Genomic DNA, 72,089 nt, shown 5'->3' with positions numbered 1-72,089 from the left:
CGAGCGCTAATCAATCATTAATTATCTTTGGCAATCTTTAATCAAGTCTTATACACGGGTGGTAACCATACACGAGTGGCAAGCTTTGGTTCACTTCTGGCCTTCCTGATTTCATATGGGTTTTTGTACCACTCGTGTAATACCCAGGGTGTCGAACCGAAATTTTTTCGGGTTCGGTTCGGGTTCGGGTTCAAGGCTTTCGGGTTCGGTTCGGGTTCAGTTCCGGGGCATCATTCCGTTCCGGTTCGAACCGGTTCGAACCGGTTCAAACGGGTTCGAACGGGTTCGGAGAAAAAAAAGCAGGCGTGTTTTTTTTTTCTGTTAATTTTTTTGTGTTCGGTTTTCGTTTCCTTGTCAAGTTTCTTTGTCAAAAACGAAGAAATAATGTAGGTTTTTTGTGCAAATGTTTTGTTTTGGCCAAGAATAAGCAACCCTGCAACCCTTTTTTCAACTTTGTTAAAAATTTTGAATGCTTGCAGAAACTATTCAACCAACGCATCCAGTACTTAGATCAGGGAGTCGGAAAGTCCCTCCGACAAGACCTACTGCTCTGTCCCCATCAGATAACTTACAAATTTGCTTGAAATATTTTTCTCTCTTCCCCAGTCTTGGCGTTTTTCTACCATTGGAATGACGTCGTTACAGCGATGTAGCGGTTATTTGCCGGCTTTCCTTAAGTTGCGACGTTAAAATGAAACCACAAAAGCGAAGCAGGAACGGAAGACGTATCTGCTGGGACGAGCAAATCCCGCACTGCTCCTCTGTGCTGGCCATAGCTATAATTTTTCAGTGCTTCCAGATGCGAAGATAAGAGTGAGAGCGTTGATCTAAAGTGTTGAAGAGTTCCTTTAACTGTAAAATGTACTGCAAAATGTTTTCTATGGTAGGTCCACGATTAGAGCATTAACTGAAGCGAAATGAAAAATTCGCTCGGACACATAAGACTCCGTATTTGTATGAATTTGAAAGCCCTGCTTTTTATGGCCGCAAGTTTATTTTTATTGATTTAGTTTTTGTTGATTTATTGTACAGCAGCCGGGACATACAGGATAATGCCGAACGACACAGTAGTTCAGAGGAGATAGACATCCCACCAGTAACGACCGAAGATGTAAGGAAGGCTTTGAAAGAAATGAAAGGGGGAAAAGCACCTGGTGAGGATCAGATAACAGCAGACCTCTTCAAAGATGGCGGAGAAATTGTACTTGAAAAACTGGCAAACCTGTATACGCAATGCCTAATGACCGCAATGGTACCGGAATCTTGGAAGAACGCGAACATCATCCTAATCCATAAGAAAGGCGACAAGATGGACTTGAAAAATTACAGGCCGATCAGCTTACTGTCAGTCGTCTACAAGGTATTTACCAAGGTAATCGCTAACCGAATCTCTGCAACCTTAGATTTCAGTCAACCTAAAGAACAAGCAGGGTTCCGTAAAGGTTACTCAACAATGGACCATATTCACACGATCAATCAGGTGATAGAGAAGTGCGCTGAGTATAATGAACCCCTATATTTAGCCTTCATAGATTATGAGAAAGCATTTGACTCGGTCGAAACCCTAGCAGTCATTCAGGCATTACGGAACCAGGGGGTAGATGAGCAATACGTAAGAATACTAGAGGATATCTACAATGGGTCTACAGCTACCATCATCCTCCATAGGGAGAACAGTAAAATACCTATAAGGAAGGGTGTCAGACAAGGAGACGCAATCTCTCCAATGTTATTCACAGCATGCTTACAAGAAGTATTCAGAACGCTGGATTGGGAACAGGTGGGAGTAAGGGTTAATGGAGAATACCTCAGTAACCTCAGATTTGCTGACGACGTTGCGGTACTAAGTAACTCGGGGGACGAATTGCAAAGCATGCTTTCTGCACTGGGCGAACAGAGTAGGATAGTGGGCCTGAAAATTAATATGCAGAAAACTAAAGTAATGATCAATAACCTCGGGACAGCACAGCAGTTTGAGATAGGTGGCGAGGCAGTGGAAGTGGTAAGCGAATATATCTACTTAGGCCAAGTTGTGACCCCAGATCCCAACCATGAGGCAGAGATAATTAGAAGAATCAGAATGGGGTAGGGTGCATACGGCAGACATTCCCAGATAATGAATAGCAGCCTACCATTGTCGCTGAAGAAGAAAGTGTATGACAGCTGCATATTACCGGTACTCACCTACGGGGCAGAAACTTGGAGGCTCACTAAGAGGGTTCAACTTAAATTGAGAACGACTCAGCGGGCAATGGAGCGGAAAATGCTAGGTGTAACATTAAGGGACAAGAAGAGAGCGGAGTGGGTCAGGGAGCAAACTGGTGTTAAAGACATATTAGTAGAAATTAAGAAGAAGAAATGGACGTGGGCAGGGCATGTAATGCGAAGGCAAGATAACCGCTGGTCATTAAGGGTAACAGAGTGGATCCCTAGAGAAGGCAAGCGCTGCAGGGGGCGGCAGAAAGTTAGATGGGCAGATGAGATCAAAAAGTTCGCGGGGATAAATTGGTCACGGTTGGCACAGGACCGAGGTAATTGGAGAAGACTGGGAGAGGCCTTTGCCCTGCAGTGGGCGTAGATAGGCTGGTGATGATGATGATTTAGTTTCTTTCATTTTCATAATATAATTTAATTTATTCTTGGATCATAACACTGCAGTTTTATACCCCGCAGTTGTTTTCTTGAGGAAGAAAATGACGGACGATTACGACACTCGCTAATGCGAAATTTGAGTGCAGCGCGAACTGTAGTCTTCTGGACGACGGCGCATAGATGCTGTGCCTCAGGAAGTGATCGCGTCATCAGTTAATGCACGACGGCGCGCGGCATACTCTGTCGTTATCTCGTAAGGGGTCGCCACTGTGAAGCACGTCTCGCACGGTCACGGAATTACGCCCTCCCCCTTACACTTTCGTCATACTTGCAACCTCCGTTTTCCTGCTAGCTCTATCTTCGGTGGCGTCTTCGTTCTCTCGGTTACAACGAGTCCAACGCTGAGGGACTACGCGAAACCACAGGAGCGGGTGCTTAAGGGCTGCGTTCTAACGCATGGATCTACGTAGTCGCTGTGCAGCCATGTGATCCACTCCCTTCGCCGACAACTGACGAGCCGCACATCGTCTCCAAATAATGCGTTCTCGCCACAGTCTTCTGGAAGGCAAACAGGTAGCCTCCTGACCAGTGGGCAGCACACGGGTGCCTCCGACGCCTCCCCCTCGGTGCATCTTCGCCAGAATCTTCTGGTAATGGGCAGCCTCCCTGCAGACTGCCTATTGCCCCGTCCTACTAAGCAGACGACCCGTCCGTCTACAATCGTTTTAATGCGTACCATTCTTTGCCCACAGCAAGGACCGTGCAACCCCCTTCATTTCCACAAAAATACCGATCTCGTGGGAGTTCCACCTGCAATCACTATAATAGCGTAAATGGAGATAACTGGTCGCACAAAATTTCTGAAAAACTAAAAAATAAATAAAGTAATCACCGAAACTGGCAAACTGTGTGACACCCTGCATTTCCACAATAATGAGGACTTCGGTAAATTTTCACCTGTAATCGTTGTGTAGGGTAAATGAAGATAATTAGTCGAACAAAATTTATAAATGTTAAAAATAAAAAAAGTAAAATAATTGCGGAAACTGGCGAACCGTGTAACACCCTGCATTTCCACAATAATGCAGATTTCGCGAGTTACAAATGTAATCGTTATAATAGCGCAAATGAAAATAATTGGTCGAACGAAATTTTGAAAAACTATAAAATAAGAAAGCTATTAAGCAATTAACGAAAATGGGAAACCGTATAACTGCCTGCATTTCCACAATAATGGAGATTTCGCGAATATTCCATTTGCAATTATAGCAGCGTCAATTGAGATAATTGGTCGGACAGGATTTATAAAAAAAAAAAAATTTTGTAGAAACTCACACTGAGGACAAGCGGCATAGGAATGCTACGCATTAGTAGATAATTGTTTGAATTTCTGCAGAAATTTTTTAGTACCCTGGAGTGTCGTCATGGACAGTATTTTGCGTCTCCGACGCCTCCCCCCTCCGCCCGGGCGTCTCGTGGCGGGCCACCCCTCGTCCCCAAATCACGCATCCTCGCAGGAATCGTCTGCCTGGCAGGCAGCCAGGCAGGCAGGTAGTTTACTGGCAAGCTGGCAGTCTTTTTGGCGCGCAAGAGAGCCTGAGCGCCCAACATCTTTTTTGGTTCCACCAAATGTCTACGCACGCACGCGCGCATGCACCCCTGTTTTCGCACAATGAGGCAAAAAAATTTGCATTATAAATAAATTGGTTGGTCTACTACGCTTTTCATGTACCCCTTGTTTCAAGGGCGCTCTAGATTTAACACGAAATAATTAGCACTGCTAGAAGTCGAAAACAGTCCGGCGTCGGCGTCAACCTCCGACCGTCAAGCGTGGCTGGTGGCGTTTAAAGCGATTTCCTTCTGCTCATCTTTCATATGCTAACCTACCAGTTAGAAAAAAAAATTGCTTTAATAACTCATTGGACGTCGTGTACAGGACGGCATTGGATACGGAACCACCGGAGATAGGAACTTGCTAAATGGCACTTCAGCGACAGGTGAGAGCGGTTGGGCTCTACGAAAGATAACAGCTGAGTGAAGTCACAAGCAGCAGTAATTATCTCTCGTAGAGAGAGGGAAAATGAACTTTAAATAAAGCGAGGAAAAGTTTCAGAGAGGCGTCCTCATTCAAGGGGTCGAGTCGACAGTCGTTTCCATCTAGAGAAACTGATCTTCCAGGCCGGAGCTGGTCATGGCTGTCTCCCAAATCTCTATGGAAACGTGTAGGTTGGGTGGATCTATAGGGTGGACTTGTCGCAGCCGCCTACTGTGTGTATGAGGTTCCCAGGCTCCCAACAGAAGCGAAGAAATGGAGAGAATTGTGTCCCGTCAAAGAGGTGAAGACTGGTGATGTGTGGGAAGGTGTTAATTCGCAGTGCACGGAATAATCTTTCGTGGTTATTCGCTAGTGATTTGTGCGGGGAGGAATACGTTCTGCGGGAGAGCCTATAGTGCTAATTAATTTCCTGGTATGTATACAGGATGCATGCGCTCGGGCTCGGCTTCATCAGTGCTGGCTAAGCGGGTCAAATTTCCAGCCACGAGGTTGGCGATCTTGTCTGCCGGCGATGCCAGTATGAGCTGGTGCCCATACAATCCTGGCTGGTCTCGTTGGTGGTCTCTGCTTGTTCATTCGAAGTGTTGTAACATGCAACAGACTGTTGGAAAAGTTGCGCCATGCCTGATAAGAGTCTGTTAAGAGACTTTTGGCGGCCCTTTGGCTAAGCGCACGTGCTATCGCCTTTCTCAGCTTGGAAGGGGCTGTGTTCGGGGGTTGAGATGCTACACCTGTGGAAGGCTGGAGAACGGTAGCACGAAGAAAGATAAGGTATCCGAGAATGCTATCGGGTGTCTTTCGCATCAAACCAGTTGATCGTTCCTTTTTTTTCTTTCAGTTTAAATGCTTAGTTGCTTCCTAGTCTTACCTCATATATATACACATTTTGAGAACCTTTTGGTGAATATAAGACATGCATTAGGCAATTAGTTTTTAACTTCAGTGCGAGACGTAAATCTTACGCGAGAAATAACATAAGAGCGTAATACGTGCATAAAAAAGGCCTTTTATAGCATTCAGAGGGTCGAAACATAACTTTCCGGCTATTTAGTGCGTAACTAAATTTCATGATTGGTCGAGAAAGAGAATGCTGCAAAATTTACAAATGCCAAGGACCCCAAATCTATCATGTTTGGTCCAGCCCTCTAATCCGCCTAAACTGATCCGCTAATTCCTCTAATCCATATTAATCAACACCGCAGTCCCACTGATTCAAATTAGTTCATTCACTCATTTCACTAAACCACCCTAGTCTACCCGTTAATCCGCGTTAATCGACTTAAATCCATGCATCGAAAGGCTATCGCATTTACTTTAAATGTCAAATTGAGAAGGCCCCAATTTTTTTTTTTTTCAATTCTCATGTTCTCCTAGGGCAGTAACCAAAGGACACAACGGCACTGTACAAGAAAAAGTGATGGTGACGTAGAGAACTGTGAGTGTTTGTGTCTCAGTGCTGTTTTTATATAAGTGCCCACTCAAACTAAAATAAGTGGAAGATACGGATTTATTGTTGATGGTGTCCCTGAAGGCCTTCGCAAGCGGACACGGATGCATTCGAATTAACATGAAAACTTCACACGATTTTAAACACACTGCAGATAGAAACCATAAAGAATACCCCATGATATGTTGCCACGGAATATGCGTTCTAACTTTTGTTACTGTGAATGCAAAAAGATAATTTGGGGAAATGGGCAATACCTAAAGCAAAGTAGTAGTGTATACGGACTTTACATTAAATTTAGGGTAATTATAAGATGAGAACCTTATGGGCCTTGGGAACAGCAGACTATGCAAAATATTGCGTGGTGCCTTCTGGCGAATGGTAAAAATATCTTCAGACCCAAGGTAGGGTACCGAAATGTAAAACTAGAAATTACAGTGTTGAGGCCCCGGAACCGGTTCGGAACGGTTCCTTCAATTCGTTCCGGTTCGGGTTCAGTTCCAAAATGGCGGAAAAAATACGGTTCCGGTTCAGTTCCGGTTCCGGGCAAAAATTCGGGTTCGGTTCCGGTTTTCGGTTCGGTTCCTGTTCCGGTTCGACACCCTGGTAATACCATTCGGGTCATTCAAGATCACTTTCCAATCAGACATATAAAGCTTTTGTCTTAATTGTCTTAATGAGGGTGCTTTTAGGTGGGCTTCGGTACAGGGTGAAGAATATAACCACGTTTAAAACGTGCTCTGCATTGCAGCAAGCGCCGGGTTTGTGACATCTCAGAGCAAAATGTCGCCATTCAACAACCGATGGCCAGCGTGCTATTAAAAATGTTAGTTTTATGTCACGAAGCTGGTCCGCTCAGTTGCGTTGGCAGAGGGCCAGAAGTGCGTCGATATGTTCGAACATGCCTCTGCATGGCGAAGTGTGTTGATTCCTTCTTGGAGCTACTGGAAAGAAATTGGTGGTCAGGTTGTCTGTGCCAACCCCTCAATATTGTACGAAAGTACAATTGTTTTTATCAAATTACCCATTTTTGGTCACAGCTTTTGTTACTTGTGGGCCGTTGTTTGACAGGGTAATAATGAAATGATTTGCAGACACGATGTGATTGTAAAACTGTTGATTTATTGCACGTAAGACCATGATTTTTTTCTTCGGATGGGTGTACCTCACGGCCACAAGAAATGCGAAAAAACCAGCTTACGAATACAAGCTTGCACGGAAACTCTGAAGGTTGGCTTCACCTAAGAAAAACTATGCATAGCTGTGAAGATATTTTATTAGGGGCAGAGTAGGCAGCCTTCTATCAGAGTATAAAGGCCCCAGGGCTTTTGTACTAATCTAGCATGGATCTTTTTGGTTTAAACGCATTTACAGTTAGTTCGGAAGGGGCTTCACACAGACAGCGGCGAAATACAGGTGGGTAGGCTAGTAGTTCTTTGCCCTAAAATGTGCATCGTAAGTTTGTAGGGCTACTAAATAAGTTAGCTGTGAATTAGTTGAATAGAAACAAGAAAGCCGAAAATTAGAGAGACAATCTAGGCTTCAAATACACAACGGCGAGCCCCTGCAACAAAATTTCAACCGAACTCTTTTTTTACTCCTAAGCTGCCATTTTATGGCTAGTTATTGGGCCTTTGACATTTTATAGTCATGCCCATAAATGATACCGGCTCAAGATGTAGTACACGACAATTGGAAAGGAGAGCATTACGCCGAAAGGTAAGCTGCGTTCCCCCCTCCAAAGTAGTTCACTGGTACCAAAACACCTATTGGAAATTTGAGAAAGCTGCTGTCAGTTCGCCCTGCTAAAATATCGCTTACCTGCTAAATCGACATCACGCCGCTTGCAGGTACTCCGTTAAAATACATTAAATTACTACTCTGACGTATACCGCTGCCGCTTATCTCACCCTCAATCGTACTGGTATCCGCAATTACGTTGTGTTAGGGCTTCGCTTCCATACGTTTGGCAAACAATTCCTTTCCAAAGCTAAAGGGGAGGTTAAGTTTTAGTAGGTGACCCTAAAGCTTCTTTGGAAAGAAAAATGACCAGACTTGTCTGACTCACCTGACTCATGCAGCCGACCTGGTATGACCTCCTAGTACGTTTCTGTGGAGCACTGGCACTGTGACCGAACCTTTCGTCAAAGGCTCCAATACAGAGCGAGTTTTGTGTGGCTATTGCCCCAAGCATTGTCTAGGGGGCCCATACTGGCCACTGAACCATGTATTCCAGACAAATTTCTTTTAGACTCACCGAAACAATGTTCCCGAAACAATGAGTTTCAATTCACGTGCGCGAGTTTATGCCTAATACGGGTTCATAGGTCAGTGGTCAGAACGGCGTGTGAATGTATAAAAGCACTGACTGGTCTTTGCTGAAGCATGCCTGTTTGCTGCGTACGGCTAGCATCAGTGAAGTTCTGTAACCATGAAGATCTCCGCTGCGCTCGCACTTTTCTCCATGGGTAAGTTTACTCGCTATTCGTTGCTCTCTGCATGGAGTACTCCCTCAAAACAGACCTTATTAGTCACAAACAAATAGAAAGTCTTAACGAAATTGGAGTCTTACCGGGTAATGTTTAGTATTGGAAATCGCTTTGAAATCGTCGTCGTTATTTACCAGATCGGGAATCCCATGCCAGAACAAGACGATATAATGAGCAGCCTGTGCGAGCAGTCTGCTCCTTCAAGCATTATTTTAAAAGTGTATAACATACAAAATAACCTCGTATGCAGGTAAACTTGCAAGACACGCTCTGAAGCTACACGTCTTTGGCTATTTGGTATGACTAGGCTATACCTCAGAAACATCCATTTGCATATCCGATTGTTTTTTACGGCGGAACTGTATCACTTACGAGGTTTGCAAGTAATGTGATTGGCGCAAACGTCTTTGAAGTCAATGCGCCATCAAAAGAAACCGAAAAATGTACGTTGCTTCCACAGTGAGCGACAGCAAAAAAAAAAAAAAAGCAGTACTTAGCTCACACAATCCATAGCATACATATTCAGGGTGCTAATGCTGAAGCCTTTAATGTAGCGACGTTGCCACGATAAAATGTAGGTAGCGCTCTCTGAGGTGCTCATGACATTGCAGTATCATTTAGGCTAGCATCTTTGCTGACTTTAGTCGGGGACAATTCAACTCTAACATTTGAGTACGTCCAGCAATAACTTGAGAGCATCGCGTAGCGTCTAAGGCAACGTATAGTTCAATAATCTTACGTCTCGAAGGGAATTATTTGCACCAATCAAGGGGAAAAAAATTGGGGCAACAACACTCAAAACATGCGCGTCGTAGGAAAGCAGACAAACGGAATCCAGCTCATTTCCTCAGTGCTATCTTACAATACCGTATAGAACTGCACAAGATTGGTCCTTGAAGAGCAACGACAATGAAAACATGTTTGGACCCGCGTTCGGACAAAAACAGTGGTAACGCGGCCATTGAATCAGTCGGCCTAATAAAAGCAGCTTCAAAATCAAAATCGTCTAAAGCTGAAAAAAAGAACGATGGCGAGAAACACCTTAGGCCGAAGGTTTCTATTCAAAAGTGAACTATAAAGTTGAGCACAAGGTCATGGCTGGTTTTTTCTTATTCCCTTTAATACAAATGAAACATTCGCAAATAAATCGAAAATGTGTAATGGGGTGTAAGCTGCATACCTATGTTTGCTTAGTGACACTCCGGAGTCAAAGGCGCAACTACATAAATAAAGATACCCCCCTCTTTTTAAATATGGGAAGCTTCTAAATCCAGCATCAAATATAATACATGATGAATCAGATACCGTACGCTTCGGTCGTATTGTTTTGTATCCCACAATACACTTATATAAAAATATTTTTCTATATCTCGCATTCCTTCCAATCCTTAAATTTCTCTCGTCGCACGCTTTCTTTTGTTGGGCACACGCAGCAAAAATCCCCATCTTCCCAACGTGAAGTGGCTCTAACACACATTTTTTCATTTCCCTTTTGCGCGTTGCAGCCTACGTTTCCAGTACTGCGAAGGTAATCCAGCAATCTACCCAGCTTGCAAACACTCTCGCTGCTGTTACCGGAGCTAGGCAGCAGGCTACGGGTTTTTCTCCTCTCAGTCTCACGCCAGCGGTTGCCAGTGGATCGCAGACGGTAACGGCGGGAGGTGCGTCTCACTCGGATCCTGTCAGTACCACAGCCACTCATAGAACCGCCACTCAGCACAGCGCGGTACTCGGAATGGACCCTGGCTTCCCTGGTGGAGCTTATTTCCCAGGAGCCTATCCTGGATCTGGAGCATTCTTAAGCTTCTTTAACGGAGCTTCTCACGGCTACACCAGAGCAACTCGCCCTGGATTAAGCACAGGTGTTTATCCCGGTTCCTTTTACACAACTCGTAATAGGTTCATTAGCCCACTTTACCATGACCTTCTGAAAACAGCTCACCATGGCCTTTTCGCAGGAGGGTTTTCAAGATACTTCCGTGAGATTTTCCCTGGCTTCTTTGGAAGGGCCTACAGCAGTCTTTATGGCTCTCGCTTACTCGGCTATGGTGCTGCCGGGTGGTTCCCAATGGACTATGCTGGAGTCCGAGTTGGTTTTACCGTGAACCCATCGACCGGACAACCGGCGTTTTCTCTGATTCCGGTTGCCACGGGCGGGCCATTCCCATCTTCGTACCCAGCACAAGGCAGTGGTCCTCAACCAGACCAGCTTCCGGTGTCGTTTCCTGCAGGAACCCCGCCGGGAGCTTCGGCAACCACGAGTGTCGGAACCGCCGCAGTCAGCCAAGGGCAGCTGGGGGCTCCAGTTATGGATGGTTCAGGCAAGCCGTCAGCCCATCTCAACCTTGTTCAGGACACGCTGGAATTACTGGACAGATAGCATTTCGGTGGCTTAGTCATTCCCGCATTCTGTGCATATCCGGAGTACCTTCGCCTGCTGAAAAGCTTGAGCCCTTACCCGGGCGACTGCTCGCAACAGGATACTAAATACAGAACTAAGCGATTAATATTTGTTTTCAGTTACTTCGCTCGTTACGTGATTTTTTCGCGCTAAATATTGTGTTTATGAAAAATAATCTTCTCTAGCTGCTACTTATTTCTATTATTTGCGTATGATGCTTTTGTTTGTTATGTCCTCACGCAAGCCAAATTTCACAAGCATTATAGAGTGAGCTCATTGGCTTAAAAAGCAGAACGCAAAAAAAAAAAAAAAACAAGGGCCCTATGAGATATATGGCGTCGTTATTAGCAATGCAAATAATCATGCTTCACAACGTTGAACCCCGGAAATTCAGAAAACATGCGGGGCGGCAAACGATGACTCAATTGGTTGCTGTTGTTTTCACTTGCGGATTCCTATTAAATTGCGCTCTATTTTTGCGCATGCAGTGAAAGATGTGACCTTATCATTTCTGTTTTACAGCTGTCCTTTCGAGTCAACAACAGAATCTCGTGCGGACCCAATCCCGTGTCCAGCTCTCGCGTCGTCGTGGCGCCATGTAATGTGATGCGACAAGCTCCGCACAGCAGTGAACTATTATCGAAGATAAATAAACGTTAAACTTGCAAATTACCGCAATTTTGTCTCCATGCACTGACTTTCCTGATTACTGTCCTACAGAATGAACTCCGGCGAACGAATGAATGAATGCAGAGTGATATAGAGCACACAGAAATGGAAACAAAGAACACAGAGTCATCCCGCCCTGCGAATGTGGATGACAGCGGAGCTCAAAATATCACAGAAAGAAAAATTTTGGCAAAGATTTTTATAAATCCCTAATCGTCGCTTCTTAACGGTGATCATGATGGGTTTGTGCTTATGTTATAATGCACTCGTCGGCTTACGCACAACTCCCGACACATTTTTGGATAATGTCAAATCGATGCCCGCACACTGGAGGGCAGCCGGTTCGTACGGATCACCGCAGCATCGCACACCAAATATCCCCAACTCAAAATGGCCAAACATCTCGCGGTGATTTTACCTCTGTTGAAATCACTGACTACGACCACAGTGGCAGTATCATCGCCACTAACCCCGGCAAAGTAGGGAGACGTGGACCTTTCAACATTGCCGTAGTGCCTCGGAACGCCATCTGTAATATGGGTGGCTTTCTAGCTATCCTTTTTCTACGCCAGGTGTCAGAACCTGCCCTACTGCGTCGGTACGCCGAGGAGCCTTAGGAGATTTCTGGTGCGAACTCCACGAATCTATGGAAACGTTATCATATTGTCACGGGACGTGGCGGACAATCCCCGTAGCGCCATGGCCCACCTCCAATAATGGTGACGACGAAGAAGAGCTGTGTGCGTCGCGCTGCCAGGCCGGGCTCCGTACTGGCATTATGTAAATAGTTCTTTAACCATTATTTAAATACATCGCTTCATCGCTACATGGTCCGTGTCATCTGCCGCCACGTAACATTTGGTGGAGCGTGCGGGTTCGTCATCCCCATCCTGGTCCCAGCACCGCATCGCATCGGTATGGACGTTGCCGCCAGGGATATCGAAGCCGCGCCGGGCAGCCCCAGCCCAGCAGAGACCACCACACGACGATGTCCCCCTCCTCGTGTCCCCAGCCCGAAAGACCCAAGTGACGACAAGACGAGATGAGCCGTGCCCATACAAGCCGAAGATGGATTCCCCCACCCTTCCGTCCGACGTGGCCTTATGACCTTTGGCGCTTCGTCGCGGCTGAAGCCATTGCTGTTGCTGGGCCAGGCATCAATCAACACCATCATCGTCATTCGTGGCGGCAAGCGATTCGTCTGCATTTCTCATCGCACACTCATCCGCACTCATTCGCCAATTGGCGTCAGCGTCGACCGGGACGGTCGTCTTCCACCGGCGGGGTGATGTCACGGGACGTGGCGGACAATCCCCGTAGCGCCATGGCCCACCTCCAATAATGGTGACGACGAAGAAGAGCTGTGTGCGTCGCGCTGCCAGGCCGGGCTCCGTACTGGCATTATGTAAATAGTTCTTTAACCATTATGTAAATACATCGCTTCATCGCTACATGGTCCGTGTCATCTGCCGCCACGTAACAATATACAGGTCCGCAGTGAGCTAAGGGCATAGGATATTGGGAGCGCTAAGGAACTGCCTTCCGCCACGCCACAACTGTTAGTCACCGACAAAGTAAAACCGTCAAGCCCTGTAAAGTAACGCAAACCGTCTAGCCTTGTAACGTGATGCAAACCGTCAAGTCGTGTAAAGTAACGTGAAGTAATACAGGCGGAGGACGATAAGGAGGAATACACTTTACTAGTGCGAACCTTATATGTGGTTGTTATTTCACTGCCCCGTTCGGGCAATTATCTCTGTTTTATTTTTACAAGGCACTCAGTTGATGCAGCGGTAAAAGAGGTCTCCATGAAGTTGGTAATGGTTTCTTCAATTCATTTGTAGTTACTGTACTGATAACTGTTTTTCATTGTTCTCTTTTGCGTTTTACTCAGTCTATACGTTGACGCAGTGAAATTCATATTATCCTCTTTTTTGTGTTATTACAGTCCAGTCCACTTATAACGATGCCGTTTATAACAATATATCGGATATAACGATGAACAGCTATGACACCGTCAACTTTTGCATTCTTTCTATGGTAAAATAAACCGCTTATTACAATGCTCCAGTGCCACGATATCGGATATAACGATTGAATCCGGTTATATTGTGCACCAAAAGTGCAACAGTGATGACTAAGGACGCGGTTGCGCAGCCTACTCAGGTAGTGTCTTCGTAGGAGGCCCAATGCGTGACACAGTCCCTCGGGGACTTTGTTTCCGCCAAGGACATTTACCTCAGCTATGTGAAGCACCTGTAGATGCTCTTGGAAAAGATTTGCGCTAGCTTCACACGCGGCAAACAAAGGTGACCGACTGTGGCTTCTTTTCCGCAAATTAGTAGTAGTAGTACCACCTTGCTAGCATGCGACTAAAATGTTTTGAGCTCTGTTCAGTCTTTTTATTTCGCAACCCGCTTACAACAATTATCGGTTATAATGATGGGATTTCCTTGGCACTTGGATATTGTTATAAGTGGACTAGACTGTATATTGTATTAATATCGATACGCTGCTTTTAACAATATAACTCTCTTAACATACCCAGTCCTCGCACCACCGTTCCCTTAGACGGCCTTTAAGGATATTGTGAAAAAAAAAAATCGACGTGGCGTCTTCTTTAATCACCACAAAACTGATACAGCCAGCAAGAGCGTTTTAAGAGTGACGTCAATACAGAGAGCCATGGTATTATTCTCATACCCCGCAGAATAGGACAGGCCACCGTGATACACGAGAGAGGCTTTCTGGAAGAAGTGCTCTGAAATTCTCTTTCTCTGCTGTCGGTAGAATAAATAATTCTATGCTGTACTGGTTGTATATCACTAAATGGTTGTTCTTTTTAAGTGCGAATGCACTTCTTAAGCGAGCCTGAAGCGTCCGCCGCCGTCCGCATTCCGCCGCCGTCCGCATAGCAACAGCTGCGGGTGCGCGCGCTCCTCGTCTTCCTTGGCAACGGGGGGAGATGGGCGCGCGCTGCCTGGCCGCTGACATGGCACATACCCACGTGGGGGATTGGCCAGGAATCCACTCGTCTTCCTTGGCAACGGGGGGAGAAGGGCGCGCGCTGCCTGGCCGCTGACATGGCACATACCCACGTGGGGGATTGGCCAGGAATCGGGCGTGAGAAGGGCTAATGCACCCGCTTAAAGGAGTACTGACACGAAATTTCAAAGCTGAGATCCGCTCTAGCAATCAAGTACAACGACAACACAAATAGGTGTCTGTGAATAAATGCATCTTTCTTTCTTTGTAGTTGTGTGTGTGTGTGTGTGATCTCTCTTTCGCCAACATTACCGATTCTTGAACGAACAGGTTGAAAATCTTCACTTGAGCTTATCTCCCTTCCCGTCTAGTCCCTCTCGCCAGCTGTTAGGCTTCAGGATAGAGGTATGCCACTACAATGTGGTTGAACTCTACTTCGTCTAGTTCAAGTCGACGCTTATATTGGTATCCGGTTGTGATCAGAACTGATGATAGAGGAGAACATATAGCTTGAGAGTCAATTGGAAGGAGAGTATATTCAGAGTCTATTGTAATAACGGCCATATTCTAGGTGGGGAATTTTTTTTCTCGGTCGGTCGTCTTTAAAATATTAAAACACACGACCGTGAATGGGGGATTTTTGTCAATGCGTGGGGAAAACTAGAACCACTAAATTAGCTACGATTTAGAGCCTTTCTTTAGGTACATTAGTGGAAACCATAAAAAATATCACTATGCATCACTAACAAAAATTGTTAATTGGTACTGGTGTTTGGTAATGTGTGCATCAATTAAAAAAATTAAACTTTGCTCGCTACAAAAACCTATGGTTTCAAATTTTCAGTGTACATTTGATTAAACTCTGCGCATCCATTTTGATTATTGTTGAGAAGGCGCATTCGAGGGAATCTTTTTTATTCCCAGTGTTCAATAACTCAATTTTTTTTTGCTTCTTTTCGGAATTTCTTGGTATTTTCGCTCAGCTCAATTCACCTGTATGATTCATGTCTTTAGCCATTATATAAGCTATAAGCTCATGCCATAAGCCGGCATTTTTGATTAACTGAAAAGCCCCCCCCCCCCTCCCCTCTCCCAGACATGTCGGCTAAGTACAAATTTATCATTGGCTTGAAGTGGAAACTAGCGAGAACAAAAGAAAATTGTTAGTACACGTGAAAACTCTTTCTTTTCGTTAATTATGTTTTATTGCATTAATTGCATTTATTTATTGCTGAAAAATAGCCTTTGTGATTGTACGCATCCGTGTCAAACATGGAACGCTATACCAGTTGGTCATTGGATGCCAATTTCGACAACCAAAATGGAGGATGTCATGTCGCATATTCCTGCGCATGGATAACCTGCACAACTATTTTTAAATCACAATTTGAGGTAGACAGAGCTTTAAAAACCACAAAAACGCAGTGACACTCTTTTTAGGACTATAGTATTTGATAAAAAAACACGAGTGTTGCGTGAAGAAATAAAGGAGTAGTTAGATCTATATGCCAAAAGTTATTTGCACAAATTAAATAAGAACGAATGTCGAGTGGCTCACAAACGCGACGAAGTGAACTTTCAACAACTAGCGGAATTTTGCGACATACTACGCGGTGGCACACTGAGTCGAAAGCATCAAACCGGAAGTTATGTGATTTAAAAGAACGGCGCTTTCGGTTATAACTGAATTTCGGGGACTGAATACGGCATGGTCCTATCGTCATCTTGCTTGTGTTAACGGCGAAGTCAAAGTCCTAGCCGTTAGACGACTTTAGAGTTTTTGTCTATAAATACAATGCACATTGTTTGGTTATTGCCTGGAAATGGTACCCCAGTTTCCTTCCCGCAAATATTTGTTCGCGCCTAAGTTTACCAAGTTGATTTTATTGTATTGCTTTTTCTCATAACCAAACGAATTATATTTCCAGTACGTTTGTGTTTCTGTTGATACTTTCGTGTTAATGATCGGTACAAAGGCCCCAAGCACAAACAGTTATCCCGCTTGACTTCCTCTCGGGTAACGTGCAAGCGCGTCCAGTGTGTCATAATATGTTTTAATTATGTGGTTTAACTGCGCCAACCACTAAATATTGTTCGAAAGCAGCATACATTTCTTCTTATAAGGCATTTATAATACCCCATTGTGGGTATTTCCTACTTTGTCTGTGTGTGTGTGAAACACATGGCTAGCATTCAGAGTACGGCCACCGATTTTTTGTAGCCGACCTTCCACGTTCTTGCACCGTAGGTAATTGATTGACGGCTTCATTGATTGCTCGGTGCATGCACTACCGCCGTCTGTACTAACAGCGTACATCCCTGTTTATGAGGCGTTGTACAATAGCGTTACTTTACTAGTTTAACAACACCATCTGCAACGGCGCACTCAGGTTCTTTGCCGGGCATGCTGAAATCATCCCGGAGCTGCCCAGTTGTGCAATTGTGTCGTCTCATTACCATCGTTATGATGTTGTCATGTGTGCATCCATCGTTCTCTTCTTCTGTTTGTTATTGTAACTGAAAGTCCAGTCCAACCACCGTTGTTAGTCCTACATCTTCCTTATTAGTGTAAATGCGCTTTGCGATTTCCGTAATTACCATGACCTCAATTAGCCTGAGCCACTGTCCCCAACACACGTTTATAACTGAACTGTCACAACGATTTTCCTAGGTCTCTTTTTAAGCCGAGCGTTACCCGTTCTTCACACCAAAAAACCTCGTGGAGCGATGAAGCAACCTCTCGTTGCCTAGCAACCTCTGGCCTAGCTGTGCATAGCTTCGCGCTCGCTTCGCTAGCCTGGGCATGGCTCCGCCAAACGACGCCAGCGCTCGTCAAGCCGTGACGTTACTCCGAAACACATGGTATAAAGGCTCGTGTACAGCAGCAGCGTCCGGGCTACCGCGTGGGCTTGCGTCACGTGAGGATCTCACAAAAACTATAAAAAAATACCGAGAGCACGTGACCGTGCGGCTCGTGAGGAGCGCCCGGCGTTGGCCAACTCAACTTTCGGGAACACTCTGCCCAGCGTTCGTGGCGTTATCTTTGATGTGCCATTCTCCTCGACTTGGACAGCAATACTCGAGCACACGAGCTTACCCGAGTACTCTCCCCGGGTCCGTCCATGTTGTAGCCACATGTGTACCACCCTGGCACTCAAAAAATCTCACAACATCATGCACGCCGACAGCATCTCTGCGCGCTACGCGCAAGCAGGCAGTGTTTGCCGGCCCCCCACCTCCCCTACCCCCTCTCCCGTGAAGCCGCATCTGTGGTCCGGGAAGCACAAACCTCCTCTCTTATCACTCCGCCCCGTATCCACTACATGCATGGCAATATCTCGCGTCCCACTTGCCCTACTCCCAACTGCCCTTCCTACCCATCAGTACGACACCTTTACTGGGAGTGCCATCCGCCAGACAACACACCTGCGTTCCCGCATCGCTTCCTGGGAGGACTGGTTGAACCCGGGTCCTGGCGTAGATGTCAAATCGACGCACGAACTTCTGGCGGCCCACTGCCTCCGTGTTAGTGCGGACCTTTGGGAGCTCTACGGACCAGCCGTCTCCTAAGGAAGAGACTGTGGCACGACGGCCCGGACTAGGGCTGTTTAGATAATAAAGTTTTCTCTTTCTCGCTCGCCAGTTCACGTGCATTCGTGCCTTAAGTGGGGAGCACAGACACCGAGTTCGCAAAGCTGGTTGCCGAGGGTTCTAGCGCTTGCTAACGCGGTCCACTTTGGGAGAGATGTGAAAGGCTGCGGACTTTTTAAAACGTTTCTAGCTGGCCAGTAACGAAGAAGTTTCAGCCAAAAGTGCTAAAATCCCTATAATGTGCAACAGCCGCGTCTCCGACAAAGGGTGAGGGGCCGCCAGCTATGCTGTTTCTCCAGCCTTGCACCACTAGTACAAGTTGCGCCAATTTTTATGGTACAAAAGGAGGAGGAGGAATAAATGTTTGTTGAACTGTATTTGTTCCTTAGCGGTACAAGAAGAGCGTGTTTTACTCTCATTCCATGAGCCCCCTGTTCGAATACAACACCGAAATTGAGCGAATTTTCTTTTCTTTGCGCTTATTATTCTTGCGAGTTTGGCCACGTTTGCAACGCTCTTCGGTCAGGCCGACTTTGTGCTTTTGCGCAATGAAAATTGTCGGCTGGAACTACGCCTTATGTCCGCATGACAAGAACAAAATCAAATAAACTACAAAAAATTCAGAGTCCTTCCACTGCTATTAAGATCGAAGACAAGCGAAGCTGTATTGATGGATAAGTATATCGAGTATGTATGGTGACGTTATTGGTCGAATAAAGATGCATGCACATAATGAGAGAGTTACAGACCTTTTGTGTGGATAAACTGCCTCACTAAACAGCCAGGTATTGATGGCAGGCGGGACTTTCGTAATGTTTGCAACTTCAATGTTGACTAAATAATTATTACAAGTATATGAAATTCGGAGTAATGGCAGAGTCGTCTTAGCGGCCAATTTCAATGTGATTCTTTTTCCAAGACATCTATAATATATTGAGAGCTATAGAGAATTTTACACTTGCTCTAGATCCAAAGTGTGCGGTTATTTGTCAACGCAACTTTGTACACACAAGCTATTCGCCGCAAGATCAGCCTATAGGTGGCGATAGCGTTTCGCAGCTAGTGTAGATGCTCCGTCGAGCGGTAGTTGTCGAATGCACGCTGTGGGCACGCGTCGTGTCTATTTCGCGCCGTATGTGTGCACGAAACGCGTAGACAGAAGTGGTGTGCTGTAGTTAGGTTCCTCAACGTTCAATGTATTGCATGGAAGCGGCAATGAGCTCTTATTACTACGCCGACAAGGCGGCGAACCGTTGAGAAACACTCCAAGGCCGAAACAACGACAAAAAATTTTAGCCGCGGTTTGTAGCAAGCTCTTTACTGAGCATGACTTTAACATTAAATAAAGACAGAAATAGGCACAAAGCAGGAAGCACCAATCTCGGGAATTCAGTTTACGACAGCAGTTTCAGCCGATACGTACCCCCCCAGAACCCTACTCCATGCGATTTACCCTACCCAATACCCGTCTACCTGCAATTTCTGTCCAACTCCCGGTACACTGTACCACCAGATTTGGGAGTGCCAGAAGACCCCAGCCTTCCCCCAATAACCTCCCCCTCCTAAAAGCAGTGGGTGAACCGCCTGACGACCTCGGACCTTGGGATCCAGCGTGAACTGGTGAAGAGGGCCTGGACCGCCAGCCGAGCTCAGGGTATCCCGAAATAGGGAAGCCCCCCACCAGGTGGGTGCCCTAACATCTACACCAGCTTGACAAATAAAGATTTATTCATCATCATCATCAGCCGATTCCATTGGTAACACGATGCATAATTGCACTTGTGGAATGAAGCGTTACAGAACTTCTTTGCCCCCTCCCCAATTTTTTATAAGAGCTTGCGATATTCTTCTTTTTTTTTTGCATTCGGAAAGCAGTACAGAATATATGAGTTACAACCAGCGAAGAGATATAAATGAAAAATTTTCAAACGCGCCTTTAATGCGCTGCTTTAATTAAGCCAAATTTTAGCAATATCAAAGGCAGATATGACGAATTACGCTGTTGTGTAAGTTCCCATAATAATTCATCAGAAGGGAAAATGTGAATTAAGTAATAGCGCGCGCAGTGCAATCAACATCTCACGTTAAGCCAGCAAAACCAAGCTTCTTCGACGCTTAGCTTACAGTGAGCACGAATTTTCTGTTACGGCTGCGCTGTTGGCCATTTGAGTTCCTTTTAAACGTTACAGATGCCTTGAATAGCGAGATGTGTTTTCAGTCTTGTATAATGTCGCTTACGAAGGCAGTTAAACAACCGTCAACCTCATAATCATAAATATGTCGAAATGAAGTTGCCCAGTTACGTGAGTGGTAATTGGTTTCTCCATTATATTATCGTTGCAGAATGACGCAACGGGTTCTCGATAACTGCGCCGTGTTGTCCATTGAACCTAATGTTCAACTGACATTAAATTCTTGAGATTATCCAGAAAACGCACGGATAAAAGTTTTGTATGCCTTTCTATTCATAAGGTTTCTGCCGGCGTTCCAGTCGGGGCGCAAAGAGAACGCATGTAACACGAAAAATTACGCACACCTCCCCTCGCGGGAACCCTGTGTAGATGCGACGCATCGTGGGTTTCCTTTGCCGTTTCCGTTGGGTTGATTCTCTCATCGCGTGAAGCGTGCCATGAACGCGTACGATGCATTTCCGTCTACTACGGGGTTCCCGCATCCCGTGCACGTCACTTTGCAGCCTCATCGTCGGCGGTGCTAGCAGTTCTGTTATTGGGCTGGCCGGTGCTTGTTGCGGTTGCGCCGACCATCGCACTAGCAGGCTTGTTAGTCTCCATCACATTAGACATCTCGCTCGGCTGCCTCATCACCACCTTGCATCCTTGCCGTCAACTAGACCACAGGCATCCTTTTCTAAGATAGTCGCCGCTCACTGCGAGAGCCTGCCCTCAGGATACACACCTGCGGCACGACCATCATCGCCCCTTTGGTGCCTCTCGAAGCCAGAAGTGCACCTAACCATCCCGGGAATAACCAAGAAATCGGACGTTCCACCACAAGGTCTCCAACAGCTCTCTATGCACCTTTTACATGAAGCCTACAGAGACCGGATTCATATATACACCGATGGCTCGGTAACGAACTCCGGTTCTGCGGGAGCTGTAATTGTGCCGGCCAGATCGGTAGACATTCAATTCAAGCTGTCCAATTTAACAACCTCAACTGCATCCGAACTCACAGCTATTCGCGAGGCTCTTCTGTACCTAAAGCAAGAATTACCACAAAAATGGGCTCTGCTTTGCGACTCCAGGCCAGCTCTCCAGAGTCTGCACTCTGCTCTTCGCCGCGGCCCGTACGAACAGCTTGTGGCCGAGATTCGTCAAGCGTATGACTCTCTAACAAGGCATGGGCACAATATTATTTATCAATGGCTTCCTAGTCACTGCGGCATTTATGGGAATGAATGTGCAGACAAAGCGGCTCATCATGCCCATGAAAGTGCCCAATTGGCCGACATCCCGTTGTCGCGCCATGATGCAGCAAGGTCACTGCGCTCCATCGCCCGCGAAATCACGCTGACCGTTTGGAATACGCCGCAGTTTTCAAACCCCCGCCTGTACTCGCTCGATCCTGACCTGCAGCGCCACTTACCCACTAACATGCCACGTTCAGATGCCACCCTACTGTGCCGACTGTGGATTGGAGTTGCTTTCACTAAAGCTTACTCATTCACTACCGGCATGACTGACAGCCCTGCATGTGACGTGTGCGCCACAGACGAGACAATAGAACACCTCTTGTGTCACTGTGTCCGGTTTGCAACGCAGAGACTGCACCTGTCAACCGCTTTCCGGAAACTCGACAACCAGCCATTAACTGCGCAAACTGTTCTGTGTCACAGACGTAGCCCATCACAATCCGAAAAGGCTACTAAAGCACTACTTCGGTTCTTAAAGGACACAGGCCTGTCTGAACGATTGTAGAGACACTGTGCACCATTGTTCATTTGTTATTTGGTTAGTTTACCGTTTCAGTTTAGGCTTTATTAGCGCCTATTCTTTTGTTTTGTAGTTATATTTAATTTTTCTTTTCTTGCTTCTCAAGCTCTATTCTTGTCTTTTCAATACTCTTTCTTTCTCTTTAAATCCCTCCTTCCCCACTTCCCATGTGTAGGGTAGCCAACCGGACTGTAACCTGGTTAACCTCCCTGCCTTTCATGCACTGTATTATCCTTCCTTCCTTCCTTCCATTCAAACCAGCGTTGGACATCGGAGCACCGGCGTTGGAACGACGGAGCGCAACGGCGCAGGTACCGCGTTGTATACCGCCGCATAACGGTGAGGGCAATGAGAGAGAGCAGTGCATGCGCATGCGTTAACCGCGCGCTAGCGCGCGCCGACGCACAGCTGGCATTGCGAGGAGCGAGCGCTAACCCGCAGATAACGCTGCGGTGAGAGCGGCGGAGAGCGCATGCGCAGCGGGCGCGGACAACGACGACGCCAGACGGATGGAGGGATGCATGTATGCATGGACAAGGCGGGTGAATGAGATGCGTCGCATCTAAAACCAAACGTTGGCGACAAGTATTACTTGCAATTGGGAATACCTAGGTGTCCTGTTCCGTAACGGTGAAAAAAAGCACTATTTCAACAAGCAAACACCAGTATTTCTAAACTGAATAGCCCCTTTTCGGCAAGTACGAGATTGCTCATGAATTATTGCTCACATTTTTCAAAATGTTATTTAAGGCCAGCATTGTGGGACAAATAAAAAATAATCAAGCGGGCCAGGAGACACACCCTGCCCGCATGTGTGCAATAACGTACATGCTGTAGAAAACACTCGTGATTTGCCCGGCTTTACGGGTAATGTTCTACTACAAGAACCAGTTGGGCTTGCCGTTGGTACTTGATCAAACGTTTGCAGCGGAGAAGAACAAGGACCAAGAAAGAATGAAACAAGACAAAGGTTTGCTAAATTACGCGATCTTTACGTCCCTAAGTTTAGGTCCCTCTTAAGGGTTTAAGACTTGACTATATTGGGCATTTGATAATGCTGAGCAAAACACGTTTTGGGGCGAGGTGAATTGTGTCGTCATCTAAAAATGGGTTAGACGTAAATGAGACAGAAAAGGCAACAGGACAGATGTGAACTCACAACTGTTTAATTTCATAAAAAGATCCGCCTGAAATACTCTGGCACAACCAGAGACAGAAATAACTTTTATTGGTCCAGTTTGTGAAGCAGAGCTAGACCTCCACCGTAGGCATCGGCCAGGAGCCCTTGGGTCCTAGCAGCGTCTTCGCCTAACTGGATGGCCCAGACTTGATCCGCCGGGTCTGAGCTGAGCAGTACGGCCTCCCACTGCTCATTACTGCTAAGTTTGCAGCTCTGAGGAGTCGCCTGAGGACATGCCCATAATATATCGGCAAGATCGGCCCGTTCCTTGCATCTCCGACATTTATCTGAAAACTGTCCAGGATAACAATGACTGTACGCGACGGGGTTCGGGTACGAGTTCGTCTGAAGAAGCCGCCAAACCACAGATTGCCTTTTACTGAGGGATGGATGAGCGGGGGAGGGGGGGGGGGTAGCGGGCTCGATCCAGAAATTTTTTTTATATTACACATAGCAATAACGTCGTACAGTATTAGCAACAAAAATAATTTTTATTTTTGGGAAGGAACGGGCTCTTCACACTTAATGTCCCAAAAAATGTCCCACTTAATGTATTGGCCATAGCGCCTGTTTCTTGTGCAAAATAATTGTTATTGTTTTATTGTTTGATTCTTTTTTATAAAAGCACACTGTGCAATTTTCCAACGGTGTGGAAAATGTACGGATGTGCACGAATCTCGTCGTCTCCGGCCCGTTTCATGTAGTTCCCCTTAAAATTACCAATATGCCACCTTTAACAAAGCATCCTTTGACATTTACGAGGCGGCCTACGACTGCACTCATCGGAAAAAATAGTGCAAGCATTCGAAACAATGTTTTTAAAACGTTTCCCGCTCAAGCGATCACCACGGAGACGATGTTTCATAGAACTAAACTAGCGCGTTATCCTGCAACGTCCGCTAATCATACAGTTCCTAGATGACATCCGCAAGCAGTTGTAACTATGTCATTGCTTACTGCCAAACTAGTGCACATATTAGTTTCGTTTTTGTTTTATCGCGTGCAGCGCGCGCGTCTTGCGGCGTCCGCAATTTGAAGGAGCACACGACCCGAGAGCGGCATCTACACTAGGAGTAGTTCGTCGTTCCGCCGAGAGGGGCCGACTGTGTTCGATCTCGGAGCGTATACGGGAAAACCAAGACATATGCAACTTCGGTGCAAAATGCGCCAGATGTCTCCGCCGCGCAAGCTGTTAGTTCCTTTGTAATTCTCCCAGGGCGATGGGGCCATGCCGCCGGAAGAGGTATGCTTGCCTGCGCTTAAAATCTTGAAAGCCCAGCTTACCTCCTAGTTGGCTTTTCCTGCTACGCGGACAAATTACCCGCGAACCGTTTCCTTTTGAAGCGTCAGCTAAGCTTTAGGACAAACCCGCCATCCAGAGCTCACGTGAGCTTTGACGAGTAAGTCCTGTAGAGGATGCACCACCTCTGAAAGGGCATTACTGCGGCCAAGCAAGCTTGGATGCGACTGTTCTTGGGGTGTAGGGCAGGCGAAATACTGCGTCTTGCCAAAAGAAAACTCTTGTGGCTTGCAACGTTATCACAACAGGAAACGCAGCAGCTGGAGTTTGCCTTTCTTGTCATGTCACAAGTATTATTTCTTCTTTACCGCCTACTACACGTCACTACTGCTCATTGGTGGGACGTTAGTTTCTCATTCCAATTGACGATTGCTGTGAAGGCGTTTGGCCACCTTTTGCACTAAACAAAACAGAAAAAAAATTCGTGGCAGCCGCGCCTTTGCATCTCTTTGCTCGTGAGATAGGTATAATTATTAGAAATTGAAATGTACGGGCACACTGGAGAGATAATCAAACTTTTAATTTAAACTGATTAATTCCTCAGCGAATAAAGCATCGTTTGCTTCTGGACAAGCACTGAAGGAACTATAAAACACGAACTCTTTCGAATAAAGCAATTTTGTATTTTGTCTACATGGCCCCTTTAAATAGAAATTATTATGCTCATAGTGGCTTTCATCCCTGAATATCCCCATTTTCCTTCCATTTCATGAAAATGTTCTACCGATATTATGAAATTATTCCGGCATCATTAAATTTCCGAAACGGCAATTCCAGGGCACTGCTATGTCATCCCTTGATGGCAAGTTAAGTTCTTGCCACACACTACAGGAAATATTTGTGTTCAATGACCTTCTCCCACTCCCACGCTCCTGCAAACAGGAAGCCCTGCAACCAGACGATGCCCATTGAGGACGTTTAAGAACACAAACGACGGCGACTCACAGGTGAGCAGACTTTTTTCAGTTTTGAGCCCTTTATTTTAGTACTCATCCCCCCTCCCCCCCCCCCTCCCCATTGTGATGACTGAGCCAGTGATTAAATAGAAAAAGCTCGCGGAACTGATCGAATATACTTACGCGTGTAGTAGGCTTGAAAACGTAACTAGGCTGATTGTTTCAAATAGGCTCGGTCTAATCTTTGTTCTGCTTGTGATAATAGACACTAAGTAGAAAGTGCCGTAATTTTGTTGTTCAGTCCATGTTCACGCATTGTGCACATCCTTGTGTCTCCTTTACTCCGCATTCGGAAGACGAGAGTCCTGATTCTACCTCTGTACATCGTCTGTACATCGTGGTAATTCTGGTGGCTAGCGCTACGTCCGATAAGCTGTGACAAATGTGTTGAATGAAATCCAATCCTGGGCTTCTGCCGCACGGAAATATTCTAGGTTAATCATATTTGAACGTATCCTCATAAGTTTTTCTTCGTGGCTTTGTAAGGTCGTACTCAAATGCGTTCGAAATGGACTCTAAATGGACTCGACTGTCGTTTAACACGAATACTGCTACAATGAATTTTCAGCTATGCAACTTCGATGAGCCGACGGGTGTTTTTTCAGGTTACAGCTTCGTGTAAACACAATTTGAAAATGGCCTTCGTTTTTTATTTCTAGTGGCTTCGTGTAATGTATTCCACTAAAGTTGCGGGAAAAAGCCCATACTACTGCTTCATCCGCATTAAAGCGAACTGCGCCAGGCTTCTCCGCTCAACTAATATAAAACAAGGCATCAGGATGGCTGCGTTACGTTTTTGCAGGCACAAATAAAGTTTTTCGTAATCCTTATCCTAATCGCGTTTGAAACCGACGCTCGTTTCGCGCCTCTTTGGGAACTAAACTGCGCTTTAGATACACTTCACGCGATGGGAACCCCAAATATCCATAATATAGCCAGAATAGTTTAGTATATGCACTTAAATTAAGACCTATTACAACAATTGAGTGAAATAAGACGTCCCAAAAACCCCAAACAACCGCAGGTTCTCGTTTCAAACTGCGTTGCATGGCCGAGTTTTCCTCCGTCCTCAAAAGATGGCAGCAGCCTCCCGTCAGAAATAAAAAGCGGGATGTTTGACGCGGCGAGTGCTGTGCAAGATAATTGCGGCAGCCTTATTGAAACTGCTGCGGGGCTCACTGCTGACCCACAAGTTGAAAACTTTATTCTGGCTTGTGTCCCGCAGTTCGCGTAAACAGGCTGTAGTACTGGTCAGCCGCACTTTCAGCTTGCAGGCTAGCTCTGCCGCATAATACGCGGTCTATGCAGTGGAGCGTACGTTTACGGCGATGTAGCTCTAGTGCACTGCCTGTCCTGTATAAATCGTGACTCAAATTTCCCCAACAATTAACGGGGCCGGAATACGCACGCGCGCTCCTCTGTTGAAAGGTCTTTAAAATAGTCGAAAAGAAATATCCCGAACATTTATGCTGTCTCAATGATATTTGTTATTTCTTTCAACACGTAGAGAGAACTCTTGCTGAAAAAATAGAAAGCCCAATATCTAGACTTCATTGATCCAGGGCATACCACGCTAGTTTGTTTCGCTTCAGGTGGGATATTTCTACAGGGCTGTTCGTTTTCGGGCTTCATATTTTTTTAAATAGGGGATGAAAAAATGGGGTGCTATTTCTCAAACTAAGAATCGAGGAGAAATCGTTTTGTTTTTGTAAAATAATTCCGAAATTTGGGTTCTTGCATGTTAAATCTACAGATGTACTTATTAATACACTCAGTTTAGCTAAGAAGGTATCACGACCTCCTTAACTTTAAAGCGTCAAAATTGGGGCGTGGACGTTAGGGTTCTTTAGGAAATACACCTGGAAATTTGGTGTTTCTTTCAAAACGGATCAATAATGATGGCATAAAGGGCATTGATAACTTGTAAGAAATGAAACCACTTATTCACAGAAAGCCGGCCATAGATTTTTTACAAATACTTGTTTACATAGATTATCATTTGTATGTGCAGCATGTCGGTCTCCGTTCGGGACCCGTCCGACCGTTGAACGTATCTCACCCGGGGAAAAGTTATCTCGACCACAGAGCTTCCATTAGCTATTCACAACAGTGTGTGCTGGTGTTAGCTGCCTGGGGTAGCAAGCAGTAGAGTCCTGCCAATATTCAATGACTTCGACAGCTGTGTTTGTGGGGCTTCCTTCCAGCAAGTTCTCGCTGAGAACGGCAGAGCGTCCTGCAAAAGGATTTGCAGATATCTACTTTGAAAAAGGTTCATTCTGGGAGAACCGAATTTAACCCGATTCTCCTTAATCATGTTCGGGGTGTAGGAATCGGGTAAAACTGGGTTTTCCCCGAAAGCTAATAACCCTAGGTATTAATAACTAATCAGTGACATTAATAAAACAGAGCTCTTTACAGTAATCCGATTTATAACGCACCTTCCCTTCTTACAACGCAAGAGTTGAATGGCCATCACAGCAGGTTGACGGCAGTAAAATTTCAATTATAACAACCTTTTATTAAGTGCGAATGCACTTCTTAAGCGAGCCTGAATCGTCCGCCGCCGTTGTCCGCATAGCAACAGCTGCGGTTGCGCGCGCTCCTCGTCTTCCTCCTCGTCTTCCCTAGCAACGGGGGGAGATGGGCGCGCGCTACTCTCCTCCTCCTCTCTCCGCTCAGTGACTGCGGGTGTTGGGCGCCTCCTCTCCACTTCGGGCGGGAGAGCTCTCGCTCGCGTAGCTGGCGCTCCGCATTCCGACGCGTGAGGGCGCTCGTGTAGCCGTCGCCGTAACGGTGGGCGCTATTCTCCTCCTCCTCTCTCCGCTCAGTGACTGCGGGTGTTGGGCGCCTCTCTCCACTCCAAGATCACGATATCCACCGTAATCGCGCAATCAACAACCGTGCATTCGCACTTACACACTCTCCCCCTCGGGGAAGTGCGAGGGAATTTTTTTTAAGCCGAAAGCTTTAAGCGCCTCATTATTGAAAAAAAAAATGCGTTGTGTTTTTACAGATAACTCCGCCGTTAAAAGAGAAAAAGAAAACGCTCACCAAAATGTCGTATTTGTGCCAAATTTCGTATCCAGATTAATTCCGACCCAGTAAATGAATTAGTGTACAAGGAAAAGTGGGTGCATTGGAGCTCTTATGGGCATGGATCCTGGGTGTCCGAAGTTGGTGCCGCGTGCGTTACCACCATGCTGAAGCGCAGCATGTTTCCTGGGGTGTAATTAGGGATAGCTTACGGAGTGAGGTGCTGACTTCATATCACGTTACACGTAAACGTGAGGGAACGTGGGCAGAAAAGCTGCCCGAGCTACTATAGTCGGGAGCGCTGCACGAGCTGAGGACTACCAACAGTGGCCTTTTATTGGGCCTGGTAAGCTCGTAGCCGGTAAGCTCTGGCTTACCCTGCCCGGCTTGGTCGGGTCCGGACCCATTCCACTCGGTCCGTCCAGTCAGTTTCTTCGTGGGCGTGGACCTGGCTTGGGCTTGCGACAGTGGGCCGGAGTTGGGTTCCAGAAATAACTTAACGGGGCCCGCGCAGATCTGTGGCTCTGTGGTTGCGTGCGTGCAATCTGCAACGAGATATCATTGCGCGTTTGAAAAACGCGCTGCCCTTCCGTGCACCTTAAGGGTAAGAAAACAGCTCCCGTGAATTTCTTTGATCCTTCCGTAGTGTGCTGCGCTGTTTGAAAAGAATAAACGGCGCCAATCGGTCCCTTAGTTATGGCGACTATTCGCTTTCTCAATATATGTAACTTCTAAGGTTCCCGGCCATGACAAAACGTATACAGTCGCCTCGCTAATCACCAGCTAAAGCTTCAACCACTGCATGCCACTTGCTCTATAAAAAAGCCCGAGGATATAGGCGTTTGTTTGGGATCAGGTGCGGCTCCAAGGTCGTGCCGGGGTGTTGCTGAGTTTGAGCTCAGAGTGCGACATCTCGAGTGTTTTGAAGTGGATGTGCTCTGAGCGTCGGGGTGGGACGGGGGCTTTGCCGTGTAACTTCACCGTCAGAAGGAGCTGCGGCGGTGAGAAGGTTGCGGGAGATCTGAAAAATAGTTTACAAATATGTGCAATTACACACTATTTACTGGGTTTAATTCCTGATTAGTACACATTTTAGTTCCCGTGTGTTGACAATTGACATCTCCCTTTTGTTTTTAAGAGCCGAGCGTGAATTGTGACCGACTACTTTTTGTAGATATGTGGCGTAGACGGAAAATCACCCAGTAGGCTTATATACGTTCTTGTGTTAACAAGTTAGCGCTGAACCGACAGCAGAAATCCAGGAGAACAGACGGGACCGGCACTATATTTCGAATAATTTTACTTTAGAGCCATATGTCCAAATTTATATCAAAACGCATAGTATGCGCAGCATGCGTCACAACATGTGCAACTCACGTAAAAACAGAAGCCTGCGCTCCACGTCAACCATGACAAACATTTAAACCCAGACAAAAATATTTCCTCTGACGTGTCACCTACACAACCAGCACCACGTTTTTTGTGCAATATGCTGCGCAATTCTCACTGCGTCGGCGCACTTTGGGACGTACAAACGTACGGCTGAGGTGGAATCAGGTTTTTTTGGTAGAAGCCGTGATGCGATTTCGCGAGAGTAACTGGATGCATATCACGTTATAAACAAGGGAAGAGGTTGCAAAAGAACTACGTCTGTGGAAATACTTTCGTGTATATAGCATACTGCAAGCTTACGCTTAGCTAACATTGATTATTTCTGCCTGGCCCCGGATTAGCTACGCTACCCGCAAAGCCCAGACCATGATCCTGCACTTTATCCAAAGGCTCAGTGATTGATTGATTGATTGTAGGGTTTAACGCGCCGACGCAACGCAGGCGCGCCGTAGTGGAGTGCTCCGGATTAATTTTGACCACCTGGGGATCTTTAACGTGCGCCGAAATCTCGAACACACGGGCGTTTTTGCTTTTCGCTTCCATCAGAAAAGCGGCCGCCGCAGCCGGGAATCGAACCCGCGACCTCGCGCTCAGCAGCGCAACGCCTTGGCCACTGAGCCACCGCGGCGGGTAGCCAAAGGCTCAGTCCAATCCTGAAGCTGACGTTAGCATCAAGCCCTACCAGGAACTCAATTACACAATTCATTTACGAGAAGACTTTAGTAAGAATACCACACGCAAAATGTTCCGATATAAGTCGTTCGTTTTCAGTTTTTATTATTTTCAAATTTTACAGAGACATGGGTCCTTATTTCTTATTTGTAAACGAGACTGTATTCACGCTATATTTTCAAGAAAGAGCGACAAACCATTGTCAGCGTTAATAAATTTTCCAACTCATATATTTCACCATACAAAACGTTGACTATGGATCTGTTCAGGTAAGAACAGCAATGATGATGGTTGGATGTTTATGGCGCAAGGCCAACTGGGGCAAAGAGCGCTACAACAATAGTCATATATGAGGGGTGAAACCTTAAACAATAACTAAGTCAGCAAAAACAAAGTAAAATCACAAGACGACAATGAGCATGGCTGGTGTAGAGGGCCAGATTTCATGATGCGTGATAGGAAATGAGGTTTAAAAACTTGACTTCTGACAAATACTCAAACACACGTTTCACGGAAACAATGGCTTCGTCACCTAGAAAAAACGATGGATGTAGGGGAATATGTTGTCTGTAGAGTTCTCTGAAGTGTTTGTGTCGTGTTGTGTGAAGTGCCTTGCATGTGATTAGTATGTGCACTACGGATAGGGCCTCTCCGCACCTGCTGCACTGGGGTCTAGAAGATCCCGTCAGCAGATACGAGTGCGTTGCATGGGTGTGCCCTATCCGTAATCTGGCCAAGGCGACTTCAGAGTATCTATTGCGTGTGTCGGTGGTGTACGGTCCCAAGTGAGGTTTTATTACATGTAGTTTGTTGTCTGTCTGTTCGTCCCAGTGTGTTTGCCATGTTCTGGGCAAGTGTTGTCTTGTGTATAGCTTGAGGTCTGTATAGGGTACCGTTGTAATGTCTACAGTGTTCCTGAGGGCAGCAGCAGCGGCCCTCTCGTCTGCCAACTCGTTCCCAGCGATCCCTGCGTGTCCTGGGACCCAGCAGAGGACCAGCTCATGCTTTTGTGCATACACGGACATGATAGTGCTGAATACAAGATTAACTATGTGGTTTTTGGGGGGCTTGTGCGATGACAGTGCGCGAACAACACTCAAGAAATCCGTATAGATGATGGAATTGGGAATTTGATTTTCAAGTATGTGTCGTACAATGAGTAAAATTTCATATGCTTCTGCTGAAAAAATTGTTGTGTTCAAAAAATTGTTGACGCTCATGGTTCTGGCTGCACTGAAATTCGGACCATGAGCAGTGCAGGAGACCATAGTGGAGGTTTTAGACGCGTCACTGTAAAATTCTGCAAGTGGGTATTTAAACTGCAGAGACAGAAAGTGCTGCAGTTTTGCAGCTCGCGGTACCCTATTTTTGTCAAGTTTCATAAAAGAAAGGTCGGAGGACACAGGACGAACTTTCCAAGGCGGTAAAATGTCTGAAAAGGTTCATCTGTACACATCTAAAAACGAAGCGCTCAGATCCGAGGCTCGCTCTCTCACTCTAAGTGAAAAGGGCAGAGGAACGGATGGGCGATTTACAAAGAGCAGAGATGTTGATGTATCGTTAAAGACAGGATAAAAAGGATGATTATACAGCGATGAAATTTTAAAACCATAAAGCAAGTCCATGTATGTTCTTTGGTTCTCAAGGCTCCACTTATTACACTCGACATAAAGACTCTCAGCAGGGCTAGTGCGAAAAGCACCCGACGAAAGACGAAGGCCCAAGTGTAGCACTGGGTCAAGAATTCGCAAGGCTGTCTTAGTCGCCGACCCATACACCACACTGCCATAGTCCAAACGAGACCCAACCAAAGCAGTATACAAGCGAAGCAAGATTTCTTTATCGGAACCATAGGATTGGTGGGAGAGAACCTAAAGTATATTCATTGTTTTGAGACATTTATTTTTAAGTTCCTTGGTGTGAGGAATGAATGTGAGTTTGTGATCAAACACCACACCTCAAAACTTGTGCTCCTTGTTCACAGGAAGCGACACGCCATTAAGATGAATGTCTGGGTCCGGATGGACCCCACGCTTTCTGGAGAACACAACGCAGGAACTTTTTGCAGGATTCAATTTAAAACCATTCTTGTCTGCCCAGCCGGCAAGTTTCTTGACACCAAGCTGGACTTGACGTTCGCAGATTGACATATTACATGATTTATAGGATATCTGTACGTCGTCTACATACATAGAATAAGAGATTGTGGGTGGCAGTGCCTTACCAAGAGAGTTCATCTTTACTATGAAGAGAGTGCAACTCAACACGCCTCCTTGCGGCACGCCATTTTCTTGGACGTGAACCTTTGAAAGTGCACAACCAACTCTTACTCTGAACGTTCTCTCCGACAAATAACTAACAAGGGTGTTCAACATATTACCCGAAACACCGAATGACCTGAGGTCACTAAGGATCCCATTACGCCAAGCGGTGTCGTAGGCCTTCTCGAGGTCGAAAAAGACAGTTAAGCAGTACTGCTTATGCACGAAGGCATCCTTGATGTATGAGTCAAGTGCAACCAGTTGATCGTTTGTCGATCGCCCCACCCTAAAGCCTGCCTGGCAGCTCTCGACAAGACCATTGTACTCGACGAAGTACACGAGCCTGCGATTGATGATCTTCTCGAAGAGCTTGCACAGGCAGCTTGTCAGGGCAATAGGGCGGTAACTTGAGGGGGACGACGGGTCCTTTCCCTCTTCAGGAAACCTACAACTATAGCCTCCTTCCAAGACTTTGGAATGTGCCCCTAAAGCCAAATCTTGTTATATAGGTGTAAGAGTGTTAGAAGAGTGTCTGCGTGCAGGTGTTGTATCATTGTGTATGTGATGTTGTCTGGGCCTGGAGCTGAGGGTTTACACGTGCTCAAAGCAGCCTTCAGCTCATACAGTGAAAACTCTGAGTTATAAAAAGATGTTGACCTATTGTTATCTAGTATAGGCTTCTTTTCGGCCATTTGTTTGTGTTTCATGAAAGTGTTTGTGTAGTGTGCGGAACTGGACACGTGTTGGAAGTGTTGTGCGAGGGTGTCAGCCTGGTCTTCGAGTGTGTCCCCTATTGTGCTGACCAGAGGCAGGCTGTGTGTTTGTTGCCCTTTGAGTTTGCGTATTCTTGTCCATACTCTCCGTGTGTCTGTGTAGGTGTTTATTGATGTTATGAAGGAACGCCAACTCTCTCGTTTTTCCTCACGGCGCACACATTTTCCTAACGCCTTGGCCCGTTTGAACAAAATGAGGTTACCCGACGTGGGGTACCGACGAAGGACACCCTACGCCTTGTTCTGGGCCTCTCGCGCCCGCCTACAGTCCTCATTCCACCACGGCCTCCGCTGGTTGCGCGGGGCACCAGAGGCGTGGGGAATGGACTTTTCGGCGGCGTCGAGGATGTGCGCCGTGAGGAGTTGGGTAGCTTCTTCAACGTGTAGGTGTCCTATGGATGTGTGGTGTAGTTTCGATGTCTCTGTAAATGTGTTCCAGTTAGCTCGTGCTTCATTGAAGCTATTATGGGAAGAAGAACTGCTTGGGCCGTTACCTATATATGTTAGTGAAGTGCGGAAGTGGTCACTGCCATATGGGTCAGTGCCCACTCCCCACTCAAGACATGGAAAGAGAATTGCCGAACCAATAGCCAAGTCAAGATTTGAGTATGCATTGTTTCCTATGTTATGGTATGTAGGCTGTTTCTCGTTGAAAAGGCATGCTCCAGAAGATGTTAGGAATTTCTCTATCAGGCGACCTCGGGCATCCGTTCTGGAAGAGCCCCAAAGAGAGTTGTGAGCATTAAAGTCGCCTGTAAGGATGTATGGTTCGGGCAGCTGGTCAACCAGCGCCTCGAAGTCAGAGCTCATAAGTGCAACATCAGGAGGAATGTATACGGAGCATACCGTTACCAACCTATTAAAAATTATTGTGCGGATGGCTACAGCCTCGAGGACCGTATTCAAGGGGACAGGGTGGCAGGCTAAGGATTTTCGGGCGATTATGGCCACACCGCTAGAAGAGTGTGTGCAGCCATCCCTGTCCTTTCTGTATACCAGGTAACTATTCAAGAAATTTGTGTGTTTGGAATTCAGATGTGTTTCCTGGACACACATTAAACTCGGCTGTTTGGTATGCAGAATCTCATACACGTCGTCAAGATTACTCAGAAGGCCTCTGCAGTTCCATTGAACTATGTTTTCTCTTCCCATTATTATGTGTTCAGAGCTACTGGAGTGTGACTGTTTATGTAGGGTCTTTCGGGGCTTGGACTCTTGGGAGGGGTTTTCTGACCTTCTCTACTGACCTGGACGTCGCAGCCCGTTCCTTCCGCTGCGATGAAAGCCGGAAGGACTCGACGTCCATGTCGTCATCTGAAGGCAAGGGGGTGCCCAGCGGACTGGGCCCCCTTGGCGTGGTACCCTTTCGGGTGTTCTTTGTCTGCGCTGCCAGTGCCGAAGGCGTGGGGAGCACGACAGACGGCACAGGCAGTGAGGTGGGGGAGGGGGTCGCTGCGACTGCCTCCGTCTCCATCTCCGTGCCCTTGCATGTGCTTTGGGCCGGTGGAGAGGAAGCAGTGGATGCAGCGGCATCCCCAACAGATGTTGTTGCCACCACAGCCGCTGCTGGGTGAGCGAGCGGTGCAGAGGCTGGTTGGGCTGCCTGGGGCAACCCTGGGGGGGGGGGGGCAGGACCAAGTCCGACTCGCGGTACTGGGTCCCCGCCGAAACCAGACGCCGCTCCGCCCCCCGGCGAGCCGCGTCGGCGTACCTCCCCAGGGGGAAAGAGGCGAACCTCTTTCGCGCCTCTGGGAAGGTGATGTTCTCAGTTACCTTCACATTAATAATCGCCTTCTCCTGCTTAAACTTCTCGCACGTTCGAGAGTAGGCGGCATGGGGTCCCTGGCAGTTGGCGCAGGTGAGGGTTGACAATGGACCATTATCAGATGGATGATCATGCTGAGCGCATTTTGCGCAGGTCAGACGACCACGGCAGGAGTTGGTTCCGTGCCCGAACCGCTGACACTTAAAGCAGCGGCGCGGGTTTGGAATGTAGGGCCGGACATTACAATGTACAAAACCTGCATTGACGTACTCTGGGAGTGTGGACCGGTCAAAAGTAAGGATAATGTGCTTGGTCGAAACTACTTTGTCATCCTTCCTCATAGTTATGCGGCTCACAGCTGTCACGCCCTGATTTCTCAGGCCCTCCAGCAGGTCAGCATCTGTCTCATTCATCAGGTCTAGTTCAGAGATGACACCTTGAGTACTGTTCAGGCTCCGGTGGGGTGTCACCCTGATTTCAAGATGGGCTATGCGAGTTTGTTCAAGGAGGATCTTTGCATGCTGTTTGTTGTGTACTTCAACCAGGATTTCTCCAGTTCTTTGTTTTTTGGCCTTATATTTGTCACCAATGATGCCCTCCAGAAATTTCGATATTAGGAACACGGACTGTGATGCAAGAGGCTTTTCTTGGTCACTGGATTCCAACACCAAAAAACGGGGGTAGTTATCGGGCTTTGGAAGACTGTGGGTTGGGAGTGGCGGAAATGAACCTTCGGTGCGGCCCCTTTTCAGGGGCCGATCATGTTTTGGGGGGGGGGGGATTTACGATTTACCATATGGCATGTAAAAGAAGCAGGGGACGGGGGTACTTTCTTCTCAAACCTTACCCTGATAGCCTGAGAGGTCCCGGAGCTCCCTGCCTGGTAAACAGACAGGGAGCCCATCCACCGGAGCTTGACCTGGGCTCCGATGGCCACCGTTTGAGGCTTCTACCCTTCACCTTTAAACACATCACCACGGTAGGTTACAGTTTATGTTGGGGGCTCGGGGTCTGCGGTGTCGCCAACACCGTCACCATGAATACTCAAGGTGCCCCGTGCGGGGAGGTAAGAACAGCAAATAGGGTTCGGAATTCTCACCAGATTCGAAGGAATTTTGTACTGCATAGTTTGTCGCCGCTTTCGTCGTGTTCGCCCTTCTTGCAGTGGTGCCTTAGCAGTAACATAAAGCAGTTGGCGACGGCATCTAAAACGTGCTGCAAATAAATAAATAAATAAATAAATAAATAAATAAATAAATAAATAAATAAATAAATAAATAAATACGAAATATTTATTTCTTGGTTGAATTATGACGATAATATAGAGCAGACAGATCTTAATAAGGACTTGAATCTGAGGGAAAAAAAGAAAATATAGAGAAATGCCAAGAGAAGGAAATCCACGCATTTTTAATGCAAGTACGGAAAATTGTGTCAAAGGGAGGCAGAAAATACATCTATTCAGCAAAAAAAAGCAGGCCAGCTTTACATTGCTTTTCATTGGATTGAACCCGCACAAACTAAACGAATACAGAGGAAGGGACACAAGGACAGTAGCTGTACATAATTTATTCTGGAATTCTGACTGCCGCCGAGGCCGACAATCAGCTTATTAATTATTCAGGATCGAATTTTATCAGCGCATTTAAAGCACCTCCACGACATGTTTTGTTCCTCTCAGTGTCAAGCATGCCATGAAAAGCTCAGGTTTTTTTATATGAATATAAATGGAGCACCGTATAATGTGATTTTATACAACAATTCCGTTCTTCTGTTAACTGTTCATGCTTTCAGCCATAAAAACTGAACAATTGAATATCGGGGTGTTTTCTGACGAATATGCTAAGTAAAAATAGTTCTTTTTGTTCTTTTTGCATTATTCTCAACAGCTGTTGTGAGTTGTAGCATCTTCTCTGCACATTAGCGTGCACGGTTGCGCATGGGCACCTACCAAACGAAAAACTTGTTAACACGGAAGGATTCTTTTTCGAGTACCCGAGGACACCAACCAAGTTGCGCCTTCTATCTTAACAAACTGTATACGTCGCAAGTTAACGTACTTAGTTGGTATAATAGCGGTCGTTGTGCTTGAGAAACAAGAAATAAAAACTAGAATATTAGAAAATGAAGTAACAAAATCCAAAATTGTTATGTCATAAAACCTCGTCACAAATAAAAAAACCAGAAGACACCGAAGTTCGTATAGAAAATGGTTAAAAAAACACCTACCATGCAACGCCCCGTGTCGGCACAAAAATACGTGCTGGCAGGGTTAGCACACTAAATCGCTAATATAAGGTGAATGTAGATTGCTGGTCGTAGAAAAGAAACTCAAAATGAACAAAAGAAGAGGTGGAATGCTAATGCGTTAGTAGACAAATCCCGCAGATTGTGCAAATCCTTTTGGATAAAAATTAAAAAGCATATCCAAGTGCAAATATAATCGTTTCGTTCTCTAACGAAACACGCATCACATAACGTTCTGCATGCCTAGCAAGTGAGTTTGCATACCCTGCTAGTAGCATGCAATCATTGTGTCGGGCTTCTGATGTACTCGGGGCACAGCTGACCGAGTGCTGTTCTACACTCTTAGCCAAAAAGGACTAACGGGGCATCGGCGTTACTCCTTTTGGGGACTAACTGCGTTGCCACTAGAATTAGTCCTTTTTGGGACTAACGGCAAGGGTACCAACTGTTAGTCCCTCTACACTTAGTCGCTTGATGGTTCAACTGTTGGTCCGCCATAAAGACTAACTGTTGGTCCCTTGCAGATCAACTGTTAGTCACCCCTGTTAGTCGACTGGAGACCAACCGTTGGTCCTTTGAGTATCAATCGTTAATCTTCCCCATTACTCCCCCTAGACCAATTGATGCTTTCAAGACTAAATGTTCATCCCTGCAAATGCTCCCCTCTGGATTAACCGTGCATACTAAAAGACGATGTGCTGGCTCGTGCAAGTACTCCATGAGTGACTGTCGTTCCATTAGACCGACAATTGAGAAGACAGGAGTAAACACAAGAGACCAGAAGCAGTATTTCTTGGCCACTTGTTCACGACAAAGTACTCACGACAAAGAAAATGTCACTTTCAAGCTTTTTATTGCAACACTGTGTAAGCAACATACACAACAAAAGTAAACCGTACTCTACTCTTGATGTTGGAGTCTCTATTTCGAAGGCCTGTACGGCACACCTTGTTGAGGCGATGCGGCCAGTATTGGGCTATTCCGGGTATACATGGCTGCTGTCCTTGGCGCAAGCGCGCTCCACTTGTCTTGAGGTACTTGTCCGTTGAGAGGAGACAGCCATCCTCCGTGACGCTGTCGGCAATGGGCGTATGTCGTCACGCTCCTGCAGGAAATAAATAGGGCAACAAAACAAGTGTTATTCGTGGTAGGACGCAAAATTGAGAAAAACGCAGTTTCCAGCAGCCCTAACAAGCATCCGTAAAAAATACCTCAAAAAGCAAAAAGAAGCAAAATCAACGCTTTATGTAGTGCAGCCAAATGTGGCCTGTGAAGTGCACTGAGTATAAGACTACGGATTAATTAAGACCATGGGCACGGTAGTTAACAAGCGAAACTCAGATATTGTTGTTTTTCCGACTCCAGCAGAAAAGACGCCACTCAAACCAGCAATAGAACCTGGGGACTCATGCTCACTCACTCAACGCATTGAACCACTGTATAAAGGCAACAGAAAATAGAAAGATTGCTTATTTCTCGCATGCAGGTTCGCTATCATTCTCAGAGGCTTACGTAGCACCAAACAAGGGCCTCTTCCCTCTCTTTCACAAGACATGTAGGGAAAGAGACGCTTCCTGTCAGCACCAGCTCTAAATCAAATTGGTTTGACTGCAATCAAAAATAAAAAGAAAACAAGAAGAAATATTTAATTATTGGAAGAAAACCTGCTTTCCTGCGCTGATGGTGCGGATTTGTATAGAAGAAGGTCATTTTTGATTTCTGGCTGTGATGTCGGTGTCGAAGAATGCGTTTTTATTTCAAAAATGTATTAAGAGCGAAATTTTCTCAATGTTTAATAAATTTAACAATGGTTAACAAATATCCTCGGGCGAAACAAACAAAACGGCGTCCTCTCAGCTTTCTGCATGGGAAGTGGCTATGGCTGCACGTTTTTATTTCCTCTTTGCGGACAGTTCACAGTGAGTTCGTACGTGCACACAAAAAAGGCTTTCAAAGGAAAGGGGTAAAAATGTTTGAGTCTGACCACGCTGCGAGCGCTTGCCTACCAGTGAGGGAGCAACGAAAATGAAAAAAAGTGAAGGAAGCCTTCGGCCACGTTAGATGAGTCACACGAGTGTGCGCCTGCTACTGTGAAATTCATGTGAAAGGCACGGGTGACGGGTGGGTGCGGGAAGGACTGCAGTACGAGAATGTGTCTTGAACGAGTTCCCCGAAAGCCAAACAATTTTGGGGGGGCGCGTTACTGCCAGTTAGGTTCGCCGTGGCGTCCACAAGGAGGGCCGGTACTGGAAAAGGGGCAGTTAGCTAACACTGTATTCTCAAAAAAAAAAAGAAGAAAAAAACTTGCCGTGAGATACATAAAGATACTACGATTTTGTTAGAGGATTTTTATTACGGCGGTCAGCCCGCGCCTTCGAGGAAGACTTCATTTTGCCGTTCTGCTGTGGTCCGGCAGATTACAAGTTCGGGTTCCGCAAAATATGGAGAAAAAGGCCTTATTCAGCCAATTTACATCAGATTCTAACCGTTATTGTCTAGTTTTATTCTGTACGTAGTTGCGGTTACGAGGGTGCAACTATTTTTGCCCTACTCAGCCTCAGAGTGTAGCGTCCGTAGCAGTTCCGGCGTTCTGCCAGACTTCTTGTAATTTTCCTGCTTAAAATATCACGTTTTCATTTAAAATTTAATATGTCTGCGAGTAATTCTTGTATCCTAACAGCACCATGTTGTTATTTTAGTGTGCATATGTTTGCCTAAAAAGTTAGAGCCCTTCAAGATTCTCGGCCACGTGTTAACCACGCTTTGACATTTCTGGCTATAAATGTAATAAAACTGCAATTTCAAAAGAAAAAAAGTTAGCGGTTAGCTTCCTTTTTGTACGCTGCTCCTGCTGGGGCGGTTATTCATGCGGTTGGGCCGCTTGTTTAAAGAGAAATTGCATTTTTACTATTGTAGGGTTAAGCAAAAAATTGGGTAAATATTGACCGAAACAAATAAAAATTAGGTCGCCGTCGGCAGTAACGCACAGCGAATCGACTGGCGTTGGTTTTAAAAAATAGCTGGCACTCTGACGCTAATATGCAAGCTCACGAACTTCAAAAAAAGGGCGAATGGGGAAAAGCCGTCGCCGCCGCAGCTCACCTTTCGCACGTCCGTCCCCGCTGGCCGCCGAACGAGTAGAAACAAGTCGGAGGGCCCCCGCCAGGGGGAGCAACAGCAACGTTGCGGGAGCAAAGGGCGCTGTTAGTCTTTCCGTTGGTCCCATTCGCGTCGAGGGACCAACGGTTGGTCCCTTCATTTTGCACACGGCCCTAATCTTGGCGCGTTTGGTCTTTTGGGGACTAAATGTTCCTCGCGAGGCGTAATTGCTGCAGTTAGTCTTATTTTCTCCCATTTTGGCTAAGAGTGTAGTAAAAAATGTGGTTGATCCCTCTTGCATAAGAACCGGTGAAACACGAAAGTGAAATGTGGCGTCACAGGAGCAGTTTAATGTTTATTGTGCGTCGATACGAACTTGCACATCGCTATTTATATTTTGTCGGTATGACAACGTTATACACATCAACGTCAGACACTGGATTGGACGCGCTGGACCATTGCGCAAATCCTACTGCAACCACAGGCGCTCGCAAACCGTCCGTGCTAACGAAACCAAACGGCACGTCAGCGAATCCTTTGGTTAACACATGGACCGCTGCAGCGAAAGGACCAGCGGACCGTGCCACGACGCAACATTCGCAAGTCGGCGTCGATCTTACTCCGTGGTCGTGGCCTTACAGGCTTGTCTGCAGGTTACGCTACGCGTCCCCCGTAGACGTAAGAGCTAACATCGAGGCGCCAACTGTCGGCGCTCATTAGCGTCATGATGCACTACTTCGGTTCGCCTCTCCTAGACGGAAGCATCATCTCCAGGGAAGGATATAAGGCACGTTCATCGTCATATTTACGTGTCTGTTCATAGCGCAGTCTGGAGCGCGTTTCGTACCTCCCGTTGCGGCGAAACAGTTTGTGGTTCAAATCCCGCCGCAGCCGCGTCAATCGAATTTTTTCAGGCGAAGTCATTTCCGTGACGGTTATGACATCAGTCAGGCCGTGGTGGAGCCCGGCATAAAACACTTTCGTATTAAAAAATATTTACTCTAGAATTAACCGGTCAAGAAACTTAGCGACAGCAACAGCTATACGCACTCGTTCTACCAACCCTAGTCTCAGGGGAACTTAGGAGAGCCCGTTGCGCTATATCGCCCACCGACGTATTATATCATAATACGGCCACTTTACATCACAAGTACGTTTTCCTTTGTTCATGAGCATTCCGCACGTACTTATCCGAATCTAGGCTCTCACGGTTATTCCTTGCGTCATGCAATGAGACATCGTGACATTCAAACGCACACCTCTCTGCATTACCGTTTTTAGGGGCGAAGCTCCTAAAGCCGTGGGTATGTCCATCCCTTGTGTCTCGTGGTACGTGACCGCCTAGTTCGATGACTCACTCGCAGGTGGCGCTACGTGACCGCCTAGTTCGATGACTGACTCGCAGGTGGCGCTAATGTGAGTGACGTCATGATGACGTCACTCGCACGTGACTGACACTATAAAATGCAATCGCTGTTGACGCGCATCCTCTTTCGCAATGAGTCACCGGATGGAGGAGGTGGTTGTTGACAAGGCTGCGGAGTGGAGGGCGCGCAGGGCGGCGGCAGCGCGCGCTCGCCGACAGGATCCCGCCGTGCGCGAAAGAGAGGCTGAAGCATCTCGTGTAGAAAGTCGCGCTTAAACCGCGCGTCGGCAGCTTCGGGCTGAGCTCGCTTGATGCGTTTTGCAGCCGCCTCGCGAGATCTCCCTGCATCGGGGTTTGCTTGCCGATACGAGCGCTTGCTTGCAGCCTCACGAACCCTACAACAACAACAACAAACGAACAAGAACAAAATCAAAGAACAAAATAAAATTTGATTTGTACAATGTATGCACACAGTCTTGCGTCTTTCTTAATGATGTAATGGGTGAACTTTCACGGGAGAGTTACGGTTACCGATGATCTCCCCCTCTCGAGCTTCGCCCCACTTATCATCATTCATTCCGTGGATATGGCGTGATTTTTTTCACTCGCCCATCCTCGCCAACGGGAAACGGGTTAGTGACTGAGGCGGCACTGCAGGCCCCACGAATACAAAATACAACTCTTTTCAAATAAAAAGAACTATATTTTGGTAACTGGCTCAGCTCCATACGAGGCGCAAACAACGTTTCTGAAAAAAAAAAAAATGAAGAAAGCGCACACTAACCCGTAAGACTTGAAGGTAGCGAGCTGTACAAAGCCTTCACGACCATGACGAAGGTTCAAGCCCACGATTGCAGCCGATTTGCTTCTTCTTCGCTGCCGCGACGATCTTAACTCCATCATTGTTGCTATACGTGTGAGCTTCTTTAATTTTTTTAGAAGTGATGATTATTGGACATCACCTAGTTGGGGCGTACGCCATGAAGTGTTTTTCGTTCCGAGCAAGTGTTGCCACGATTACGGCGAACGTTGGAGTTCTTTTTTTTGCCACTGCTGGCCAATCTCCCTAAGGGGGTATGCTTGGCTTGACAAACATGCGCAGGGGACGCTGGACGGTCGCCGTGAGGCGCGCACACACAACTGCTTGGCATTTTCTTGGTTTTCCTAACTGCAATGCCATTCCCAGTGAATTGTAGTTAAGAAAATCAAGCAATTCGGTCTGCAGCAGAGATGTCACAGGAAGCGGTCACCTTCTCTGAAGACACACCGGCGCTCCACGGTCACTGTGCTAACTTATGGAAGAGAGCTAAGGACCTCACATCACATGCAGATATTGACAACTTGGCAAAAGACACTGCGACCTGATAAAACTTCGCAAGCAGTTTAAAATTATTCGGGATTATCAGAAGCAGCTTGCATATGACAACTGGCAGGAACTGTGCTAACAAATGGGGAAAAAGCGAGACCTCTCTCGGCTTTGGAGCATCTATAGAAGCATGGCTGGAAAGGGAATGAAATGGTCGCCGCTTCTCGCTGATCTAACGCTTAGTGCGCCTCCGGACCACGTAGAAAAAAGCGTCATTACAATCTTCTTCCCATCAGCTACTTCTACTCCCACTGATTATTTATAATTACGGTAAATAACCCGGACCCTTCTCTGGACACTCATTTCGCGCCTACGGAACTTCAGGCTGCAATACGGCAAACAAAACGAAATCGGCACCAGGCCATGACGGCATAACGTGGCAGCATATCCGCAACTTGGATGAACCGCAACTTGAACATCTGCCCAGTTTAATTAACGACTCCTGGCAATCGGGGGATATCCCGGAAACCCTCAAGCATACTTTGATCAATCTCATCCCAAAGCCTGGCAAAGACCCCTCAGAAGTAACCAACCTGCGACCGATCTCTCTTACCGCTCTGCTGTGTAAATTATTGGAACGACTAATAAACAACCGAATGCAATATTACCTGGAACATGTGAGGGCTTGGTTTCATCCAGCACAAACGGGATTCCGACCGAACCTTAGTACGCATGGCTGCCTCTGGCTACTTAGAAGAGTAAGCAACCGACAAGCGAACCGCCGTGATCTTCCAGACTATGTCCTCACTGTCGACCTCCGCAAGAGCTTTGACAGAGTCGACCAGGTGGCCATACTGAACGCTCTTGCCCAGGCGTTCCCCAGTTGTGTGAACAGAACTGGATACGCAGTTTCCTCAAAAATCAACCGGTTAAGCTCCGTGGCTCACTACCCGGATGGGCACCAAATACATAATACAACAAGAGGGGAGTCCCACAGGGATCTGTACTGGGCCCCGTACTTTTTAACATTGTTATGGCTCAGCTCGCAAAGGAATTGTACAAAGAAACGTCGACTCGGTTCGCAATATACGCTGACGATATTACTATCTGGACCGAAGGCAGTAACTATCACACTAAACAGGACATGATTACAGAACTACAAGCTGCGGTGAACATACTCAAGGATGTTTTACCCGATCTAGGCATTGAACTAGCCCCGCATAAAACCAAGCTTCTGGTTGTGACGAACTTCAAAGCAAACGCGCACACAGAGGATGCCATTCTGCATATCGGCGGAAGGGTCATAGAGGCAGCGAGATGATCAGTTCGGCTCCTTGGCCTCCCCCTTTAGCAGTGGCAGTCCCAAGGCCTGGTTGTCACAAAAAGACAAAAATGGAAACAGATGCTCGCACTTATTGTACGTTTGTCCAATACGTACGGCGGAGCAAATCAACGTGCATGCCTCTCCATGGCTCGAGCTGTCGCAATTGGCACAATAACATATGGCGCTCCCATTTATGAACTTAATAAGACAAACCTTAAAACTCGTGCTCTACATAGAGCTACTCTGAGAGCAATTACCGGCATTCCAAAACACATCCAAATGGACACCCTCGAGCGTGCTGTCCAAATCCCTCCAATAGACAATATTATGCAAGGTACGCGATGTCAGGCTGAGGCTAAACGCAGCCTCACAAGGCAGGGCATTGAACTTATGACATGGGACGCCCAGACGCCTCCCCCGGGAGTGCCCCTACCGACTGCGTTGGCACCTAGGACGTTCACAGACAATGTCCTAGGACACAGTTCCAGAGCGATACCACAAACCAAGTGCCATGCAAGAAAACGGCGACTTCGGCACATACAGAACACCCAACTCAAAGGGGAAGTGGTCATTTTCCCATATGCAAGCATTACACAGAGTACTGTTGGCACTGCATGGATATGCCCGGAACAAACATCTTTAAATGGCAGCTCTTCACTCAACTATAATAATGCCACCAATCTGGAAGGTGAATTGTACGCTATAAATAATGCCCTTAGTCATCTCTGTTACGATCTCGACACCCAGCCCCCTTGACACGTGCGTATCCTCACAGATTCGTTTGAGGCTGTACAAGAACGCCGGAAGCTTTTCTCATCCAGCCCAATAGTGAACTCTATTTTGCTGCAAATGAAACTCCTCAGAGGACAGGGTGTACAAGGCCGTATTGACTGGACGCCGGGCCATGAGGACACGAACACAGGAAATCGGGCTGCCCATGAGGCAGCGCAGGAGAGCATCGCTCGTTCCTCTCCACCGAACTTCTCGTTGTCCTCTTCAACGCCCCCGGCTCTTCTCCTGCTCCGACTTAAGAAGGCAAGACAACAGGAACACCGGATGGCCTCGCCGACAGGTTACCTCTTCAATGTTGGCATGCAACCAAGAACGGCTGAAGTGTTCATAAAAAGGTTTTGTGCTGACGCTGCGTATACACGCCACAAATAATTCAGAAATGGACGCGCAGACCTGAAGGACGGGAACATTGCCATTATTGCAATATGGGCGTCAAATATGATTTACACCATCTTATTTGGTCATGCGTACACTTCCAAAAGCATCGAACTAAGCTTCTCTCACATCACACGCCGTTTACCTTCTCTGATATATCAGACAACATAGACCGCGGTGAGCTTCTTTCGAAGCCTGCTAGCTTCTCAATTAAGAGTGGTCTAGCCCGAGTCGTCTAGCAGGGCGACGCCTAGTCCGTCAAACTGACTCAAAAACTGTGAAGTGTGATAAGTTTGAAATGTGAATTAAGTGTGAAATGTGAACTGAGTGTGAACTGTGAAGTGCGAAGTGCGAACTAAGAACTGAAACTGATCATACTATATATATCCCCCTTCCCATCCCAACCCCAACCACCCCCTCATTGACTATGGCCTTCCTTGCAAATAAAAGCTTCAACTAACTTAACTGCATTGCGGTCGCCGCGAGGCCCGCGCTCACGTGCGCGCGCTCGGCACTTCCTTGGTATTTTGAACTGCGGACACGAAAAACCTGGATTTACTAAGCAGCTTCGCTGTTGAAAACTTAATGAATGTCAATAGCTCCAATTTCGCGCTACATTTACATACTATGGGCAGGAGTGAAGTAATACGGGCCAACACTAAAAACATAGTTATCAGTGTTTTAACTACACGTTAGCATTAGAGTGATATAATGAAGTGGAACAAGAGGCCACATTACAATCGTACAGCCTAATTTCTTAATTTATCGCCAATCGCACCAACCGCCAATCGCACAAACAAGATTCTGTGAAGGGACAGAGAAATTGCGGTTGGTTGGTGAGTTGGCACATGCTTTGTATATTTTCTTCAGTATATTGACTATTTGTTTAATCTTTGTAATAAAACTGGCATCCTTGTTATCGGGACAAAGACGCCCTCTCAATAAACAAAACTTGTGTTTTGTCTTTTTAGCCCTTTAGGTGGGGAGCAGAAAGCTTCATGTGATTTTGGAGTCGAGCTATTCGTGGGAATTGGTATTGGCGGCTCCAACAAGCTTGGCGAAAATTAGCTTGTACGCGCGCGAGCTCCTTTCTGTCGAGGCCACCGTGTGGTATTGTTACAACCGGACGCGCCGTTTCGCCCTGCCGCGGACGTTCGCAATGCGCCTGCTGCGTGCCATCTGCGCCTGTTGTTGATTACGGGAGTTGCGTGTGTGCGGCGCAAGTACTTCACACCGGCTTTTGCGCAAAGTGTTCACCTAACGTTGCTTGCGTCATTCTGCCAGCGATACGTACAAGTTCTACGTACCACCGAGACCTGGTATTGCTTGCGTCAGTTGCGCGTTGCAACGTAAGCGGAGTCAACTACTATGTCCTGAATACGCACTGATGTGACGTAGTCAGAGAGCAGCAACTTTTATTTTTAACACGTCCGCAATTTTGTGACGTGTCCCAGATTTGGTTTCCTTGGCACTGTTGAATCAGAAATCATATAGAAAAAGAGCAATATAAAAAAACCATACCGAGAAAAAACAAAAACGTTGAGAGTTGCTTCAATTATAAAGCAGAATGATGTGGGCATCCAATATTAGCAATAATTTCAAGCTCACACTAACCATGAAAGTTGGTAAAAACAAAGAGGTTCTGGCTCCAGCTATGGAGCCTTGTTCACGATGAATCTGAGGGCGCGAGTGATCCAGTTATTTTTTTTATTCACTTGTCTTTTCCCTGCTTTACTTCAGGCTTTTTTTTTTTTCGAATTGAATCGTCAATAAAGTGTGAAGGCATGTTTATTTATAGCGATAGACTGAAGCGCCGAGAATACAAATACTGTAAACTTCCGTTAAAACGAAGCGGAAGGAACCAGCGAATCTTCCTTGTTTTTGCTTTGTGCACGTCACAAGAAAGAAAAGGTGTGCTTTGTATTAACCATGAAGTTCGTCATAACCGAGTTTGTCTTAACAAGATTTTACTGTGCGCCACTCTCGGGCAGTAGTTCAATAATACAAACAATTGTGAAACCGTGAGAACGGGTGACGCCACCTCCTACAGTTCTCATGCTGCAATTTGGTACGTCCCCATGTCGAATGCTGAAATAAAATTGGCAGCGTTTCTGCCGACATTTTTCTAAAAGATACAGTTAGCTAAAAAAAACGTACATACGAAATAAACGCTTCTGTAAATTTCGCTGATCACCGTTTTTGTAGGCACTGACTTTAGCTCTCAAACACAAGCTAGAAGTGTTTCCTTACTGTAGCTGTCGGAAAAGCCTGCTTAATATTGGGCCAGTGCTTTCTCTTGTTCTACTAGGAACGATTTTCAAACTCATTATAATCATATTCAGCCTGTTTATGTTTACTGCGGGTCGAAGGCCTCGTCCAAACATTTCATGCCACTACTAACATCAGTTTTTACAGTTTATTCTTCCCTCCAGAACATTCTTAGCTCATTGGAACGTGAGTGTTCCTCTATTCTGTTCACCGTCGCCCCTCAGCAATTACTGCGTTGAACGGTAGTCTTTCACCTATATTAAATGACCAGCCTAACCATGCAAATGGTGCTGTCGCATGCAAAAAGCGTTACGCAAGGATATATGCTTGTATCCAAGTCCTAATATGACTTGGCAACGGTAAAGGACCGTTCCAGGTCAGGGTTCCGCAGTTTCAACCCTCCGCTTCCTTCATCGCCCTTACCTCCCGGTTACACAGCTTTAGATCATTCCGAACCAGTGATATAGCAACGACGATCACCTACTACCTCCCAGAAACTAGAAATGGGCACTGCGCGTGACATAAAAGCCTGCCAACATCCATAGTCTCCAGTCAAGTTGGTTCAGCAAGAGCGATGTGCTCCTGATTTTCAGGTAGGTTACCTTGTGGGTGCCACATTCACGAGTGAGGAATATCATTGCGGTATCATGGTCAATAAAATTAGGTTCTAAATTGAAGCGTGCCTTGATCATTTCATCGCGAGTGGGTTCAGCTGTTTTGAGTGCTGTATTATTTTATTGTTTTTAAGTTTTCTTCTGTTTTGTTTTCGCCAATGATGTCTTTTACTTCGCCAATTGTATTTTTCCGCAGATGCCAGGCGTACAGCAGGGTGGTTAGTTTTCGTTATTTCTATCCGTATCTTTCTCGCGCTTTTTTAGTTTAGTCTGGGTTTTGGAGGGCATGTATAACCCCATATTTTTTATTTCGCTAGTTATTTTTGGAGAATTGTTATTTTCAATATTTTTATTTGTTTTTTTTTCTTTTCAAGTTATTTTCGACCAATGATCTGCAGTTACGCTATTATAGCGAATAAATGTGTTACAACTGCCGGTTATGCAATTTTGCAGAAATATAAGCCGTTACACGGTTTGCTCTTTCTCGTTATTTTTATTTTTATTTCTAGCGTTCTTTTGCAGATTTTTTTTCTAGTCTTTGGTTATTGGAGGAGATGTATAACATGCATATGTTTTATTTTGTCAGATCATCTTTGTAAAATTTTATTTTTTGTATTTTCCGGATTTCGTGGTTCTCCGAAATTCTGTTCCACGAATTATCTCCATTTGCGCTACGCTAATTAGTTACTTCTATCAGTTATGAATTTTTCTAGAAATGGACGGTGTCACACGGCTTCGGCAAGGAATGTTACTCACCCGCCGCAGTGGCTCAGTGGCTAAGGGGTAGCGCTGCTGAGCAAGAGGTCGCGGGTCGATTCCCGGCCGCGGCGGCCCCTTTATGATGGAGGAGAAAAGCAAAAACGCCCGTGTGTACAAGATTTCGGCGCACGTTAAAGATCCGCAGGTGGTCAAAATTAATCCGGAGCCCTCCACTACGGCGCGCCTCAACGCCTGCAATGCGTCGGCGCGTTAAAGGAGCCATGAAGAGAAAACAAAAGTTTGTTTTATTCGAAAGATTAGGTGTTTCATAGTACCCCAAGCGCTCTCCCGGAAGCAAATGATGCTTTATTCACTGAGAAATAAGGCAATTTAAGCCAAAATTTTAAATCTCCCGCTAAAATTGCACATTCCGTGACGTGAACAATGGCGTCACACGAGCCGGTCCATGAAACAGATACTTAGTATGTCGACTCCATATAGCACCCACACGCGGGAGTCGATCGAGACGGCGGCCATTTTAAAATACTAGTAAAACCTAGTGCACCCGCAGCCCTAGTCATGGAATCGCCTGATCCGGAGAACAAAACTCTCGCCGAGGAGCTCGGGCTTGCATTTAACAACCTCACACCACTAAAACGCTCAATGCTTCTAAGTGCACGAGCGGCAAGAGTTGTGGGATACGCGGTGGACGGGAAAGCGACCATTCCGCGATAGCCACAACAGACGAACGCCCAGCCGTCGGCACCGCTGCCTCGTCAGCCCCGTCGCGACGGACGAATACAGACTGGTACGTATGTGCCGTATTTGGATTACGGTTAATAATAGTTCAATTTCAGTAGCAGTATCACTTATGCCAGTTGGCCGGTGTCGTGTATGGAAAGCCGTTCGCGCGAGCTCTCTGCTTCGACCAGAAAGATACGAGCTCAATGCGCGGTGTTTACGGCATTTTTTTCCCCAAGGTCAGAGCGATTTGACGAAGTCGGCGACGAGCGCCAGCATGTCCTAGGAGTGAGCTAACGTAAGGGTCCCTGCCGTAATCACTTCCTCGGAAATGAAGCGAGCACACTCGTACTTCCTTTAGCTCTATTTCTCCTCCGTTTGCAAAGTTCACAAAACGTAGCCACTTGCTTCGCCGAGGTTCGTCGTTGGGCAGCACATGAAAGGACATCTCCTCACCGGCGGGGATGTCGCACTCCCTCGACGATTTGCCCGTACTACATGGGCATTTCAAAACGCAGCAACGAAATTTCATTGTAAAGTACTCGAACAAACTGAAGTTTTAAGTGGTTGCAAACTGGAAACGAGCTCGTAACGACAGCAGCAAGCCAACACCATTCGAAACTTACGCGACGACTGGCACTATCTCGTGGCTCCTTGCTGTTCCTTACTCCCCTCGTTTCTATTTTTAGCTTTGCTGGTTGGCGATATGACGGCCAACCTCCTGTGAAGGGATTACGATACCAAGCAACGTCGCGGCTGTGCGTGCTGGGACTGTTTGCTGTCCCCGAAGAGCCTCGAACCCGAAAATTCGTCTGCGCGACGGCGAGATGTCGAGCTCGGCCGGCGCTAGTTTCGTACGCATTGGCGCACACGCTTGCGTGTTCGTTCGGAACTTCAACCGTTTACTCCACCGTTCTTTGTCATAAAAAGAATGTGCAGTATGTCTCACGGGCATTTAGCTCGCTATGCAAACTGTAAGCCCTGACTAACATGCGTTTGCTTTTGCCGGCCTCCGCCAATCGCAGAGCATTCTCAAGTGACATCACAGGTTCTGTTGCGGAAAATGAGCTGGTGGGTCGCATGGTCATTTCCTTTTTTCCTAATTATGTAGCTTATTTGAGCGAAGTTGGCGTTATAAGTGGTGTCGTTATGGTTCTAACGAGGCAATCTTTCGAATGAACCAAACTTGTGTTTTCTCTTCATGGCTCCTTTAAACCCAACAATTCATCAATCAAAGAATGTTACACATTAAAAGGAGAATGAAACACGCGACCCCCACCGCACCAGGAGGGAGCACCGCTGACGCGGCCGCTGAGGTCACGTGATCGACGGATTTATTACTATTATGTCTGCGCTGTACATCTGTTTGGGTGCAGTGCATCTCAGGGAGGATGTCTCGTTGATAGTTCTCTAGAAGAAATGCACTGGAAAAATTTGCGTGCTGCGCGAGCTGCAGTCTTCTCGGTCACGGCACTTATCTGCTGTGTCTCAGGATCTGATCACGTGATCAGCGAACGTGCTGCGGTGCCCGCTATTCTGGTATTGTAAACGTTCATCTGACCAACGAGTCATCTCTAACAATTGAGTGATCCCCTCCCCCTCTCCTCCCCAACTACGGACATGTGGCCTCTCATATCTTAATAAATGTCATTCAATTCAATTATCTCGCAGCGCGCCGCCGCCGCCGGCCAGTGTGTTGTGGCAAATCGTGTTTGTACCTCCTGGTAAATGTGACGTGGTTTGGATTAGCGGCAAATGGACCGGCGTCTGGGGAAAGTTTCAGGGCCTTGGTGGCGGCGCATGACACGAGAGTGAGGGGGAGGCAGTGAGAGAGCCATAGCCATGCGTGCCACCTTCCCTCACAACTTTCGCCAGACCCTCCTCTTCGTTTTCTTTCAGCCGTCACTGCTACCTTCGCTCACTCGGTTGCTCGGTTACGCAGACATAAACGCCGACGCCGCGAAACCCAGGAAACGGCTGCCGGAGGAGTGTGCACTAAAAATATTGCAACAAAGAAAAAAGACCGAGCACGTCTGTGCACTTTCGGGAACTTAATGCGAAAGCGTTCATGAGCAATTGAACGCCTCATAACCTTTGATTGCTCCAATCGATTCATCTTTGTTGCTTGAGACGATTTGCGTCCCGATCTGCTTCATTTTGACATTTTTGAATGGTTTCGATCTGCCTCCTACGCGTTTCGCCGCTGCTCGTTTCTGCCGCTATGCATTGGGACAGGTTAGGACGGTGGATTTCGCTGCGTCTTTCAGCCCTCTATGCTTCGTTAATCGCCTCCATCACTTAATCCGCGGTGAACAGGCGTGCGCAGCCCCCTCTCGTTAGTACCGAATTAAAGGGCGTGCTGTAGGACGCATCGCGCTATGGAACATTTAAAAGACTGCGGTCGAAGCGCCATTTGGCTGTTTCGGGTGCCGACGCCAGACACCAGGTTTCTCGCTCAACACGCCATTCATTGCTTTCGTAATAAAAGAGGCTTCCATGCTCTGCCTCTTGCACAAGCCGCGCTGCTGAGCGCCCCTGTGATGCAGCAACGACAAAGCCTCCAGTGCCTGTCTCCCACTCTTCTAGCGTTCCCTGCTCATTTTCTCATGCCTCCTCATTTTCGTGGTCCGAGAACCCATAGACGGAAGTTGAGACTCATTGAAGTTAGCACCAAACGTGCCCATTTTATCAGACACCACGTACGATCCCGAACCGCTAGCAGCTTGGCGACACCCCTAGGTCTACACGTTTATTTGAACGTGTGAGGCGAAACAAATTGCTGTGAGTTACGCAGAATCGCGCATACAATCGGTGGACCAAGCGTGAGACGGGGATCCTGGCCGCGAAAGGGAAGCAGCAGTTCGGGAGGAGAGCCTCAACGTCACCCGCCGCGGTGGCTCAGTGGCTAAAACGTTGTGTTGCAGAGCTCGAGTACGCGGGTACAATTCCCGGTCGTTTTTTTAATGGAGCGGAAAAGCGAAAACACCCGTGTGTTCGAGATTTCGGCGCACATTAAAGATCCGCAGGTGGTCAAAATGAATCCGGAGCCCTCCACTACGGCGCGCCTTATCACGTGTGTAGCGTCGGCGCGTTAAACCCCACAATCAATCAATCGAGCCTTGAATCGGACGTAAAGGAGCCTTGAGGTCTCCTGTTGACTCGCGTCATAGACGTGGTGCCTAATTTAAGCTCCTTACACTGCGCGTAAGCTACCCTTCGCGCACTTGTAGCCGCTACCGTTCAAGTTGACAGCAGAGATATAAATCAGTAAAGAAGCGTGTTGAACGAGAAGAAAGCGTAATGAAGTGTCGGCATACGCAGTTCGTTCCAATTTCCGTTGGTGGCGACGGGGTCACCAAAGATTGCAGGGCTGCCCCTTCCAAACTGCGATAAGCGCTTCCACTACTTCTTTCGGTCTCGGAAGTGCTGCGATAGCCATAATCATCGGCAGCCCAAGCGACCCTGCGTGATTTCAGTTTTCGCGTTATTTTTGCAGCGATATTTATACATTTGCTTTTATTGCTGCAACTAAAAGGAAATCGGTGAATAGCCCTGATGTAGTTAGTGGGACGTCACCCAATTGCGCGAACACAGCGCAAGCATAAAAATAGAGAAAATCGTTTTGAGGTAGTTTTTGAGTTGTCTGATTTGCTCACAACCGTATTATCTGGCGACATTTGGCCTGGGTGCTTTGTAACCCCTCCTGTAATACTGGGTGCTGCTGTTGGCTACGTTCAAAAAGCATTTCATATTTTGAAAATATTTTCGGAAGGGTGTTACAGGGCTCCTTAGGCAGACAGAGAGATATATACCGGCTGTGCCCGCCGTTTCGCCATCCCGCGCGTTCACCGTAGACGTCTATTGCCCGCCGTCTGTGCCTCTTGCTGCTTACGCTAGTCCCGCGTGTGTGGTGAAAGCAATTCGTCGCACATTTCACGCAAGCATGTGTGTGACGTTGCGTGCGTAAATGTCCAGGGGATACGAACATTGCCCGTGGTGAAATTCTAGACAGCGCTTGGGCTGGGTATTGTTTGCGTTATTTGCTCGTTTCGGCATAGGCGAAACAAACAATGCTCCCCAATGCATCCTAACGCGACATAGAAAGAGAGCAGCCATTTTTTTCTGTTGCTGCTTTTGGGGTGACGTTTAGCCAAATGCAAGGCGTACGGGAAAGCAGCTGTTGCAACGATGACTTCTGTATTAGGAACAATGCACATACTAGAAGCTGCTCAGCGGCGATTTCATGCGACCTAAAAGGCGTCGAAGGACACAAGAATTCTGCTGAAACTGAAATCACACAGCTAACAGAAAGAGACTCCTAGATAGAAATGGGGCATTTGCTGTTGATAGTCATGTTTCCAAAATTACTAACCAGCCTGAAGTGAATTGCCGGAAATAGGCTACTGCGAAACAACCGCTTATTGTAGGCATACAAGGTGAAGAAAAGGAAGACAGACGAGACCCTATCGTAGCTAAAGTAGTTTTTTAACCACAATCAAGCCTTCATTTATTTCGTGCACAAATTCACAAAAAACGGGCAAATTCTTCTATACGGGATGATTTTTCCCGAAGTACTCGGCAACTGTAAACATCTCATCAACGTTGCCAAGCATCAAAAGCTTCTCATGCTATCTTTGAAGACGCTGAGAATTGATAATCAGATCCACACCCACAACCAAGCAAGATATTTTATTTACTTGGCAACGGCATAATTATGGATAATGCTCTGCACACCCTTAAATGAAGGACCTCATTCTCATAACCTGCCGCCACTTTATCAATAATTTGGTAATTTAATTTGCTTGATGGGACAACCGCCATTCCTTTCCAGATAACAGTGATACTGATTTCCTTGCAATAGCCATGACAAGGATGTATCCTGTTATAACTGAGGATGAAACTTTTTCCAGGCGTCTTTAATAAACGGAAGGGGGGAGGGTTCTTCTGTCTCTAAACACAGTGCCCTCGGTCGTCATTGCCGAGGGATTTAGTATCGAAATTATTTCGACGCGAGTACAGCATCCCCTATAAGGAGTACTGAGTGGCGCATGTCACCACCGGCTCCATTCCCGTTGTTGATACGGGAGGAGGAAGCTGCAGATCTTCATTGAACGTTCTATTTGCAGTTCTCCAAAAGTAAGATATTTTTTGGTATGGGCTCTTTGTGGGATCCCAACCTGAAAGAAAATCAGTTTATTTCATAAAAAAAACGAAATATTTATGCAATGCCAAATTTATAACCAGCCAAGCCGATGCTGCAACGTAACCCTAATTTATAGAATAATGATCGTTCCCCAAACAATCGGACCCATCATATACGTTGATGGGTTTTGTGATAGCAAACTGCTACATATACCTCTTTCTAACCGTCTACCATTGACTTAATGGATCCAGTGCATACTAATTATCACGGTGTTAGTCCCTCCAATGCAAACCTGAAAATATCTGCTACGGTCATCTATAACAATGTTTTCATTTTGTCTTACATTTCTTATTTTTAACAATACCAATTCGCCATGCATGATTTGTAAGTCCCAAATGACAGAACGGGAGATGTTTGGCGTCGGGTTACATATTTTTACGCTTTCGATTAAACAACTACAACTGTCACGTGTAGTATTTATTTATTTATTTATTTATTTATTTATTTATTTATTTATTTATTTATTTATTTAACATACTGCCAAGGCCCGAAGGCATTACAGAAAGGACTGGGTGAATAAACACAAAAGAAATGTGCAAGGTACAAAAAAATCTTTGATCACGGCGTTTCATCAGTGATGGTTTTGAAGGTGTCGGTATCCAGGATGGTGGCGACGGTGGCGAGAAGATGGTTCCATTCTTTGCTTGGGCTTGGGATGAATGAATTGCTACAAAGTTTAGTAGGGGAAGACGGCACACCAACTTTGAAACAGTGGTCAACGCGAGATGAAATGTATGACGGTTGGGTGATAAGCTGTTCTTTCAACAACGGGTTGTGGCGGTATATTTTATGAAAAAGTGAAATGCAGAAGCATCGACGACGGAAAGAAAGTTCTGGCAATTTAAGAGTTGTTTTCATTGAAGTCACGCTAGCATATCGGGAGTAGTTGGATAAGATAAAACGTGTTGCGCGATTTTGGATGGCTTCGATGCTGCTAGCGCGAGGTATGTTAGACGGGTCCCAAATGGCGCATGCGTATTCTAGTTTGGAGCGAACTAATGTTTTGTAAAGAGTTAGCTTCAGTGACGATGGCGCAGACGAGAAATTCCGACGCAAGTAGCCCAACATGCGATTCGCATTGGTGCATATAATATCGACATGCATGTGCCAGGATAGGTTGTTGGTGATATTTAGTCCAAGATATTTGTAAGATGAAACAACTGAGAGAGGGCTATCATTGATGAGATATTCATTCGGATTAGTAACATTAGTACGCTGCGATGAATGAATGCATTTACATTTGGTTAAGTTTCATAGACCTCTAGTTATACCACAATAGAACGTTATTAATGTCATGTTGTAGTCAGTAATTTTACGATATAGAACGAAGATTTCAGCGAAAAGTCTAATAGTTGAAAATTTCACACAGGGAGCAAGATCATTAATATAGACAAGAGAAAGTAGAGGACCGAGAACAGACCCTTGCGGCACGCCTGAGGTTACCACAAGGGGTGCAGAAGGCGAGTTGTTAGCAATTAGGTATAGGTGGTATTCGTTGAAACGTTTAGCTGTCAATTTCTTCGCCTGGGAACACTGGAAACGGCCACAGACATGGCCGATGCGCCACGGACATGGCGCGGCTTGGGGAACTGCGCCCGCATGCCGAAGAAAAAAAGAAACGCCGGCGCGCATCGTCTGCTCCGCTTCAACGCGATTCTCAACGGTAGTGTCAACAGAGATTTTATTAATCGCACTCATATTGGACTCGATGCGATACTTTTGCGTTCGGTGAGGTAGAGTTTCTTAACGTGCAACACAGTCATGTGCTTAGCACGGACAAGTATCGCCATCCCGCGGAGCCCGACGTAACGAGTGACGGCGCACTCACACGGTTGCCTGCTTGCGCGCCTCGCCAGTGAATACAAGCAATTGGGTTCTATTGCCAGGGAAGTTTTTAACCTAGCCTAGTAATAGAGGGTCAATGTTAAGAGATTAAGTTTATGGATTAGTAGGTAAATGGAAACGGTATCAAAGGCCTTAGCAAAGTCGTTAAAAATGCAATCAGGTTCAAATCCTAGGTCAGTGTTAGAAAACAGGCCGTTAGTAAAGCAAGCTAGTTGTGTTTCACAGGAGAAACATTTCCTAAAGCCGTGCTGACTGTTGTTAAAAAAAGAGTTGGCCTCAAGAAAATCTGTTAGGTGGGAATATGTTACATGCTCAAGAATCTTACAGGGAATGCTGGTTAATGATATGGGACGGTAGTTTTCAGGATAATGTTTGTTACCTGACTTGTGAACAGGAAACACCTTCCCCACCTTCCAGTCGCTTGGCAGGGATGAGCAGTGTAATGATTCTTGAAATATCCTAGAAAGAGTAGTTGATGAATACAGTTAAATACATTTCAGAATTTTAGAATTGATTTCATCCGTACCCGCAGACGAGGACGTTTTCAAGTTACCGCTTAGTTTCCTAATGCCAACGCAGTCCATAAGAATCGGATTCATTTGAATATCGTGAACTGTCGTAGTAGGTGGAAAATGCACTGGTGCAGCGTCATGAAAAAATGAAGCGAAGACATCATTAAAAACTTTGCAACACTGGTCACTTTGAACACGGGTGTTAAATTGGGATTGGGACAACTGTATTGTGTCTGGTGTATTGCCACGAAAGACATGCTTGTCGTTCGTGGCTACAGTTGTGTTCTCGACACAGTCATCTAATCTACTGATATGGGCCAACAAATTTTCACACTTAGGGCCCTTCTAAATTGGAAGGTCGAATTCAATCGTTGGTATCAGGTGTGTAAAAAGCTTTCCCCTTCAACCTGTAACCAGCTATTGGTTTAAGCATACTGCACGCTTTTTGTATAATTGCCGAAAAGTGCTGAGGACACTGGACCGGCATCTGTCTCAAAATTACAGACGCGATTAAATAAAAAGGAATTGGCTGCTCTCTATATGCCCCATCAGGACGCATGCGAAGGCACTGGGCATCCTCGATAAACCAGTCCTGGAAAGTCCGCGGGCAGTCCTCGGATTGTCCTCAGTCGGGGGCCTTGTAGGAATTTCTGAGAAAATTGAGCGCCAGATTACGTCGGGAAGTCCACCGACAGCCCGGTACCGATAATCGAGGAGGCCTATTGTTAACTTCACGTGGGCTGCCACGTGTAGCTAACGCAAACAATACCAAGCACAGGTTGAGCGTGGAAGTTTGCATTTCGAACATGCCCTGCTGACGGCAGTGACGCAAGGTAGAAACTTTACGTAAAGCCGACGACAAAGTACGCATGCCGTCCTGACGCGAGTAGCGCACGCAACAACAAGCCCAGACGGCACGGCGCCCAGCGGACGGCTACGACCAACGCGTGCAACACGACGAAACGGCGTCCACGCCCGCAATAAAGCAAGCGGTCGCCTTAAATGACCCGCGAAGACACAATAAAAGTTCGGTTCATTAACGAGGCTACCTTTCCCGGAAAACGACGACACCAATTTCATCGCAAATTTCCAATAATCGAGAGATAAAAGAAAACATATGAAGCAGTGGCTCCTCCGCAGCCACTTTATAGCGATGTCTCTATGACATCACAGAGTCCTGTTCGTGCGAATGGCCAACCAACGCCACCGCTTGAAACATGACTGGACGATTGTAGTGAGGTCTAATCACTAATTTTTAGTGCTGGACTATATTACGTCCTTTCTGTGCGTATTACGTGACTGTAAGGGGAAATTTGAAAGTTTGTCACTATATCTCTTGCGTTTTTTTTTTTTTTTGCTACAAAAATGTCTTCCATGATTTGATGACGTTAAGGGAGTCTCCGAGGGCTAGCTCTTTCAAGATGATTGAAGTCGTTTTCATTCTTCATGGCCCCTTAACAGAAACACGCCAATATATGGCAAGCATGGCGCCACCAACGACGCATGCCACGAACAACGGAGAACCGATATCATACTGTAAGGCCACTGGGCCCTGAGGGTATGTGAATAGATAGATAGATAGATAGATAGATAGATAGATAGATAGATAGATAGATAGATAGATAGATAGATAGATAGATAGATAGATAGATAGATAGATAGATAGATAGATAGATAGATAGATAGATAGATAGATAGATAGATAGATAGATAGATAGATAGATAGATAGATAGATAGATAGATAGATAGATAGATAGATAGATAGATAGATAGATAGATAGATAGATAGATAGATAGATAGATAGATAGATAGATAGATAGATAGATGTAACTTTATTAGGGAAAGGGCTGGCTTAGAGGCCTATGAGAATGGTAGGGCGGAAAAGGAGGGGGTAAAATTAAGTCCGGCTCAGAATGTCAGCCTCGCGTGCGAAGTCAAAGAGGGAACGCAGGACTAGGGCTGCGTGCGTGCGGTGTGGTGGCGAGATCCAGTACTGGTGCGTCTGAATTTGGTGGCGATGGCGCGCGCGAATAGCCTCGAGTCCATGGCACTTCCATACAAGATGCTGCATAGTGGGGCGGACCCCCAGGTCGCATGTTCGACAGGTGACGTCGGGATGGGAGGGCTCAGCGTCTTCAGGTTGCTGGCGTCCACGAGGAGGGATGTAGGCTCGCCATTTAGCAATGACATCGTCGGTGAGTAACGCTCCAGCTCGAGCCTTATGGATAAAAACCTCGGCAGCACGCGGCAGTCCTCTCGGCAATGGATGGGGGTCAAGAGGTACCGATGCGAGGAGCACTTGCCGCCCGCGTTGCTTCAGGAAGTCGCGCTGGTCGTGGGGGTCCTGGAGTGGACGGCCGGTAGTGAACCCGTGTTCCAGCGACGGCGAGCGGGAGTTGAGAAGCGCGCTCGCAAGGCGTGAGACACCTCATTTCTGAAGCCGCCGCGTGTCCGGGAACCCAGGTCACATCTACGTCCACATTGTTTTGTACAGAAAGTGCACGGCAACTGCTCTTAATTTGATGAGTTAGGCAGCCGTGCCGTGGAATCTGCTGTAGTTTTTTTATGGCCTGAAGGGAATCTGTGTAAATGGTGAGGCGCGTCCCTGTGGGAAAGGCGCCTTGAGACTCTTGTAGGGTTAAAAAGTCCAGGGCCATGTGAATAGCGCGCAACTCTAGTTCACAAGACATGGGGCACTCCTGATCATTGTACTGAAAGCACCAGGCCACGGCGCACGTCACATTGAGGGTGGTAGAAAGCAATGCCTGCGCGGTGGGTGGTAGAATCCCAGGAGGCACCTGTGAAAATGGCCCCAGGATCGGCATCGGCACGGGCAGCCTGAGCGGATCGCGGAAAGCATGGGTCGCTCGGGTAATGTGAGTAAATTTGGTATGTGAATAAATAAATAAATAAATACTGGGTCTCGTCCTCCTCCACCTCTTTATATCACACCTCTTCATCCCCTGTTCATCCCATTCCCCCATTGCGGCGAAGGGATCGTGTAGGAGGGGTCACGCGAGAATCAGAGCGTTTACATTTTGCGCAATTACACACTGGACGATGACCGAGTCAACGACTGCTAGGCTAACTGCAAGAGCTTAAAGTCGAATAAAAACATGATCGATGCATTTAAACTGCAACAGCGTGTACGCATCTGCAACAAAACCTCGGTATATTATTGCCGACTGGGCCACACGAGAAATACATTAACCTTGAAGAATTCGCGCAATATACAAGAGATCAGCAGTATGTCACACGGGGACGTTCTGCCTGAACTTGTGCTCGGTTAGATGAACTATGTGAACATGTATGTGACATCATTTCGAACAGATTACAAACGTACCTCTTGCGAAACTTTCTGCACGGAGAGTTTTGTTTTGTTCGCGACAAAAGGAGACTTTGTGAGGAAAATCGGGTGAGGTGGATGAAGGCAGGGCAGATCAACAAGGTAACCTTGATCATATTTCCTGCCTCCTCGTGCAGCTATTTTTCGCATTCATCTAAGGCACAAGTGTGCAGAGAATAGGGACATGCAGTGGTCCCGACATCTAAAGAGAATCGTCTACCCGGGAAGAAATTGCCTAACAGGCCGGAGTGCTTGAAAGTTAAAGGTTGCGCAGAATTCGAAGAAACAACCATTGGGCAACAGCTTGTTATGTATCTAAACTATAGCATGACCAAAGTTCAGTATAAATATGTATTGAGAAAAGGACACATCGGGTTTTTCGTTAACTATCTCCACAATAGCGTTTTGCTTTTACTATATTTAACCACTTCAGGGTGTCTCCTCCTCCACAAAGGTGTTCATATTAGTCACAGTCGGTTTCTGCGAATTTCCCGTGAATTTTAACGCCCTTCTTACCGTGAATTTTATTAGCCTCTGGGGCTGTGCTCATTCATCATAGACAAGGTATTTTGCGGGTTAGTTACAAGTCCAGCGTGGCCGCGCACACTAATATTCTAAATGAGTTCATAAAAGCGCGATAATGTTATTAACATAGAAGTGTTTTATGCCGGGGTACACAAACCTCGCCGGCGTCATATCTGTCATGAAATGACATCACCAGAAAAAGTTCCACTGACGCGGCGGCGTTAGGTTTCGAGCCTACGCTCACTGTGGCCGCAACGGGAGGTGTGAAACGCCCTGCCGACTGGGACATGTAGTCAAGCCCGCATGGCTGTACGAACGCCAGTTATGTCCTTCCCTCTATCTTTTCCGTTCAGATAGTGCTGCCGTCTAGGAGAGGTAACGCGAAGTAGTGCGTCATGACGCTAATGAGCGCCGATAGTTGGCGCCTCGATAGGGTAACGCATAGCAGCATATGCTGCTGTGTTTATCCGTCCGCCAACCTCTGCGAACCGAGTCACGGGGAGGCCGCTGTAGCATCCACCGTGGTCCCACGTAATTCGCACCCACAGTGCCAGGTCCTCCCCTAGTGGCACGTGGTGTCTGAAAAACTTTGCATCAGTCGTCATGGCAACACGAGTGGTGAGGGGAGAAAGGAGGTTGGTGACGTCGCGGGCGGTGGTTACGTCATTTTTCCGTGACAGGCGGCCCGGGCCGCCGCAACCAAGGCTTGCCCAACTTTCGCGCCTGGTGCCATTTGTCCAATTTTCGCGCCTGCCGCAGGTCGCTTCCTCATGGGCCGCTCGGGAATGGCACCAGGCGTGAAAGTTGGGCGAGTGGCGGGCGATGTCTCAGAATGGCCGCCGCCCGTCGTTTGATATGTGTGTGCAGTAACGCGTTTATTAATTGAACGAAGAAGAGAGAGAGAGACAAAACTTTTATTGCCGCAAGGGCTAATTCTGTGGAGGGGTGGTGACCGAGGGAGGAAGGTCCCTGGTGACTTTGGCAGCCCGGGCGACGATGGCATCTTGCACCACCGAATCCGAGCTGCCCAACGCCCTCGCCCAGTGCTCACCGTCTCGATATGGGGGGAATGGGTTGTGGGGGCATTGCCAGAGGAGGTGATCCATGGGTTGGACCACCCCACAAGCGGGGCAGTGAACATGCAGGGAATAGTGTGCTTTCTGGTGTCGAATTGTTGTCTTTGTCGCGGTAATACTTGAAGCGTTACACAAGCAATATTTTGTTTTTATTTTACTCAAAATTCATATGAGGACGTCTTTGAATGGAAGGCATAAAAACACATGTACTACACTTATCTATTGCATATACATTTTGTGTACACACTACTGCACTCTAAGCAAAAATATGGCAAATGAAAATTTAGGCATACAATTATTGCACAATAGGGAAAAACATGCTGCTTAGGCGCACAATAATTGATTTCGAACGAAGAACTTCGAAAGTTCTAGTCACTAAAGAGATTTTCTTCTCGCGCATCCCTCGGCGGGAAAATAAAAGAACTTGAAAGTTCCGCTCAATGTATACTTATTTCTGGTGCACGCCTGCCCACAGGAATGTTCCTTAGACGTTCTAAAGATTCGTTTCAGTACAGAGCCATAAAAATCGGTAACCTATAATTTAAGAAAAAAGCATGCACAGATATGCTTCAAGGACTGCCTTTGGGCCAGTTTACGCAAACTCTGAAATAAAGCATTGATTTGACCATTAACCTGCACACACTTCCAACGAACCATGTTCACACCAAAAAAAAATGCAGCGAGAAAAAAGTGTTGCAACACAATACCCGCACTACTGACCACTCATCCCTGGATTCTACCGACGTACAAAAGTAATGCGCAACCACGTCGTATTTTCGCAGAACACAAATCGAACGCAGCCTTCTTTTCTTTTTTAATGGGTCTTGAACAGCCTGCTCACCGTGGAGGAGTGGGGGAGAAGACGCGCAAAAAAAATTACTCCCACCTCCCCTCGCGGGAACCCCTGTGTAGATGCGACGCATAGGCGGTTCCGTTGTTGTTTCCCTTAGGTTGATTCTCCCATCGCGTGAAACGTGCCGTGAACCCCCTGCAGCGGCTATGACGCAACGTGGCGCGGCTATGACGCAACACAATCCAACACAATCCACTTCAATCCAATCCAATCCAAATCCAATCCAATCCAATCCAATCTAATCCAATCCAAGCCAAGCCAAGCCAAGCCAAGCCAAGCCAAGCCAATCGAATCCAATCCAATGACCCTCGCGAGAGAGTGTTCGTATCGGAGAGGAGAGTGGGTGAGCGGCGGAGAGTGCAGCTCATGCGGTGAGGAGAATGGGGGAGGGGTGTGGACGGACAACAACAGCGCCGTATGAAGGGACAAGGCGAGTGAATGAGATGCAGTCGCATCTAAAAAAAAAACCGTTCCTGTATTGTAAGCCGCATCTACTGAGCTCATTACTTGTAGATATCGGCTAGGTTGTCACAAGCTACGCTTTAGCTCGTGTCTGTGCAGCGCCTCTTGTCTCATCCTGTCCAGTTCGGCACCATGGTTCTGACTTTAAAACTATGGAACCGCAAATCCACTCGAGATAAGATGACAAAGCACGGGCGCGCATCTTATATTGAACACCAAAGCCGGCTATGCTACTTCTTTTTTAATGAGCGAGACGATTGCGATTGCGGCTGCAGACAACGCATGCATTTCGGGTTGGCCTTCCATTGGTTCCTGTGCAAATCGACTGGCATTGAACGCCGCGGTATTGCGTCAGATTTTTCGGAGCACTGAAGCATCACTTGGCAACAGTTTCCCTGAAAATATCCGTTTTGGAGCAGGATGGCGCAGGAAAAAATTTGTTAGGGCGCAGCACCTCCACGCCACCAATCGCCGTGGTAGTAGGTACGCTCGTGAACGGCAAGCAGCGCGTAAAGTTGAGCTTGCCTTCTTTGTGAGCTTGTGCGCCGTGATTACTTCTGAGGGTTGATATGACTCACCGAAGGAAACGTCCAATGAAATCTCAAACCACCCTCGACTTGTGGTCTTAACCAAGCCTCAAACATGCTGCAGGAAACAAATAAAAATACATCGATAAGAAACGTGAATAGACGTTTAAGCAGTTTAAATGCCATCACAAATTCACCTTACGAGCAAGAGTGTCCACGCCGAAGGCGTGTTCACTTTTGTTAAAGCTTTGCGCACCTGCTATAGCTTGGATATATATGCACATTAGTTTTCACTCAAAGAAAACTGACATGTCTCATTAACTTCAAGTTACATGCGCAACTTTTTTAAAACAGAAGAGTGCTGTCGCTCGGCTATAACTTGAAGAAAGCTAATTTGCTAACCTGTCATCTTTGGGGAAGACAAAAAAATTACGCCCACCTCCCCTCGCGGGAAGCCTGGTGTGATGCGACGCTGAGCGGGTTTCAAGCGCAAGCGGAGAGCAACCGTCGACCGAAAGGCCGCCGGAGAGCGGCACACCGGTTACATGCGCAGCGCGCCCGAAGGATAGGAGACCGCGGAGAGAGAGAGAGTGCCGCGGCTATGACGCAACACAATTTAACACAATCCACTTTAGTCCAATCGAATCCAAATCCAATCCAAGTTCAGCCAGGCCAAGCCAGGCCAATCCAATCGAATCCAATCCAATGCCCCTCGCGAGAGAGTGTTCGCTATCGGAGAGGAGAGGGGGAGAGTGGCTGCGGTCAACAACGGACGCACGCGGACAACAACGGACGCACGCAGGAAGGACAGGGCCGCCGACAAGAGATGCTCTGAGCGTCGCATCTAAAACTGGGACGAACTGTTTCGCCCTGTGTTGCTGCGCCATAGAGCTGCTTAAGACTGGTGACTCTCTTTCCTACGCGGCACCACGTTTAGAATACATTCGAATATATTTTATAATCCTGCGAAACTTTCAGCTTTCGGAGACGTTTAGGCAAGCCACGTAACCCCTCTCACGTCGGCTCGCTCGCGCACGCACCAAATTGGCCCGCCGTACACGCCTAGGAAACGAAAAAAAAAAATTGTGGTTAATTTCCCTGTCATAGGAATTAGTCATTTTCGCCACGGATATGATGTCAGTGAAATCTTCATGTATCTCGGCATAAAACACTTTCGTCTTAAAATATAAAACCCGAAAACGAACAACCGTAAGGGCCTTTAGGATAATAAAAATTAAAAAAAACCCTAAGTTTAATGTACGCCTCAGTACTAAAGTAAAATTGCAAGTTGGATTAGTTGGTTCAGATTAAGATTTATGGGGAAAAAGCAGCGCAAGGAACACAGGTACAAAAAGAAGAGTGGACGGCCCACAGCGCTGTGCGTCGTCCACTCTTCTTTTTGTCCGTGTTCCTTGCGCTGCTTTTTCACCATAAATCAGTACTAAAGGTTGCTTCCCCGCAAGGAGACCCTGTATGCAGGGGTGCACCCTTGACAGGCGGCTTGCTTTGTTGTACTGGCGTCATTTCCGTGGCGGAAATGACGTCAGTAAAATCTTGATGTATCCAGGAATAAAACACGTTCGTGTTAAAAAGGAAATCGGCGCCGGTGAGCTGTTGTGAATGTGTCAGGAGGCGCAGAAGCATGGACGGTGTGGAAAGAAAGGAATGCTGAGGGAAAGGGAAAGGAGCACCACGCCGCAGCACCCTGCCGCTAGGCTCGCCCCAATTTTGGTAACCGAAACTAGCCAAAGTCACCGCCCAGTGACCGAGTTACGAACTCTGCCTCCCGCATTCCACAGGCTGAGCTCGTCGCAACGCAAACGTGTGGCGTACACGCCACGGAGCAGGACCAATGTGGTCGCGCCTTTGCCGAAGCGACCCGTCAGCAGGTCGTCGCTCACCAAGCCCATCCACAAGACTGCTGCCGACCCTCAAATCATGCTCTTTTCGCTGTAGCGGACCGTGACTTCACCAAACGATTCGCTGACAAGTTGTTCAGTTTTGTTCACTCGGTTTACGAGCGCCTGTGGTTTCAATCGGATTTACGCAATGCTGCGGCGCATGCAATCCAGTGTCTAATGTTGATGCGACTAACGGTGCCATACCGATGAAATATAAATAGCCATGCGCAAGTTCCTATCGATGCACAATAAACATTCCACCGCTCCTGTGAAAGCACATTTCACTTTAGTGTTTTACAGATTGCTATGAAAGAAGGAGCAACCACATTTTTTTTTCTGCAGAACTGAGAAACACCTACAGTTCAACCATTAAAACCTGAGGCACCTCGTAACGTTCAATTTGCTACGTTAACTTGCACAGTCGATCCGTAGTCGCTCGGAGCAATTCACTCTAAAATTGTGGCAAAAATAAGCAATGCAGTGCTTTTCAGCCACGAGCGCATTTAGAAATCTTTTCCAAAAAGAATGTTTTCTCTTAGGGCACTCCGCACACTTCTCAGTATGTGTAAGTACCACAAATAGTATAGATATCCAAGCATTCTCCGGATGTCAATTCTATTAAACCATATTCTCACCTTTTCACATGCACATTTCGGGTGTCGCGGGTGGGTGGGTGGTTGGGAAGGCACGAGGAATATATTATGGGATGATTCGACGCACACTCGTTTGCGGTATATAATCAAGCCTCATTTAGGCCATTCACCTCTTTCAGCGGCTAAAAAGTTGCCTTTCTTGTTATTTTAAAGCGAAGCTGTATACGGCGGGGCGGAAAAAGGTTTTGCGCCCGTGAAGAAAAATCCGCACATGCACTGGCATTGCATTTGTATGCAAGGGACACTATAGGAAGACCATGCATCTTTTTCCTTCCGTCCTCTCTCGTATTGTATTTTGCACTGTACAGAGAGAGAAATAAATGACTTACTTGCTTACTTACTATTTAGGATTTTTTGGCCGAAGAGATGAATGCCTATGAGAAGCGACTAACAAAACAACAACCGGTTCCCTGAGTTTACGCCAGAAGGGTTCGAACTGCTTTAATACACCGATTCATTACAAACAATCATGGTACACAAATCGCGTATTGACTTAACTTTCCCTCTAAAAGTGTAAGCAAAGCATTTAAATAATGCGCATGTCTACGATTACAATAGGGCAGAGTAGGGAAGCGCCAGGACAAAAGGAAGTTGATAAAGCCTAGCGGTTTTTGGTAACAGATTTTACACTTAATTAACGTCTGATGTGGGGTGAGTTGCTTCATTTATGAAGAACACTTAGCACAAAAAACGAGGACTAGGAAGGAATAAAAACACAAACAACCGCTGTCTGTCTTTTAGTGATCCCAGTCCTCGTTTATGGCGCACTGTGTATGTTCAAATTTTAAACAGATGCCCCCTCCCTTTAGACAGAATTAGGAACGATCTTCAGGGTGATAAGGAATGATCAGTGTGTCCGGTGCATTTAAATTAGGTATAGCTAGGAATGTTAAAGGACCACTGCAACGAAATTAATTTTCTGCTCCCTGAATGCACTATTTTCCGGTAGTATAACCTTAAAAGTCGCTACCCGCAAAATTTGGAGGCCAAAATGTGCTTCGCTGCATGGTAAACGAAGATCAAAAACGCTCTTTTCAAACCGAAACTGGAAAAAAATGGCGCCAGTATGGAATCGAGTGGGCGCAGCCGGCGGATTTTCCCACAGTTGCCTGTGAGAAGACGGCGCGCATTCGATATTGTCGCGAAGACAAGGACGATGCAGTTGTCTCGAATGAGAAACGCGTTTATTGGAGCGAACTTGTGCTCCCCTAACAACTCAAAAGAATACAGAGGCGGCGAAGCAGCGGTCAACAAAGTGACTTGCACAGGCGAGTGTCGTCGAATCGAATGCCCCGGCGTCCGCACTGCAGGCTTTTTATCTTTCGGCGCGCGTGGTTCTAGTAACGTCGATTCACATCGAGAACATAGTAGATCCAAGAAGATTATTCTGGGCTGTTCACGTTAGATCGGAATGCTCTCCCTATCACGACAGATAACACATGCGGCACAAAAAGAAAGAATGGAACACGCGCTTCCCTTGGCGCAGAGATAACACAGACCGGCGCAGCCGGGCGGTACAAGCAAAACACAAATAAAGAAACCCAATGTATGGTTCGCGGCAATATGTTTCGGGTCGTCTGTTGCTTCAGTCATTTAAAACATGCCCGAAAAGGGGTTGGGAAGTTCGCGCAACCATTATTGCTTCGCTGTTAGCAGCTGAGACGCGCCTATAGTCCTCCGGTAAAACAAAAACACAGGCACCTTTCGGTGTGCCTGGCTATATATACACAGTCGGCATCCCAATTTTGTATTACGTTTGTACGGTGCACACTTCCTGACACCTGGTATTATTGCCCCTTGCAAGTCAAGGGTGTAAGGTTCTCGGGAAAGTTAAGTCTATACCTGACCTATGTACAGCCGTTAGTTTATGGGAATTATTACGTTACTTCAGTTCAAACTAAACTGGATAAACCACTTCTTTTCTTATTGGGATACAACGATACTACAACTTGATAAAGATGGTTTGCATAAGTTGTCTCTATGTGACCTATGTACGTTGTCACGTCAAATAATAAGAATAAACTAGTCATTATAGTATAAATGAAGGCTATAATGTACAGCTATAATGAAGTGAATCATTATAGCAGAGTTGAAACTCTCCCAGCATGAACTGGATGAACTACACCAAGTACGGCTTGCTGACATCCACTTTGCATTACCGGTGACAGTCACAGGAGTCGGAGTGTGTTACTCCTGCTGTTAGATTCTCTGGTCATTTTTCGCGCAGTATCTCGTCGATAGCATTCGCTTCTGAATTGCCTTCGTCCCTATTCATACGCATTTGGCCTATGCAGCACCGCCACCCGCTCAAGGCATACGTATTCCTTGAGAATCTTCGGGAAGCTAGACGTTTAGAAGCGGTTCCAGTTGGGCGTGTTAGAATGCGTTCCTAATTGTAAAGCGCCATTCAAAAATGGAGACAAAGCAAGATACAAGACGAAGCGCTGCTAGCAACTGATTTTTATTTTGAAAAACGAACATGTATATACAAGGAACAAGAATCTGCGTAATCACCAAAACATTGATAGCATCGATATATTTGAAACATCAATGCATTTGAACGAATGAAACATCGATAGCAGACAGCAGCAAATAGTCACAAGGCACGCGTAGTGAATACTAAGAAAAACAAAACAAAACCCCTTTCTAAACCGTAAACTCTTCATCCGATAACTCTGCACATGGCTGGATGACCCAACTGGTCCCTCCCTTCCTAATGCGAAAAGCTTCCATGATCTGTCTTGTGGATCGCTTTGCGTGCTTATCAGTGGTAGCCGTGTCATCCAGTTGTTATGTAGATAGCGCTGTTGGAAAAGAATTTGAGCGCCTGGATCTCACGCTCGTCAGTTTTGTGGACGGTCACCTTGTTTCCGAAAAAGATACCGTCCGGGCAGCAACATACTTTCAGAAATCATAAAAGCGTCAGTCAAAAGTGATTCCCGCTTGAGTATAGTTTTGAGTTGCTAAAGCAAAGTGAAATACGGTTTTAGATCTTCTGATAGCGTTTACGCCCTTCCAAACCTACTGGATGTACAAAACCAGGTAGAGAAAGCTGTTGCTGAGCTACGAATTATCTCATTCAAAGGTAGTAAAAAATGGCGTTGGTACTTCCTGCATTAAACCAGCCCTGACAACACCATGCGAAAATTTGATTGAACAAAGTGCTGCCACTCAGATAAACAATGTAAGAGCAGCCGCTTATCCAGACGAGTGTGTCCTTATGGCGTGGTAGCAGATTAGGCAAGTGAGTGAGTGAAAACTTTATTGGGACGAGCTTCAGGCGTTAATGGTTGGGCGACCGCCTTGTGGGGGGCCTCCTCTAGCCCGGGAAGCCCTGCGGTGGTGGCTTTAGGTTGAAGACATCTTGGAAAATTTTCATATGGGACGAATGAATCCCAGTTCACATCAGAACTGCTGTCCATCCAAGGAAACTCATACACAGGCAGATTCCCTATGAGTAATCTTGTTCCCTGACCATACGCGAATGCCAACCAGCATTCGATTCGACAGCTGCAGGAGCGAAATGTCTGATTCAATGCTCAAAGCGACGCGCAGAAGCATGCAAGTGTCATGAATAACGCCAAATGGGGTATTCGAAACCAACCAGCGAAACCAAGCAGCCATGTTCGTACCGACTATCTATACTACGTTTTAGCGTCAATCTTTAAGTATCAGGTTTGCTTAGAAAAACAGTCTTCTTGAGCTCTTGAGGCAGAGGGAGAGAGAGTAAGATAAAGTTCTTATTGAGCAGTGCAACTGCGGGAATCCATCGGGTATCCAAGCCGTGTTCGTTACCGTTATTTATTGGAGCGTCCGGGCGTCTATTTAACAGCTTGTATACAATGTCTCACAAACTGGAGTTGTAAAACTGGGTTGTGTACGCATTCCAGAAGCATAAGCTAGACATCCGTTGTGTTGAAGAGCAAAGACCGTCCAGTGTAACGGTACTACAACATATTAAAACAAATGAGGTCGCGTAAATGGCCGAGCTTTTTTACTGGGCCACAAAAAGAGGCTCGTGAAAGGACAAAGAAATTAGGCCAACCAATTATTCCTATCATTAAACCAGACACCGACCTAACTTGGCTGTTTACTTCTTGCGGCCTTTGTTCTATGTAGTAAATAAATTGGGTGACAGCAAACTCTAGCTCCTAGCCAGCGGAGAAAGTAGATGCAAAATCGCCACCTGTTCTTTTCGATATTTCACCCTAACAATGTAGGCAAAGCTGGTGACACCTGCGGGTAACGCACACTTTCGATCGTGTTTCTTTTTTTACCCCGAGATACAGCGGTTCCGTTAGATTTTACCAGGAAATTCAAAGCATTTTTTGTTCGTGGCTAGGCGCCACGTTGTCGCAAGAACAATACCCTGCTCTAAGCTCGGTTGTCGTCTTGGTCGAGCCCAATGTCACTGGGGCGATAACAATAGAAAGCGGCAGTGTATAAAAGGTGCACTTGGATAATCAGTTAGCACCTCCCCCACCAGCTTGCAGTAGCTCCCACAACAACGATGAAGGCCTTCGTTGTCGTCGCTCTCCTCGCTGTTGGTGAGTTCCTCGGTTCCTTCTCAGTATTAAATATTTTCAGGTAAAATGTAGTTGTGCACATATCCCTCGTAATGAGGCTAGATACCATAAGTAAATTTTAAGAAAAGTGAAAGAAGCAGAATGTGTTAATCTCTTCCTTCCTCAAAAATTATAAGCCATGGCCGGAGCAATCTCGAGGAAGACGTCTCGATTATTTTTTCACATGACATACTGGCCCAACTGGTTCGTGTTAAGGAAGCAACGACGTTAAAACTTTATTAGCGCATATCATCGGTCATCATCAAATAACTT

General features: G+C 46.5%; 1 protein-coding gene and 1 long non-coding RNA gene across 2 annotated transcripts in view; one reads left to right on the top strand and one right to left on the bottom strand.

Annotated features, from left to right (window-relative positions):
- Positions 1 to 38,598: 38,598 nt before the first annotated feature.
- LOC144152526 (uncharacterized) lies at positions 38,599 to 41,130 on the bottom strand. The gene is made up of 2 exons (XR_013319183.1): positions 40,865 to 41,130; positions 38,599 to 38,867 (listed from the first exon to the last, which is right to left on the bottom strand). It is a non-coding gene; the product is annotated as an uncharacterized LOC144152526 (long non-coding RNA).
- A 30,514-nt stretch (positions 41,131 to 71,644) lies between these two features.
- The window catches only part of LOC144152718 (uncharacterized), a 3,172-nt gene continuing 2,727 nt past the window's right edge, over positions 71,645 to 72,089 (top strand). The window contains exon 1 of the mRNA XM_077684124.1: positions 71,645 to 71,798. Within this exon, the coding sequence (XP_077540250.1) occupies positions 71,762 to 71,798 (37 nt within the window). The 5' untranslated portion in view covers positions 71,645 to 71,761. The remainder of the gene's footprint in view (positions 71,799 to 72,089) is intronic.

Source organism: Haemaphysalis longicornis, unplaced genomic scaffold (genome assembly GCF_048455015.1).
Source record: "Haemaphysalis longicornis isolate Haplotype H1 unplaced genomic scaffold, Haemaphysalis longicornis Haplotype H1 scaffold_9, whole genome shotgun sequence".
Classification (NCBI taxonomy): domain Eukaryota; kingdom Metazoa; phylum Arthropoda; class Arachnida; order Ixodida; family Ixodidae; genus Haemaphysalis; species Haemaphysalis longicornis.
This window is presented reverse-complemented; position numbering and strand designations above follow the sequence as displayed.